General features: G+C 43.9%; 3 protein-coding genes across 3 annotated transcripts in view; 2 read left to right on the top strand and 1 right to left on the bottom strand.

The window, feature by feature from the left end:
* The window catches only part of RIMKLB (ribosomal modification protein rimK like family member B), a gene marked incomplete at both ends in the record, with an annotated part of 40136 nt that extends 29552 nt beyond the window's left edge, over window positions 1-10584 (bottom strand). The window contains one exon of the mRNA XM_084305845.1: window positions 10410-10584. Coding sequence (XP_084161971.1) covers window positions 10410-10584 — 175 coding nt within the window. The remainder of the gene's footprint in view (window positions 1-10409) is intronic.
* A 21854-nt stretch (window positions 10585-32438) lies between these two features.
* MFAP5 (microfibril associated protein 5) lies at window positions 32439-41473 on the top strand. The gene is made up of 9 exons (XM_084290316.1): window positions 32439-32508; window positions 32888-32950; window positions 35544-35591; window positions 36733-36768; window positions 37805-37840; window positions 38579-38614; window positions 39323-39410; window positions 39853-39926; window positions 40536-41473. The coding sequence occupies exons 2-9, from the start codon at window positions 32890-32892 to the stop codon at window positions 40655-40657; spliced, it is 501 nt and encodes a 166-aa protein (XP_084146442.1). The 5' UTR covers window positions 32439-32508; window positions 32888-32889; the 3' UTR covers window positions 40658-41473.
* A 12737-nt stretch (window positions 41474-54210) lies between these two features.
* Window positions 54211-59232, top strand: AICDA (activation induced cytidine deaminase; the record flags this gene model as incomplete). Its single annotated transcript, XM_084298894.1, has 5 exons — window positions 54211-54218; window positions 57708-57855; window positions 58342-58612; window positions 58762-58877; window positions 59179-59232. 5 exons carry the CDS (start codon window positions 54211-54213, stop codon window positions 59230-59232), a joined length of 597 nt encoding a protein of 198 aa, XP_084155020.1.
* Window positions 59233-72089: the final 12857 nt, after the last annotated feature.

The raw sequence follows: 72089 nt of genomic DNA, 5'->3' as shown, positions 1-72089 counted from the left end.
ATCCATGAGAGGAGGTATAATGAACATGGAAGAAAATCTCCATTTTAAATTGTAGCCCATCCTGTTGCAGACAAGGCCACACCACCAGAAGTCCCTTCTTTGCCTAATACAGTGGTATGTTTCAGAAGTTTTAGCTGTGAAGCTTAACGAGCCTCTTTAAGATGCTTAGCAGACTGTTTTTGAAAGGGTAATATTTAGGGACAAATTTACGTTTACTTTCATACATATAACAAGTAATAGCCACTTTGGCCAAACTAAGTTTCTATTCCAAGCTAGTTCTTCCAAAAACATCATGACAGATTTAGAGAAAAAGATTTTTATTGTTGTTGTTGTCTGAAGTGCTCTCCATCAACTGAATTATTTTGCTAAAAATTTCCGAAACTGTCTTCAAAAAAATATTCCAAGGTGGAGGAGGGAAGGAGGGGGATGCGAGTAATAAACAATAAAAATCTATCTTACAAGGAAAGTTGGGCCACTTGTAATGTTAAGATAGGCAGACCCATCCACAATGTCAAAAGATCACCTTATACAATGTGTCATTGATAGAGTATGTTGCTTACAAACAGAATCAGTAGTTAAATGCAAGATATCCTGGCCCAAACTAAGCAAAGTACCAGTTTTGTGTCAGTGTTACCTGCTTGGCCAATAGATGAAAACATTTTTGCTTTATTCCATGCATAAGAGATGAAGGAATGTGCTCTTCTTATTGGAAAGCAGGGAATAAGGCATTACATGTTAGGATATTTCATCCATTTACTATTTTGAGTGTCAGTCTGAAATTATATTTTTCAATAAATCCTCTGACTTTCAGAAGTAAGCATGTCACTAAACCAGCAATTGCAACAGTTAGGTGGTGACTCATTCAGACATGAAAACAAAACAAAAAAAAAAAACAGTAAATTAAGTTAGAAACAGTGGCCTTAGTATATAGAAGCAAGCAGCTAGTAACCTAGTCACAGGGGTAGATAAGTCTTCTACTTAACTGTAGTGACTTAGACAAGCCTTTTAACTGTCCCATATATTGTTTGTACATCGGTTAACATGGCAAACCATTGCACTCATTCTGTAAGAATATTACTGAGGATTTAATCTGTGTTTTTAAAAAGCCCTGAGGTTTTCAGATAAAAATTACTCGGAGACTACTAAGTAAAACAATTACAGTGTTTCACAGCATTTAAACTGAAAAAAAAAAAGTTATCTCAGTCTCCACAAATAAACTACTACTACTGTCAGACTTGTCTATACTGAAACAACATACACATTTTTGTTCCACCATCAAATATGGCATTTTCACTTTATAAAAATACTGTTTGAACAAATGTTCCCAATACAGCAAAAACAAACTAACAAAAACACTGAAGGCCATAATTCCCTTCAGTACCAAATCTAATTTGTTGTAATATACCCAAGTAAAGATTCCCTTCAAAAACTAAATTCTCAGATGATTCTCAATTGAGTATTCCAAGAAGCTTTGAAAGCTAAATGTAAAATTAAGTATTTTTTATTAGGTATAGGGGAAAGCAATAGGATTAATTCAAGACCTTCACAGTAGTACCTGAAACATAAAAAGAAATTCAGAAGCAGCTTGACTTTTCACACTGGGTTCACAAAGGTTGTGAACTGGGTTGGCACTTTTCACAATTTCCATTTGGTAGTGGTGGAGATACTGCAAGTACCTCTTCGTTCATGGACGGCTATTTGGATATTGAAGACTTTACCCAAATACTGACAGAGCCATTAGGCTACACGGTATTCTTAAGTTGGTCTCTCTCTGTTCGTGTCAATACGTTCTGTATTATATAATGCAAATGTCTACTAAATTCCTACTAAACCTTGGAGAAAACACACTGATATTCCATTGTTACCCTCATCTGAGGTAGAATCACAGAATGGTTGAGGCTGGAAGGGACCTCCAAAGCTCATCTAGTCTGATACCCCTGCTCAAGCAGGGTCACCTAGAGCACTTAACGAAAGTCTCTCACCTGCAGGCAAATGCCCCAGACTGCAAATTCTCTATGCTGCTAGCTCTTCCCTTCCCCATAATGGATCAATAATCTCCTCAGAAGGCTCAGAGGAGATGGGTAAGGGCAACAAAGGGCAACATGCCCATGAAGCTCTTTGAAGAATGTAGGGAGTGATTGCCCAGACCTGTTGTAAGGAAAGCTGACCTTATCTTACAATAAAGAAAGGGTTTAAGATGAAGAGTTGTAACAGTTACAGGGATCAGCTGACTCTCAGATGACTTGGTTGAGCAAACTTTTCACCAGGAGAGAGTCGAGTGTGAATGTCTGATTGAGTCAGCAGACCAGCACATGGTAGCATACAGAGAGCTCAGCCCAACCTACAGTGTAAAAACAGAACAACTAATTAAAAAGAAATTTGAAGAGAGCAACTGACTTGGGCTAGCTTAAACACATTTATCCCTTCCCAGTGACTGGGGCATGCAACATAGAATCACAGAACATTGTGATGGTGAGCTTATCATAGAGACATGAAACAAAAATCATGTCTGCATTTTGATTTAACAGCTGTCTTCTACATTTCTACCCCTAAACTAATTCTCAACCAATAAACAGTTTATAACCAGAACGAAATGGAACATTTACACAACTTGTAAAAACCATCTTCCTCTTCTGCAACAATATTGCAAATACATAAATTAAAAGGAAATCTCCCCGAGAAGTTCCACAGTACCACTGCAACAAAACAACAGTCAAATACCTTGAGGACACTTTCAAATCAAGTTCTCAGAATTCAGGAGAGATATTTTCTGATCTTCTGACCGCTACATATTCACCTACATATGTGCTACATGTAGATCTAATTCTTCTTTAGATAGAAACTGCCAAGAAACAGGGTTTGATAGCATGGATTTTGAGCTTATTATTTCAGTGACGTGGAGAACAAGTCCTACGAGGAGCGGCTGAGGGAGCTGGGCTTGTTCAGCCTGGAGAAAAGGAGGCTCAGGGGTGACCTTATTGCTCTCTACAGATACCTTAAAGGAGGCTGTAGCGAGGTGGGGGTTGGCCTGTTCTCCCACGTGCCTGGTGATAGGACAAGGGGGAATGGGCTTAAGTTGCGCCAGGGGAGTTTTTGGTTGGATGTTAGGAAGAACTTCTTCACTGAAAGGGTTGTGAGGCAGTGGAACAGGCTGCCCAGGGAAGTGGTGGAGTCACCATCCCTGGAAGTCTTCAAAAGACGTTTAGATGTAGAGCTTAGGGATATGGTTTAGTGGAGGGCTGTTAGCGTTAGGTCAGAGGTTGGACTCGATGATCTCTTCCAACCTAGAAATTCTGTGATTCTGTGATTCTGCATTATGCTATGACCATAAATAAAATAATCCACCTTATTTACTGTCTCAGTGCAACCCACCCACCTTCTCAGCTAAAAACACAGAAGAGGAAACAGGCCTGTTTAGTCTTTTTACCTCACCCTTGCCAAAACTACTAGTCTGCCTCATCTGATACTCCTTTTTCCACTATGCCAGTACTGGGTATATCTTGTTCTCCAATACTTCTGCCTCTACCATCCAACATCATGTATTTAGGTATGGGAAGAAACAGAGAAAGAAGAAACTTCCTTCACGTTAAGCCTTCAAGTATTCCATTGGATTACCTTTTACTTGATCTTAGAAGAAGCAAAATTCTCTCCCTCTCTTTTCATTCAAATGTATTCCTACCATTTGGAAGCCAAATTAGTCACTAGTAAAACTTAATTGAAAGAAGGAAAAAAAAATCCACATTTTATTCATAGATGCACCTGGATTAATTCCCACTAGAACAGGAACAGTTGGAAAAATGGGAGGGAAACCCCCAGCCATACTCTTGATAAAGACTGTGTTATGACACATGAGGCTAATTTTCATCCCTTGGCTATGATGTATGGAAAAACCTCCTTCTTCTTTCTTTCATCTTTTTGACATTATTTTCCCCCAGATGGCCATTCCTGAGAATTCTTACAACAATCCAGAATCTGGCGATGTTTCTGACATTTTCAGATATGACGACATGCATGTATGTTCAAAATGATGTGCCCTAAAAGTCTGATTTTCCTGACTGACCATTCTGGAACACGTACAAACAAAAAGTCCTTAAAACTGCCTGCTGAAATGGCCATAGTAATACCTTTCTGTGCAGAAATGTTCCTACCTCTCTACCTTGCAAAGGTAATTTTGGGCTGAGCCCTGATCCACCACAGATGACCTACTGACATTAAGTGAAAAAAACTGAACAATTCTAAAAAGATCAAATTCATTTTTAGCCTTTGTTCTTTAGTATCAGCTTGATATAACAAGAGATCATTCTTTTAAGTACAGAAATCCCTGAAAGTAAAGAAGAAAACTGCAAGGATATCTAGGCTCACAGACCATAAATCCTGTCTTCGCAAATGCACCATTAGAAAGTTGTGTTTGGAGTGACAGTTTTGAAAGAAAGCAACAATTCTTCCCAAAACACACTGCAGCTGAAATGCACTGTTGCTAAACTATGTTTCTAAGACAATAAAGCAGATGTTTGATTTGCTGCTTCTTCTATCAGGGATGTGTCTGGCTGTGACCATCCCAATATTAAATAATGTAACATATTCGTCTGCCTCTAAACAGGGCCACCATTCCAGAATACCTTCTACACAGTCCATGGTTGTCTGCTAGCAGTGCTTGTTATAATGTTTAACATCAATTAGAATGGCAAGGCACACATTTCTGCAGTGAAAGTCTCAAGTGGTTCTGAGAGACGGTCTCAAGTGGTTCTGAGCACAACACTTCCACCAACACAAAATTCACTTAATTTCTAACCCCTTTCCAGTCCTTTGCACACAATGCAGTTTGCTCTCCACCTCTCACTATTGAGTTACAAACCAATTTTTCAAGACTGCAGTGGAAGAAATGGCTGCTCTGGCTGTTGTTAGTAGCAGGAAACGGGCCAACTCTGCAGTGTTCAACAAGGCACCTTGCCAAGGCCACTTGCCTCTGCTCTGTCACTCCCAGAGCCATTTGCTACACACTGCAGGAAAAGCTCTTAGAGTAAGGTGCACTGCTGGACAGACAAGTGCCAGGGGACTGCTGAAACAATCAGCAGGAAGAAGAGGTGACTGTATGTCAGAAAATAGTCTTCAAGGTGACTTAAAGATGATTCGTAAATATTAAGAATCTTGACTTTGATGTAAATACCATTCTGTAGATGTAAAAGCTCTCTTTTAACACGGATATAGCTGAATGCTTTTCTAACCATTACACTGAAAACAGTTACTTAATAGCCTTACCCTTTTTCCTTCAGCCTTCTATACTTTATACTTAAGTATTTCTTTACTTTATACTTCAAATATACTTATAATACTTATCCATGTTTATTTTCAATGCTATCTAATCCAGTGTGAGAAAAAAGAAAAAGACCAGAACTGTTCATTACTTGTTTAGACCAAATTAGAAATGAAGGACAGATCATATGCAAAAATAGATTTTGCGAGATTAAAGACTTAAACGACATAGTTGACTAGCACTGCAGATTTCAGGCCCACACAGGAAACCCAAACCATCATACCAGCAATCGTTACCAAGTTAGAGGAACGAATCTTCTAAATATTTCCTCTGAAAAAAAAAAAATGACAATGAAATCACTTCCCTGATGTCATACACCTGACTACAGAAAAGACCTGATCATGCACAAAGCATTATTGCCTAAGCACAGATGACTATTGCATCTTGATCACTTGCTTTTACGTCCCCAAAGAAATGTCAAGAAGCTCTTAAGAAAGGTTCACACTTTGTTTGATGCTATAGGACTCTCCAATTCAACTCAGCCCAGCACCTTTAATATTTAGAAGTTCACAAAAGCAACTTTCCTCAAAACTAATTTCCTTCACAGGAGAGTAATAGAAAAAACAGAGATTCCAAATACGTACAATAAAGGAATTGATATGTTATTGGTTCAGTGATCTCAAAATTCTGCTAGTTCTGCTATTCTGCTAGCAGAGTATTTCAGTGAAGACACTGTTGTATAGATTTTAATGAATGAAAGATCCAAAGTTACGTAAGCAGTCCTTCATCAACCAACAGCTCTTAAATTCCATATCTCTACAGTTAAGGTGTGTAATCTGTGGGGAAGATTTCTGCTAAGCCCTACAGACAGGTCAGAAAGAGCGCTCTATTCAGAAAAAGGAGACAATCCATCAATTACATTTCGTCTCCTGCTGACTAACTCTCAAAATTCTGACTTCCTTTAGGCTTTGTGCACCTGTTCACAAGCTTTAATCTGTCTAGTTTCAAATTCTCCAAGCCGGTCATATCATTAGGCTAGCAAACAGACACATACTTAAAAATTAGACATTTTAACAGCACTCACTGTTAAGACTTCAGATGCATGTCTGAAAACGTCATGCTAAATTTGCTAAATTATCTGCTATTTGTTTCAAATGAATATAGAAATTGCCAGACTAAACTATCAGCCATTTAATTTAGGAATCCAGTGCTTTCCTTACAGCAGCAAACAGCATACGCTTCACAGGAACACACCAAGCAAGCAAACAAAAGAAACCTGTTGCTGATACTATTGAATTTCCTGTCCAAAAGAAAATTCCAGTTTTAAATTATGCTTTGAATCTGTAACTATATCCACCTCGATACAAGCCATTGCCCAAAAGAGCAGCCACCTTCTCCCCTGCTCTCTTCTACTAGAGGTTGCAATTGCATAACCACAAAACGATTTGATGCACCAAGCTACCCCAACAGAAAATTGTTAAATATTTGGACAAAGTTAGTGTTCCATTAAATTAGCCCACTTGGATCATACAATTGCCAGATCCTGCAAAAGAACAGAGAATTTGATCAATCTTTTTTGGGTTAGATTAGCTTAGCTACAGCATGAAAGCAAGCCCAAAGATAAATAAAGCCCTTATAACACAGCAAGCAGCACCAACAAGGCTGGAACAGCAGAAGAGGAGCAGGGCTGCTCCATTCAGTAGCAAATTATTATTAGACTGGTTTAGCTTCTAGAATTTCTCTCTTAAGAATCTTAGGCTATGGCTGCACCATAGTCTGAGCCACCTTAAATCAAAACAGTTGCAACATTACCCTACATTTCTGCCCAAACATGTATCTCTGTCCTTTCCCATGTGCCCGTATTGTACATTTCTGATTCAGTAACCACCTCAGCAGGTTCAGCACACTGAAGAACCATTGTTTTATGCATCTGGAATTTTCCATTTATTTATTCTGCACTTACTAAGATGGGGAATAAGCCATAATCACTTTCAAAAACTACTTGTTGAACTCATGTCTATGCACACTTAACCTGTTTTGGTAATAGTTAAGCGTTCCCTTCTAAACCTAAAGGAAAAATTAAGTCTACATTTCTTAATTTGCATTTCCAATCACTTTTGGACTCATGCTGCATTCAGGCACCTATCATACAGATATTGAGCTGCACACAATTCTCCAGCAGACTCAGAAAAACCCTGATACAGGTTCATCACGTAGCCAGTAATGCTGGGGCAGGAAGATGCTAGGGATGCTGGGTCATCCCCGGTTTTGGCTGTAGAAGAAAAGGCACCAGCAGGGCCTACTGGACCCACGCTGGCTGTTGGCTTACCTGCAGATCCAGCCACACTTCCCATCCAACCCTGCAATACAGAAGAGTTGTGACCCAGTTGCTACTGCTGTGACCACTTACTGAAATAACCCTAGCTCGCTCTCTCCCTTTGGCATGGTACATGGTAACTCTTACCATTCTCTGACATACAGATTTTGAAAGAGTCATAGTTTTGCTCAAATTTTAAGATCTGTCTTTGGCTCTGGGCTTCAGTGATATTTACATCAGCATGCTCTACCATCAAAGCATACAACATAATTAATAAAAGGGCCAGTTTTCAGCCTCAGTACGTGTTGTCCTGCTGTGCTGCTAACTCCTCCTAAGTTAAGTGTCTTTTCCACTTTCCCTCTGTAAGGCAAACGACATCAAGCTTCTTCATGTACTATGCTGAATTTTTGGTCTCTGAGCTCTTCATCCATGTTTCTGACAGCCATCAAGACCACACAGAAGTATCACTGATTATATCATGTACAAGAATGCCACATTCCAAAGTTTTAAATAGCTTCCTTCAATTGTTAACTTTACAAAGTCAAGTTGACTTTCTCTTAACAATTAAGAAATTACCTAGATCTTAAGGAATTAAAAAAAAAAAGACCAAATCACAAGTTTGAGTATGTGAAAGCCTACTACTTCCTCCATATGATGTATTAACCTCAGAGTTTGAGACGTGTATTGCGAAGCTTTCAACAAAAACAATAAATGTGGAGGCGAAAACAGGTATTGTCCACTGAATATTCAGACTCTTGATGAAGCCCTCTATGTCGTACAAAATTTTACTCAGTCTGGACCCCTCACACAACAGCAGGTTACAGAAAGGGTACAGAATGCATTAACTACTGAATTTTGTTCCAGGACACCTTTTTTCCTAGGCCAACTGAGCACTTTAATGAAGAATATGCAGCACATAACTTTTATATGTACCCTCAACCAGAAATCTCTCCCAATACATGTGGACAAGCACTGGGAAAAAGAAAAATGAAAAACTAAGGGGCACAATTTTTCATCTCTTTCCAGAAGAAAGAACTGTCTGATATAAAAAACAAGAGTGTTTAAACTTGCTCTTTTGCAAAGGTTAGTTACTTAACACAGTTTTAAATGAACTCATATGAAAACAAATTTCCTTTTTCTGCTTTTTCTTTCAAGTTATTTCCTTATTTTTTCTCATTCTTATACTATACATTTCTTGGTATTAGTTCTCCAGTTTGCATACTTTATATCTTTTCTTCTTTCAGCATTAAATGGAAGAGAACAGAAAGGACCACAGTTCATGCTTACCATAACTAATACTCCAAATACAGGCAGAAGACAGGAAAGAAAACATCACCATGAAATAAAAACAGTACTGAAAACCTAAAGGGAAAATTATGAATCTCAGAGACTGCAGCCACAGTCCTGGTTGGCTGCCTTAGCAGAACATACTGTCCAGATTACTGCATACTCAAGGCAAAAAGATGTTCAGATTTTCTGACAAGAAGTTTCTCTGACTTGAAGACATCCTGCAGAATTTCAAGTCTCTGATTAAAAAATCTCTGACGTCTCAGAATAAAAAAATAAATAAAAACTAACAATACAAATTAACAAAAAAAAATAACAAAATGAAAATTTAGCAGTAGAAATGTTTAGTAGTAGAAGAATGGTGTCTAGTAGTAGACACTCATTTTCTAGTAGTAAACACTCATTTTCCCACTCATTTCCATTTTATCCTTGATTGATTCATGTTATAATATGGTAAACAAACACTGACCAAAGCTTATCCCCAGAGTCAGTTTTAAGCTTTCCCTCCTATATAGATTCCTCAATAAGAAACACAGCATTAGCTAACATGGCAGCCTCTTCTTCAGGCTGTGGGTACCTGTGTATCTTCTTCCTACACAGAAATTATTCAAACACAACTCGCAGGAATGTAATTCCTTCCTGGATCTCCAATGATATTTTTTTGAGTGATACATTGGGAAGAGGAACGGAAGAGGTACACATGCAAAACAATTGCAGTCTCTTTCCTTTAGGAAATTCAAACTAAAAAACTTCTAAAAATCATTATAAAAGCATTATAATAGTGTTAAAAAGATTGACTGGTGGTATTCTTCCTGTACATAAACTTACTATGTGCAGCATTGTTTTACTTAACACTTCTAACTCACCTTAATGTCTTTTCATTTTTAATCACCACCAAAAAAAAAGCTAATCAGGAAACAGAACAGAAATGTTACAATTTAGTTTAAAACACCTTAAGTTGTAGTCATTGTTCAAATTATTCTGATGTGCATACTTTATATGTCAGTCCCTTTCTTTTCTTTATAAATACCCACCTGTACAGCAGCATGCTTTACTGATGTCACATTATTACCTCTACCTCCCTAATAGCTTGTACTGTTCACTGAAAATTCCTTTTATTTCAGTTCAAATGTGTTTGATATCTTGGAGCCATCACATAAAAAGAAGAAAAAAGTCCCCTAAAACTTTTAAAATACGATATATGAACTTGAAGGATCTGTGTAACACTGAAACTCACTAATTTTGACTTAATTCAGAGGTCCTATAGTCCTTATCCTGGAATCAACAAACTAAAGCAACCCTACTGTCTGTACTACAAAGGAAAGACAAAAGCATTTCTAACAGAAATTGACAAAGTTAATAATTAGATTTGATTATCATAATAAATGCTAAAGCATATGGTATCATGTACATGTACATGATTTAGATGATATATCTAAATATAAAAGTCTGGCACACGTGGAATTCATTATCAAAAAGTATACACGCTTCATTTTATAATCTTTTTACACGGACCCTTTCAGCACTTTCCCAGCATTATCTCATCCTCACCAAGATTTCCATCCTCAATGGTCAGGACCACTTCATCCATCAGCAAGGCCCGAAAATCTAGCTCCTCTTCACAGCACTTGGCCTTCAAGGCTCTCAAGATCTCCTGCTGAGGGTAGTCTTCTCTGATGCGACGGTCTGTTAAGAACCACAGCCTGGGAGCAACTGAACTGCACATCTTGGACTTGTCTTGCAACCTTCAAGGTTTCTTTCCAATGGAAATTCTCTAGATGGTGGAGAAGATGAGACTCTGTTAGAGTACAAAGGCTTTTATCTTCATGTTCCCCACTGTCCCGAGTCCCACTCCCTCTGTCAGTCCTTTTCAATGGAGTGTAACTTGCAACCTCCAAGTGGGGAAGCAACGTCTGTGCCTAATCTGTAACAGAAGTAACAAAAGAAATAAATCCATTTACATTCAATGGCTATCTACCAAATGCTAAATTCAGGTCTTGGCTCTTATCCTAGTTTCATCCACAGGAAGTATACATTTGACCTAACTACTGGTAGCAGTAATACCATCCCCCTTTCCTGACAGTACCAACAGGCATGCCAAAGACTGAAAACGTCTTGAATGGCCATCTCAGAAGGACAGAAATTCAGCTTAACCTTTGGGATAATTCCTTACAGTTGTAAATAATTCCGCTGCTGTCCTAGGTACTGCTAAAACACCTGTGATAGACCTTATACCCTATAAACAGGTGGATTCCCTTTCCACCATATAGACAAAAGGTGACAACCAGATTCTTTCTGTTAGAAAGCCCAGACAAAAAAGGATGAAATGCATTAAAACAGAATTTTCTATAGTAGTATTTCAAGACTGAGTCACTCTTACACATATTTCACAAGTACTGTGAAATAAATCTAGTATTATGAATAACAACGCTGGAAAGCTGATGGAACAAGGAGCATCAACATAATGTTATTACTAAACATCAATACATGTAACCTAAAGCAAAATCAAGGCTTAAATCTGAGTGTTAGCCCTCTTCCTTGCTCCAAAAAGAAAAATAACCTTTATATTATATAAACAACATTAATGAATTCAACACCAAAGACATAAAGAACATTTCACATTAGAGAATTTCAATGATATTAGAAGTGATAAAAGCAAGGTAGTGTTTCTCTTGATTTGAACACAGAGGACTTCGACTGTCTTTGACTATACACTAAAATATTTCAAAAGCTGCAAAACAATCACAGATACGTTAATGGACTAGAAAAATACACTTGTTTGCATATTTTTTCAACAAAAGCAGGAAGTAGCATGGTGTAAGGAAAAAGAATTCTGTAGAAAACCATGGCTGTTTTCTGCCACATATTTTAAATCTTCCTATTAAAACAAAGAGGTAAAAATCATTGTTTTCACATGTTCACATATACTTACGTGATTTTTAAACAGAGGTGAACTCTCAGATAGGCACAGTCATTTTGCCTGATAGTCTTAAAGACAGGACACGGTATCAGAAGATACAAGCACAGACAAGACTGCAGGTATACAACTGCCTTCATTTGATATTCCAAAGAATTTTCACTTTTGTGTGTGTGTGTGTGTGTGTGTGTTTGTTGTTCTGGGCTCAAGTTTGTGCAGTAGGTATTAAGGCAGAAGGACTGTGTTGAAGTAACCCTTATAACAAGCTGGTTTTTTTTTATTTTTTTTTATTTTTTTTTTTAATTGAGAAGCATGTTTTTGCGACTAGTAAAGCTATTTCTTAAACAACAGAAAGATAACATTTTAGGTGGCTACTTTTATTCCTGGTACTAAGAACCATAGTGGCAACAAGCAAACCCTAAAGACTCCGTGACTACTTTTCCATTCCTTTGGTAAATTAGAAAAAACAATAAAGCCGAGGACTAAAGTTTTTTCACAGTAACAGACTGAAAGTAGAAGCTAGGGAAAGGCAATCACAGATGCAGGCCAGCCCCTGACAGCAGGCAAGATGCTGGATCAAGAACAACGGGATAATGAGTGTTTGCTCCTTGCAGGAAAATGGGTATGAAAAGGGGTAGACTGTAAAAATATCATTTGCATCAACAGTCCCTTTCTCCTTCAAAGCAGCTGAAAGTGAAAAGGGCAAGATGAGACCTGGGCATGCAAGTGCTGACAACTGTCAGATCCTGCCCCACTTTTGGTTTTCTCAACAATGGATTTCTCAGTGCAGTAGTGTACAGAAAACTTTCTGGGGCAACACCCTCAGGTAAGAATTGGGACAAGCTATATGTTTCAGAAATGGCACTGTTACAGCACAGTTCAGAAGGCTTCTTGTCAATTTATCTTTATTTCTGCTATTTGCATGCATCACTGGGGAGACCAAACAGCCCCACCTACCGTTTCTCTTTTGAAAAGCAGCTTTATCAAGCAGGATAGCATAGCTAATTTAAAAAAAAAATAATATATATATATATATAGAGAGAGAGAGAACATATAGAACATAAAAATATACTAGACAGACTTTGTCATGATTTAAAAAAAAAAATCAGAAGCCATTATAAATCTTCAGGCTGTTTTTTGTTTGTTTTGTTGTGAGCTTTTTTGTTTGTTCATTATTTTTTTCTTGGTACTGGTTCTAACACTGGTACAAAGGAGCGTGCATGTTCCGTACTGCAACCTTCCGCCCATTTTTGCTTGCTACTAACGTGATTTCTTTGCCAACAGAGATCTGCTCCCATTTTTCTTACATCTCTTTTCTACATGGCCCCACTTCTAACCCTTTAAATCGGTAAAAATTATGGCATCACCTCCTCTGATTGCCATTTCAGCACTTCCTTGCTTAAAAATCGGCAAAGAGTTGAAGAAAAAAGAAAAGAAGTATATATATGTTTTCTTTTTACATATAAAGGAGATATATATATATATATATATATATAATTCTCTTCTATTTTGTAAGGAGCTAGAGCACTCCAACTCAACTGCCATATTAAACCATCAACCATATCAAAAACACCTTGTACAGGTATTCATCTGCCTCATAATAGCTTGTCCATTTTGGAGAAAACTTGAAAGATTTATACATGTATATACTAAGGCTCACATCTCACCATAACATAGGCAGGTTGCAACCTTAGGTCTGGAGATTAAGGAACTCACTTTGGATCAAGCTTTAAATCGGTGGCAGGGGCATAAATGAGTAATCCATACTATAGGGTCCTTGACCTCCTAAGCAATACCAATTTTCTTCAACCAAAAGAAATATTCCCATCAACCTAACATTATGTTCCTAAACACAGAATCGACTTACCAAATTCAGCCTCTCCTTATAATCTCTATTTTGATCATGTAAGAAGACTCACGGAACACAAAACCTGCAATTTACCCTATTAACCCAAACATCTTAACAATCCCTCCCACATTCTCAAGAAAATGGTCTGTAGGAGGAAAGCTTGCCTTGCAATCAGATGCACAAGAATATCAAGCTCTCAAGTTGGATTTCCAGAATTTTTCCCTGAAAACCAACTCCACCCATTTCAATTTAAAAGACATAGCCTGAGACAATGCTGGGTGTGCATTAAGTATTTCCTAATCCATGTGAACATCTATTACAACATATATATATGGGGAAGAACAGATGTTTAGAAGCCTTCAAGACAAACAGTTCAAATACAGTTCTTCCTCAAGGTGACTACAGTCAATTTAAGTAGAGTCTTTCGATAACTAATGGATTTACAAAACAAAAAGCAACAAGGAAAAAAATATATAGACTTAGCTGCATGAAACAGAATGGGGGAGGTAAAAGGGTGGCATCAAAGTTTCGTAACAGAAATCAAACTGTGTACCAGACTAGCCAAGAAATCACTGCTGCATCTACTTCAGAGAGATGCCGTGTGGAACTTCTCAATTTATGAAGAAAGTTGATGGAACCTGAACTTTCAGCTGTGGCATCCCTGTATTGCTTAACCTAGGTTCGTTTTGGCATTCACATAGCAGATTCCTCCCTTCCCCATCACATGCAAATCTATTTCTTCCTGCATTCCTTCTGTAATACACCTTTAGCAGCTGTTGTAACAAAAGCAGTCACTGTGCTACTTTTCTACTTTACATCATACAAGAATATGTTTTACTGGCATAAGAGGGGATTTAGCCAATCACATCAACTGTCCAGAGAGATCTGGAAATCTGCAGACCATCCTTTTTCCCTTGAAGGGGAATTTTGAAGCTCTCTTCAAATAGAAGAGCTTTAAGGACATTCTTCCACAAAAGAAAGATTGGCCTCCCTAGTCCATTTACTCCGTGTCCTGTCTTCAACACCAAACACCAGGAGAAAAAACGGACTAGCTACTTCTTTTTGATCGTAAGGCATTTTCCCCTAAGCTGAAAGAAGGAACTGATTATTAGGATATAATAATTAATTTATGCATTATTGATAAATGAGTGACACTAAAGGTATCTAGTACACAAAAAGATTGTTCCATATCCCTTCCATTCAAAATGCAACTACTCAGTGCATTTTGTACATTAAAACAAGACTAGGTTGTTTCTTCACAATGGGAATTTCAAACAGGACTCTAGATGTTTTGCAGCATCAGGAATCAATGTGATCTAGCTATCTCAACTGCCTAACTTGTGATCCCGTGCACTGTAGGCAATGGGAGTCTGCTGCAATCTGGGAAACAAGTTATTGGAACAATTACTATCAGCAGCCCCTCCCAGAACCACCTCTTTTTAGTCCTTAGCTCAGACTTTTGGCTTCAGTTACAACACTGTACTGCTAACATAGCTACATGGATTTTAGCAGTTAATAGAGAGGTACAACATAATCTTAGTTTTAGCACACCTCTAGGCATGCTTAATCCCTACAGCTCAGATCATGATAATAAAAATCTCAGGGAAGTGAGAAGGAAAGAGCAAAGAGACTGACAGCCACGATTGCCATGGGAAATGGAGAACTAGGAAAAATTTAACTCCGAGCAGTCATCTCACTATGAATAACACTGCACTTCTACATTTATCATTAATGCATGTCCCTTAATACTTTTTTTTTTTCCCCAGAACAATGTTATTCAATATGGAAAACGGTATTTTGCTCTCATTTTTATCTTAAATTAGCTAAGGCTTGAAACTGCATATGTACTTCCAGAGAACACTTTCTCTACCATTACAGCAGCTTCTAGAATGCTGGTTTGGAGGCCACACCTCAAGATACTGAAGACCTAAAAGCCATTTGTCAGACACTCATGAGTTATAACAAGGGAGATACCTCAAGGCAGAATCATAATGGCAATGTTAGGTATCAGAGTGGTTAAGCAGTTAGCTGAGGTTTGTGCAGCATATGACCCAGCATATGATCCATCATATCCTTGCCGTGGAAGTCTCTGTGTCACCCTAGCGAGAACAGGGCAGTATCTGAAACACCCCAGAAATATGACTTTCCTATGCCGTAAGAAGAGCAGGTCTGGAAACAGCTCTTTCAAGCATAAAGAACAATTAATTCTGTTCCCCATGAGATTCCAGAATGATGATTATCTAAAGAAAACCTTAAGATTTATGGATGAATTCATTCATGGATGAATATAACCCAAGGTGAAATATACTGACATTTAAAAAAAAAAAATGACATCTTAAACCACTTCTAAAATTGCTTGAGAAAAATAAGCCCAACATAAATCAACTCATTCCTGACACTGCTGCTCTATGGTGATGCGTAAGGACAACCTGAAGAAAAATTCCTCTCTTGTCTACCAGAGACTTGTTTTCATCAAGCTGTCACATAACTGCTTGAGAATCTTTGGAAAGAACAAATTTTAAAAAAAAACGAAAAATCTTAAAATTAAAATATGTGTTTAAATGCATTTTATATAATATGTTGAGCAGCTGCAGTGCAATCTGTCCAGTGCTGCTGCATTATCATCCGCCCTCTACACATGCAGCACAGAATTTAAAGTCACTGCAAGCAGGTAAACCCCAAGCACACCTCTGAAAGCACAGCTTGCTTTTCACGTCCTTCTCCATGTGAGATCTGTAGACTGCAAGAGTCAGAGGATATAGAAAGATACTAATCTTTCCCATTCATTCCCAGTACAACCCCCACCCCTGCAACTGCACTCCCTGCGATGGCTTTCATCTGCTCTTCCCCACCTTTGCATGGAGTGATGTTAAAGATGCTAGCAGCAATCCTTCCAGGCACAATTGCCTGTAAAACGCTGACATCCACACCCCCAGCCTTCCCTCATGTATGTTCATGCTTGCAAGTAGGTGATAACATTCCTCATTCACACACCCCAGCTCCTGATCCCCAGGGAATAATCCACCCCCTTCCCCCTCAGAAACACAAGGCAACATCAGCTGGTCAACACCAGCCAACATCAGCTATCCGACTTCCGTCTGGGTATTTTTTGTCTACAACTGGCTCGCAGCTTTTGCATCCCCCTCCACTCTGCATGGCGCGTACGTGTGTGCACGGCCGTGCCAATAAAGCGCACGTTTCCTCCAACATCAGCTGCTTTCCTTCAGAGGGGGTCTTCCGCCTCTGCGCGGGTTCCCCCGCAGCGTGGCACAAAACACCCCTCTCCTTCCCGATCCGATCCGATCCGTGCCTGCAGCCCGTTTTCCCTCCTCCCTGCCCCCACCCTACGCTAGGTCTCTGTGCACGCTTCTCCCAGCGCCTGGAGTGGGGGAAGGGACACATGCACTGTATGAATGAATGGGCCGAAGAGGCTTACCAGAAATTTGGGGTCGGAGGAGCGGAAGATGATGAAGGTGCCCAAGAGGTGCTTCCTTTGGCGTGCCAAGCGCTGCTTGGGTCCTGGCTGGGTGAGGGCGTCACGTGTGGCGGCAGGTACCCCTTCTTCAGGATCCCTACTACTGCTCGGGGAGGGAGGGCGAGCAGGTCCTCTGGATGCCTCCTCTGCACCGCACTCAGGCGGAGGGAAGGGTGCTACTGAAGCTCCCAGAGCATGCACGGAACAGGGATGGGAACGCTCCCCTGTACCTGGGACTGGCAGTGTCTACCTGATGCCTCAAGGATCAGGGCAGATTTCTGAAGGGGGAGAGGGGAGTGAACGACCATTAAGGTAATTACCAAACTAAAGTTCCCTGTGGGAGAGGAGGGATGGGATGAAGGGAAGAGAATACTGGCGTGGAGCTGTAGTTTTGTACGAGAAATAAATTCAATCCCTGCGCCTCTACTTCCTCAGAACTAAACCCCTAAAGGAGCCTGAAGACACCGACACCTAGGGAGGAAAAAGAAACACCCCTATCAGGCACAGGCACACATACAAAGGTACCGAATGGAATAAACTGAACTGGAAGAAAAGGCACTACACAAGGCAGCAAGCAGAACCAAAAAGGGATCCGATGAGCCAATCAGGTGAAACGTGCAACTTCAGATATTTTCCAGAAATACACTACCACAGAAACACATTTTAGGGGCGGGGGGGGGGAGAGGAAAAGAGGGAAACACACCACCACCAAGAGAAGCTCCAGCAGTTTGCTCATTCACTGAGGAGCGCGTGCTTAGAGGAAAGGTGAATCCGTGCCTAGGGGCGAACGCACGGCGAGCCCCCGCTGCAACCCCAAACACTCGCACTGCCCCGTGCCTCCCCCGAGCAGCACTCCGCATCCCCATCCGCCGCAGAGCGCGCTGCAGCTCGGCACCCCCGGGGCGCTCCCCAGGCGCTGCCCCACACCCCCACACCCCCCCACACCCCCACCCCATACCCCGCACGCTCGGGGGGTGCCCCCCCAGCCGCCGCTCCCACCCGCAGACAACAAAAGCGGCGCGGGGACCCCGCTCCGGGCGCACCCCGGCCCCGACCCGCGCCTGGCAGCCGGGGGGCGCGCAGCGGAGCCCCCCCACACCCCCCACACCCACCCCCCGGTGCTGCGGGGGGCGGCCTCGCCGCGGACCCACCTGGGCGGCCCGGCGCGGCGCGGCCCGGCGGCGGCAGGTCGCAGCGCTGCCCCGGCTCCGCGCCGCGATGCACAATCACCATGGGCGCAGCGCGGCGGCGGCGGCGGGGCGGGACGGCCGAGGGGACGGTCGCAACACCCCCCCACACACCCACACCCACACCCACAGCCCCGGGCTCGCGGCCGCTCAGCCCGACATCGCGCCCGGCCGCCCGCCCGCCGCCGAGCCCCAGAGGAGCGCCGCCGAGCCGTGCGCGCCCCCGCTCCGGCACCGCCCGGGCCCAGGCGGAGGCTGAGGGCGAAGCGGGATGCGGGGAGACGCGCCCCGCGCTCCCCCTCCCTCCTCTCCTTCCTCCTCCTCCTCCTCCTCCTCCTCCCGCTGCAGCCACGGAGCGGCCCCGCCGCGCTCGCTCCCGCCGCCCGACTGAGGCGCTGGCGGCGGCGGCGCCCAACGGCCGCGCGCGGGGGGAGGGGGCGCGAGGCGGGGCGCGGAGCTCGCGGAGGGGGCGGGCGCGGCAAGACCAGGCGCGCTCCCGACCGGCGGGGCGCCGGGAGCGCGCAGCCCGGAGCCGCAACGGCTGCGTCCCCCCCACGCACCTCCACAGCGCCCCCCTCAGGCAGGGGCAGGAGGGGCCGCTCACACCGAGCCCGCGGGACAAAAGGGGCCTCAGGCGGCCCCATGAGGCGTTTCCGGCCCCATGAGGTGTTTGCGGCCCCATGAGGTGTTTCCAGCCCCATGAGGTGTTTGCGGCCCCATGAGGTGTTTCCAGCCCCATGAGGTGTTTCCAGCCCTGCTGTGCCCCGTGCCACCGCCACCGGCACGCCGAGGCGGCGTGGCGCAGCGTATGATGCCCGTCACGCTTCCCTCCGCTGCTGCTGGCACGTGGCACGCGGAGCCAGGACCTTTGTCCTTCGTGTGGCGGGGAAACGCGTGGCGTATCCCACACACCACCTGGCATGTAGCATCACGTGTCTGCTGTACCCGGTGTGCAGCCTGGGCTGCATCATCCCGCGCTGCTATCGCTCCTCTAAAATAATAACCGTTGTCAACAAACGAGTGTGACACATTCGATGTATTAACCAACACCTTGTTTATCAGTTTCTGTGGCACACCTACTCAGTTTCCTCCACACCACACCACAACACACGCTATAGCTTATTAGCTGTGTATTTCATGTTGACAGCACACGGCCCCCAAAATACATGCCGAGCACACTTTGACACAACACACCTGATGATCCTTTCACTTCCACATCTCCTATACTTTCATATATGGCTGAATTTAGGCTTTCAGTGTAAGATTGCTTACTAAGCAGCCCACACTGACAATCCCCTAACTTCTACATTACACCTGTCAATTGCCTTCTTTCCTTCTCATGAGTGGTATGACCAAAACGCTCCCTGGATGACACTCACATATCTAACAACCCTAGTACAGCCAACTGCCTAGTCACCACGACTGTTAGCAGGATATTTCCAAGAACTTCTCAACTACGCAGTGGTGTTAATTATTTTGACATGTGCCATGTGTATAGCAAACCCACACCACTGCCCCACAGGCACTGAGGGGCACATACATGAATTTCACGTATATAAACTGTCTTTCGTACATGTGATGCAGAGTTGCATTCCACCCATCACCACAGGATCAGAGAATTGGTGAAACTCGAAGGCATCTTTGGAAACAGTCTAGACCAGCCCCCCTACCCAAAACTGGTTCATCTAGAACAGGTTGCCCAGGCTCATGCCCAGTTGGGTTTTGAGCACCTCCAAGAACGGAGGCTCCATGATCTCTCTGGGCAAGCCGTGCTAGTGTTTAACCACCGTCACAATAAAATAAATAAATAAACAATCATGTTTAAATGGAGTATTTTTGTACTTCAGTTTGTGCCTACTGAATAGACTGTTCACCAGGTACCACTGACCAAAATCTGCCTCCACCTTCTTTACTCCTTTCAGTCAGGTACTTATACACATCAGTAAGACCCCCCTGAGGATTCTCTTCTCCAGGCTGAACAGCTCCAGGTCTCATAGCCTCTGCTTGAAAGAGAGATTCTCCAAGCCCTTAATCATCTTCATGGCCCGTTGCTGGACTTGTTGAATATGTCCATGTCTTTCTCATATTGAGGAGCTCAGGAGCGGACAAATTGCTCCACACACAGTCTCACCATACACACCACACATATTCAACTTAGTGCCCTGATTCTGCCCTGTATGAAATTCTCATTCATCTGCTTTCACAACATCTAGATACAGCACACATAGTCTGTGCTCCAGGGAAGCAGCATACATATTGTTCAACCATGTGTTACACTCAACTTCTCAAATACAGGACATTCTCACCATTCTCACCATTCTCTTATGTGTGATACTCCCAAACATTCATCCTGTTAGGAACGTACCAAATTCAACCTGCTCTCCTCTGCCTTTTAAGCACATGGCAGTTCCATGCTAACCATCTTAATTCTCCCACCTGACTGGCAGATGCTTACACACTCCATGCCTCCCCAGTGTAGTTTATCTACACTTGACACATCCGAAACCAATCCAGACAAGCAGTGAAACCTGCAGTTGCAGGGTAAAGATGTGGCATTGCATTCTTTTATGCAGTACCCCCTGTATTTAACTGACACGGTGGGACTGATTTCCATAATAGTAATGTATATGCTCTACGACAGAATATCCGAAAGTCTGCTGCAATGTTTATTCATTCATACTGCAGAATGATGTACCATGTATCATATATTCCTGCTTTGCTATTCCTTCTGCAAAATTACAGCTGGAGGTTAAAGTACGCATGCAAACATCACTGAGCATTTCCAAGTCTGACCTTACCAAAGGCCATGTTTGTTTCTTTGGTTCTGCAAACGTCTGGGTTCTTCTACTCGCTAAACTTCAAAGTGATTCAGGCAGCTCTTCTGAAAACATTTTCCCTAATGAGTTTGCATGGAAAGGGCTACCTCACAGACGATGACAGTGGCCAAAATTCCCATTTACTCAGACATCATCTGAAGCACTGCCTGCCTGTCTGCTTAGGTCGTTTGCCAATACTTCTGGCTCTTTATTAGTCCATGGCTGCAAGCCAGATACCACTTCTGGATTCCAGGTTCCCATCTGCCTGACTCTGTACAACAGCATAGAGAAAAACACACTAGCACTTGTTTAAATGCCAATGAAAAGTAAAACTTGAGAGCAGGAGGTAATTGCATGCAACTCCCAGTGGGGTAAATAAATGTATACAGAAATAGACACCAAAATACTGGACGGTATTTTTGTCAGTTTGACATTGACAAAATAATATGCTCTTTGGCAGAATTACTATACTCTAAGCCTTCTGGAATAGAGTTCACACATGCATCGAGTTCACACTTCCAAAAGCTCAGATTTCATGTTGTGAGGTGCACGGGTTTGTTTACATAGGGAATTTACTCACAGAAAACTACTGTGGTATCACTACACTACTGCAGGTATGTGCAACCACAACACATCATCTAGCAGATACATTTATTTCAGAGTAATTCCTCTGCATTAATGTATGCTGCTTTAAAGACAGTATAAAGCAAAGAGGAAAGAGAATTTAGGATGTACATGGCTATAACTACAGTGATATGTTATCAAATGTATAGCACATAGTTTTCTTTTATATTTCCATAACTAGACAAGTTTTAAGGCAGGTGCCTCTGCGTCCCAAACATGGTTAACAGTTTTTGGAAAGAAGAGAACTGCACAGCTGGGAAATTCTGTAATGTAGATTTTGGGACATGTGTATGTGTTTGGTTATAAGACATCTGAGTGAAAGTCATTCCACAACAACAGGAAAGACACGCAGCTTGGTGATAGTAACACATATGATCTACATCTCAAACTGAGATATTTCAACTGGGTCTTATGATTATTAGTAACAATTTATTCCATCAGCTACTATTTGCCTTCTCAGCTCTCTTGCATGCAAAATGTAGCCTTGGATCACTTTTATTACTTTTTCTTGAGTTGACGGAGTTTAGTACATTAAACTCAGGGACAAACAGATTTTGAGTTTCATGGCATCAGTTAAAAGAGCAGGTTGGATAGCACCTCTCTAGAATAATTTCCCATCATCCAGCAACTTAAGTAATTTTGGAGGGAGTCCTGAAATTCTTTCGCTATTTCTTAAAAGGGTGGAGCAGAAGAAAGCACCAACACACTGCTCAGGATGTGCCCACAGCAGAAGAATTTTATAAATGTTGTTACTGCAGCTGAGTTAGATGTAGATATTATATTCCCCTGCAACAATACAAGACCTTTTTTTGTCAGTGAAGGTGAGGTCTCTCCTGTGACGTATTAATCTATCCTTATGACAAAATTCTCGCTATTTGACAGTGGAAGAACATTTGCTTGTGCCCTCAGTGTCAGAGGAACAGAAGACTACTACCTAGTTTCACCCTTCAGGAAAGAAATATAATTGTAGTATCAGTGATGAATGGGTGCCTCTGAACACCAAGCATTCCTGGGACTCTTTTGCAATGTTTCCCATGCACTCTGAAATGGATAACGTAAGGACTAGTCCAAGGCTTTAATGTATGCTAAATCTGATTTCACGGTTGATTCCATGAAACATCTTTTGTCACTGAGATCACTAAAAATGCAAACCAGCCGTTTAGTTCTGAAGCACAAGTCTGAAGGTCATTAATCCACTACTGACACCAGAAAGTTCTGTATACTGCCTCTGTTTGGGTATATGAGGTTCCGATAAGGAAAATGGTGGAACGTCCAGTCTGCAAATATTGCTATGCCTAACATTCATACCAATTTTCTTCAGCCTGTGTGGTGTATCTGCAATAGCTATGGATTTGCTCAACTAAGTCTCATGGTGATGTTTCTGCTTCCCACTTGCATGCCTGAATAATAAAAATATATGGCAAGGTAAATAAATGCCTTTGTTCACACATGAATGCTTGGCTTCACACATGAACACAGATGTTCCCATGGAGGGAAAAAAATCTGGATTATGCCTCAGTGAGAAAATGGCCATATTGTGCTTGTTTCACACTATGTTAAATGAGGACTACATAAACTTGTGCAAAATTACCTTGAATTTTGCGCGACCTCAGTTTCTCTTTGGTTCTGTTACACTGTTTTTTGTTCTTAACTACTGTAAGATGGCAGAAAAGTGAGGTATTACTGCTAAGAGAAAGGGGTTAACCCAGCTAATGTGGCTTGCAGCAGGCTCCGTGTTTCACCTACTTCACCCCAAAACCATTTCAACCCTGCACCACACGTGTCCCCAGTCTCAGCCAGCAGCACCAGGCTCCTCTCTGAGAGCTGTAACCATTAGGTTAGCACAGTCAGGTTAAGCACAGTACACCCAACTTTTACTCCCTGACAGACGTACCCCACCCCGCACGAAGTGCCCCCCCCACCCCTCAGCCCTGCCCCACGCCCGGCGGGGCACCACAAAATGGCGGCGGCCACCCGCAGCCCGGCGGCCTCGAGCCCGCACGTGCAGCGCCCGCCGCAGCCCGCCGGGCGGGAGGGGGAGGCGCATGCGCAGAGGCGCGGGCGGCGAGGCCGCCCTGCCCGCCGCAGCCGGCTGGAACCGGCGGCGGTGCCCGACCGCCCCCCCCCCCCCAGCTCCCGCCGCCATCTCGCGGGGCAGGGCGCGGGGGGCGCTGAGGCGGCGGCGCCCGTCAGGGCTGGGGTCGGGGAGGGAGGGCACAAAGAAGCTCGGGCAGGCGGAGTGTGGAGCAGAGACAAAGGGGGAGGTGAACGGCAGCTGCTGGGCTTCAAGCCCTGGTGCTTCAGCAGCAGAGAGGAGCTGCGCTGAGGAGCTGGACAAAGGGGGAAGGCTGGCCTCAGAGGGAAAGGGTGGTTTGGAAGCAAAACGCTTCCTCCTCCCTGCGCCTCCCCTCTGCCTCCTCTCCCTCTGCCAGCTCCTTGTCCCCGGCTGTTTCTCAGTTTTTCCTTCACCAGCCTGGAAAAGTTGCTCTCCCTTCTCTGCCTCCTTTTGTTTGTTGCCAGTCCCTTTCCCTCTGTTTCGCTGCTGCTCTGCCCTTTTCTGTCTCTTTCCCCATTGTCTTTTGATGAATGCTGTTGCAGCGATGACTTAGGATTTCAGTGCCTGTTGGGAAGGATGTGATGCAACCACGGGGTGGCTGTACCTTGCAGGCACTTTGCTGCATTAAGATTGATAAACATCTGCCCTGCGAGCTAAAGACCTTGCAGTTTCTCCCAGCCTTTTTTTTTTCTTGTGTGTGTGTGTGTGTGTGTGTGTGTGTGTGGTTTCTTTCTGTGCCCAGCAATTCCGCATCCACAACTGACGAGACATGGCTCTAGGGAGCCCGTTTTTCAGACATCCCCCTCTCACGTAGACCACTTTCTCCATCCATCCCGGAGCCCCTTCCCCTCGGCTCCTGCAGCCGGCCCAGGTGCTGAGCAGAGGGCAGGGCAGCCAGGGCCCTGCGGGGAGGCCAGAAGTAGGTCAGCAGCGCTGGGAGCTGCAGCTGGTGCAGCGCCATGCCGGGGGGAGAGGGGTGAGGGGACAGCATGAGCAGGTTGGTGTCGAGGAGGGGGTCTCCCCAAAAAGTTACCCTCTGCTGGCTTCCCAGGCTGCCCTGACACGGAACCAGGGGGTCTGCAAAAGGAGGGAGGGGATCGAGGGAAAGAAACCGAGAGAAGGAAGGCTGGGGGGAGCAGAGAGAAGGAGGAAAATCTGGCCAATGAGTAAGGAACAGATGGAGAAGCGCAGAGGAAAAAATGAAGGAGAAAGAGGAGAAGCACGAGAGGCAACAGCAGCTGATGTTTCAGCGCCTGTGGCTGGTGCTGCGGGGAGGAGGTCGGCTGCTCCTCGCAGTGCCCCAGAAGAAGGGCACACCCTCCTTGCCAAAATCCACACGGCAGCAGGGCTTTCTGCAGCCAGGGGCTGCCAACACGCATACCATCACCAGCAGCTTCAGAGGCGCTGATGTGCCTCGCTGCTGCCCAAAGGTCACCCTTGTTATCGCCCTTCGGAGCACAATGAAAATGGGTTTCAGTAAGCTTCGCCATACTCCTTGCCTGACCTTTTAAACGTTTCTACGTCTCCAACGCTGACTCCCCTGCTACAGCTCCACAGATTTGTCAGAGTTGTGCTCTTTCCTCCTCGCTGTACGACCAACGCCTCGCTTTCTCTCCGACCTTCTCCCCCTCCTCCCTTTTCCCACGGCTTTCCCGTTTTCTGCCCGTCTCCCCCGGTGCCCTGCCACAGCCTTGCCATCTTTGGCGAAAGCTTTGGGGGCTGCTCAGCGCGATGCAGCGCGGTGCAGCCTGCAGCAGCACACGCCCTCCCAGGCGGGCCCCCCTCTCCCCAGCCTCGACTCCCCCTCCCCTCCTTCGAGCGGTCCCCAACTACATCCTTCCTGTCCTGACGCTGGCAGCGTGTCTCCTCCCTTCCCCATCCCTCCCCCTGCTCTCCCCTGCAGTGCTCCCAGCCCTCACTGCAGTGCAATCCATCACTCCTAGCCCAGGGCTCCGTGCGGGGCTGGGGGTGGGCAGGGGGAGCAGCCCTCTGCTTTGCTGAGTAAGAGAAGCCCTCGGAATGCACGCAGACTCTTCTGGAACCGAAGCCTCCTGTCTGCTTCTAGCTATTTTATTTGTTCATTTAGCCTCTTTGTTTTCAGAGAAAGAAAAAAAAATTAAAAAAAAAAAAAAGCGTTTCTGCCAACATTCCAGTGAAGGTGACTGAAAGGAAACCAGGGAGACAGAGAGAAAGCCAGAGTCAAGACAGCTTATCCAGAAAGAGAAGCTGGGAGAAAAGGAGCACGGGGGAAAGAACAGAAAGAGGAGGGGAAAAAGGACAGAGACAGAAGAGGAGAGAAACACAGGAAGAAATATGGAGATTAAAAGAGGGAGGAAAAAAAAAAAAGATTGGGAAGCAGGGGGGAAGAGAGAGAATGCAGGGGGGAAAATGAGTGAAATTTGAGAGAATGCCCAAGATGGCAGGCAAGGAAACAGAACAGAAGGGCACAATAAATAGCCAACGGCTTGTTAAACAGGGTAGGCTGATACGAAGAAATAGCATTTAGATACTTCAACAAGCAAACCCAGCATGTTTTGATTTGAATGCAAATATTCTCTACAGCTGCATGCAAATGAAATTCCAGTGCACTTTTATTCTAAGAACAATTACAAATGAGGAAATAATGAGTTGAATGATTTTTCATAAAATGATACATATCAGGGCACCTGCATCAATGAATAAAAGCAATAAGTGATTAGAGTAATATCAAAGCAGTGGTGTTTTTTTTAGCCACCAGTGTTGCTCCCCTTTTAACAGGCATTTTGCAAAGGTGTTGTTTACGTTGGTACAGAATGGTTTGCTTTTGGTGCTGTTTTCATCTCTGTAAAACCAAAATTAGCTAAATCAGTGCAGGTCCTTTAAATGCATACATATCACATTAGGACAGATTTTCATTAACACCATTTGCCTTGGTTTCAGTCTGCTATCAAATCAGAATAGTGACTACACATGGAGGACAGAAAAAAAATGAAGTAATCTGGTCAAAGCCAGATGTACGTACAGGAGAGACAGCGATTTATGTTAGTGTAGTTGCAGTAATGCCTAAAATCTTTGTTTGTTCAAATTCCTCTGATGTCAATTGCAGAGTAAAACATAACTGAGGATTTAAAAGATAAGTCAGCCTTTACGGTCCCTGTGGAAGGATAGAAAATAGAGGGATAAAAACCTGAAAGGTGGCACTTCCTAATTTTTCACACAATTTAAATTCAATATAAAATCAATTCCTCTGCTGACATATAGCTTCATTTGCATTTCTTCCACTTGGTACAATTGCTCTTCTCCTTTCTAACATCCTTCCAGAAACAGGGTAAGTGCTGTCATTGCTGACACTGAGGGCTTCAACAGTTTGCATATGTTACAGAATTTTAAGCAAATTGCCATTTTGCCTCCTTCCCTGATGATGTTTAAAAGCTTATAGTGATATCATATATACATATATATATATATATATAATTTTAAACTGAAGGGGTGTGTCTGATTTGGGCATTGCCAGCTGTCCTGATTTCATCACATCACATAGTAGCCAGTGCTTCCCTGAACCCTCACTACTGGAACACAAGGCTGTGTGAGGCTCCCAGAACAGGGCACTCCTCAGCACTGCAGCGTTCAAACGACAGATTGGCTTGTTGAGACTGTAATTTCTGAAGCTGATTTGGGTGGGGGGAGGGCTGGGAAGGGGGCACAGCTCCCCCCTTTTTTTTTTTTTTTTTTTTTTTTTGGACTGCTGGGGGAAGTAAAACTGCCTAAATCTGTTCTGTCTTAGAGGGCAACAATATGACAATATAATAATACAAAAGTCTGAGCCTCAACTGAGACCTGAAGTAGTGATGGGAAAGCTCAGAAGTGACTCAGAAGTGACTAGTGAACTTCCCAGGTACGTTTAAGACATTTCTACCTCCTCCTGCCTTCCTCACTCACAGCCAGAAGCCACATTTTTGCAACAGCAGTATTCGGACCAGCTGAGCAGAATTGTAATGACTCCACTTACAGCCTGAAGTCCTGAATGGACATCCGTGTCAGTTTGCAGGAACAGTTTAGGAGACAAACTGCATTTCAAGAGAAGTTCCTTTCCTCATAAAGCTTCAGAAGCAGCTGGTTGTGGGCAAGGCCTGAGCAGGCACCCTGGAGCAGTGACTTCTTTAGCCAGTTCTGACTACTGCTCGTTGATGGAGGATTAATCCTGCTAACTTTATTCCAGGGCCTGTGAAGTCCAGAAGAGATGGGAGAAATGGAGGAGGAATCAGTCATGTCTTAAACTGCTAATGGCATTTAATTTGTGGCCATAGCACATCTGCACTTAAAACTGGCTCCGGTTTGATTAAAGACAGCATTTTTGTTTGGTCTAAATGAACACACATAACTAGTCTTACAAGAGATATATATATATGTGATAAGCTTAAAGTTTTATCTGTCTCCCTGGGAAAAAAGTCTTGGAGAAAGAGCACTGAGGGAAGCCTCATTTGTGCTCAGCTGCTTGTAGAAAGAGGAGTGTCCAAGGGACATGTGAAGTAGCCAGGAAAAATTGTCCCTGGGACAGTATAAGAGACCAGAAAGGAAGGGTGTTTCTGGTAGCATAAACTACAGAAAGAGCAGAGAAGCTCTTCCCTTCCTGAAGCACAGCAAGGGAAGAAGGAAGATCCTGATAACTCACTGCATGTTTCTTGGCTAGGAGAATCCCGGATCCCATAGCCAAATCACCAACTAAACATAAAAGATTTCACTAATTGCCTGTTCTTGTGCTCAATTTTTCACGAGTGTTGAACTGATTTGAAGGAGCTGAGTATATATTAATTCATTTCATGGTCTCCCTTAGGGTTTTCTGTGACCGCAAGACACTGCGAGGCAAGCCTGCTGACTTGGAAGTAAATGGGTGAAGAATTCCTTATTCTTGTAGATGAACAGCAAAAACATGACCATTAGTCAGCAAGATGTGGATTGTACCCAGGCTCCTGTACTTTACAGGGTTCCCAATTCTACAGTGAACTGTGTACAAAGTCAGACCTGAATCCCTCGAATCTGGGGACAGATGGGTCAGGCTTTGAGCTCATGCCCCTTCCCACTGATGACCTTGGCTACAACAGCAAAACAACTGCAGGGTAGTGTCAGACCTCAGGTACGGAGCCCATCAGCAATGAGAAGTCATCAGCGTGCATCCCAGGAAAACTCATTTCACCAGCCCCAACTCAAATGACCACCCAGAACTACATTATTGAAGTGGTGCATTCAAACATCTTACAGCAGTTTATTAATTGCTTATCACTCAAATGTAACTTAACACCCAGTTACTGTGGGGATATGAGAAGTCCAGGGAGACAGTAAGAGAGACAGAAAATAGCTGGCATTTAAATGGCTCTCCAGGACCTTTGCAAATGACAAACACCTGTCTGCTGAGATGCAGTAATCTCTGGGGTGAAATACACCAGGAAATTTTAATTTCTGAAAACGCTGATTTTGTGCCTCATCCAAAATGCCATGCTACTATTGCTATAGCATCCCTGGTAACATAAGGAGATCAGTACCAAGTACTTGGAAGGAAGAGAACTTCTTGCTGAATCACTGCCGCTGCATTTCGTCTTAGGTAAACACCTACAGGCACTGGGGTCAGTGCAGCTTAGGGAATATCTGCATGAAGGTGGACGCGTTTCCTTCATGAGTCACCCGCGCTAGTCACTGCGGCACAGTTCTCCTTCACACTGTACCGTGGCACTGGTACCTGACTTTTCAGAGGGAAGAGTGCTTTACTTTGAGTCATCTGCTGGATCACTGCAGATGTCCCCGAAGTACCCTCTGCTGGAGAAGGACAACTACGTGCGAAGCAGAAGGTAGTAAAATGGACGAGAAGGGAAAAATAATGTTAATTATTCATATCTACCGGCAGTGAGGACTGTCCAGCCATCTTTGTGAATGTTGTGAGACAGGGATGGGGGGAAAATAACTAGATTATTTCCCTTCCCCCAAATCAAAGCATTGAAGAGTTGTGGATCCAATACACTGATAAACAGGACAGCGAAAAGGACAGCCTTCATACCAGATCAGGCCTGCAGGCAGGGAGCCGCTTCTCTTCAGCAATGTGCTCGGGCTGCGAGAGAAAAGAAACGGAGCTTCCACTGCTGCGAGCTGCAGCTCCCTCCGGTGTCCGCAGAGAGCAGGAGCAGCGGAGCATCTCCAGTTACTTCTCTGCGGTTTGCCTGGTGTGTAAAACACTGAACCGCTTCCAGCCTGCATCCGCCCGTCTGCACCAAGCTCCCCAAACGGAGGAGTGCTGCTGGCGTAAATCGTCTGATCCGCACTGAGCAGCCTGGGAGGGACACCGTCTCCCAGTCTGAAAATAAAGGATTTAAAGATCAAAAGTAATCTGAAGAAACCTTGTTTAGGATCAGAGTTGAATCCTACTGTCTGTGGTAGATAGTGATACATCAGTAACATTGCTAGACCATGACATACAGCATCAATGGAAGGTTTCAGATAAATGTTCAGATCTCACGAGGTCTTAATCTGCATAGATATTTTAGTTATCCATGGCTTGAGTTGCAGCACAGAGGCACAAAGAAAAGAAAAGGAAGAAAAAATAAAAACAAACAAAAAAAGTGTGTGAAAAGATGTAGTCTAAACAAGCTACTATCTGGTCATGCCAAAAAAGCCAAGGATGTGAGAGGATTCCTCAAACCAAGGAGTATTTATAGCTTCTGTCACTTTCTTTGGGTTGTTTAATCACCTTTTGAGCATCTCCAGTGGACTGAGTTTTGGCCAGACCTTGAAAGTAGGACTGGTGGTATCTGGCTCCACTGAAACAGTGATGGTGCTTCAGTCCAAAACGCCGCCCTGGTGAACATGGAAATGCCCAGCTTTCCCCATTGCCTCTGTCGATCTCCTGCTGCTGCCCACCTCCGGTGCTTTACCTCTGAGTCTTGGGGGGACCAGAAATAATAGCAGGTAGCCCTTCTGTCTGTCCTCATCAGCTCTGCCTTGAGCACTGCTCAGCTGCTGTGGGTGTTAGGTATAAGTGCTGGCTGCAGGTCTGCTGCGTGCAGATATCACTCCTTGGGTCCTTCACGGCAGATGAAGGATTAGTGAGGATTTCCTTAATAACCTCACACAAGGTATTATTGGACTTTACTCATAGTTTGCCATTTGTTGAGAACAAGAGAGGGTTACCTAGCTACCAGGATAAGCCTCACGGGACACAGTTTTGCCCTACAAGGTTTCTGTCTTGCATTGCTGCAGAGGGGGGGAGCCTCGGCCATCTCCTTGCTTGAGAAGGCAACAGGAGGCAGGATTTCCCCATCCCCACCCCCATATCCCCATATCCCCACCCCCATATCCCCATATCCCCATATCCCCATATCCCCATATCCCCATATCCCCATCCCATATCCCCATATCCCCATATCCCCATATCCCCATCCCCATATCCCCATCCCATATCCCCATATCCCCATATCCCCATATCCCCATATCCCCATCCCCATATCCCCATCCCCATATCCCCATCCCATATCCCCATATCCCCATATCCCCATATCCCCATCCCCATCCCCATCCCATATCCCCATATCCCCATCCCATATCCCCATATCCCCATATCCCCATCCCCATATCCCCATATCCCCATCCCATATCCCCATCCCCATATCCCCATCCGCATATCCCCATCCCCATCCCCATATCCCCATCCCCATCCCATATCCCCGTATCCCCATCCCCATCCCCATATCCCCATCCCCATCCCATATCCCCATATCCCCATATCCCCATATCCCCATATCCCCATATCCCCATCCCCATATCCCCATCCCCATCCCACCCCCGGGGATGGGGGGGTCACTCCCCTTCTCCCCCCTCCCCTGGCGACGAGTGACGTCACCACCCTTTCTGTCTGCTGATTGGCTGCCGGCCAGCCCTATTTTCGCGCTCCGGGGGCTGGTGGCGCCGGCGGGAACCCCCCCGCTCCCCGATCCCGGTCCGGGACCGCCCAGGGCTTGCGCTCGCCCCCTGCCCCCTGCCCCCTGCCCCTGCCCCCTGGCCCCGGGTGGTTTCAGATTCCTCCTGCACAGCATCACTGGCAGCGCAGGCTGGATGGGGCTGCCTGCTGGGAATGCTGTAATCCCGGGGAGCGGGGGGAGGCTACAGTCCGTCCTGTCACCATGGCGAGACGGGCGTGCTGTTTAGGGAAAACACGGATGGGGATGGGGATGGGGGGATCTGCAGCTTGTCAGCCCGCGGGAGAGGGGCAGGGGAGCGGTGAGAATAGAGGACTGCGGGGATGGGGTAGAAACGGGCAGTAAACGGGAAAACAGGGCTCGATGCAGTGGAGAGCAGGGGCAGTGTGTAGGAGGGCAAAGCCAAATGTGTAATGTCGACACAAGAATCCGATCCTGATGCTGGGCCATCCTGGGGGAATGGGAGGAGCAGTCTCCCTTTGGAGTACAATAAACTCTGGAATGAGGGTGTGGGCTGCTGCTCTTTGCTCCCCCCCCCCCACCTCATTCCAGCAGCATGATGACACCACGTCCCAACGTCCCCCTGGCTTCTTTTTCTTTCTTTTCTTCTTCTTTTTTTTTTTTTTTTTCCACTTCTTCCCAAAATTGTATTTTGAAGACAACCCAAAGTAGAGCATGTTCTGGGTGTGGCTGCATGTGATTTACCCAGTAGCCAAAGTGGGGGGAACCGCTGAAGGGGAAAGGCAGAGCGTCTGCTGCTGAAACAAGTGGAGACCGAGGGCAGCAGTAAGTGATGGGAATCTTATCTGTTCTCTCCGTACCCTTTAAAACAATGTGACAGTAGCAAAGAGTAGAGGGAGATAACAAGATAACTCTTCTTTGCATGCTGGCCTTGTGTGTGGAGGGGGGCTTAGCCACCTGGATGAAAGAAGGGACGGAGACTGAAAGGAGGTGGAAAGAAGGCAGATGGAATTACACGTTGAGCCCAAAATGTTTCAGAAACATCTGGAAAACAGGCAGATTAGGAGGGAGACAGGTGGGAGGAAAGCTGGGAAGAACAAATGGGAGGCAAATGGACAAGGAGATGGAGACTGCAGGCAGTTTCTGGGCTACAGGGGAGAGTATCCCCATTCCTAACTGATCTTTCCTCTCCTCCTGTCCACAGGGATGAAGACCTCTGGAGCCTGTACACTGTTGTGTCTCTTAGCTTTCTTCTTGTCCCCAGCCGGTGAGTCCATACTCCAAGGGGAGGATTTGTTCTCTACCTTGGCCCCATGGAGTATCCTACAAAGGTTTATGTGCCAATGATCTCAGGATAAAGACAGAGACATGTAGATGGATGGTGAAGGGGAAAGGACTGAACAGGAAAGGCAAGGTAGATAGAGGGTTGTAAGGAAAAATTTGGCAACTTGGGACTGGTTCCTGTTATGTGTCAACCGTTCAGCAAATAGCTGGAGTCACAAGTCAGAGGTCCAACGCCTGCACTACGGGGATGTTTGCATAAACTGAACAGTCAGGTTCAGAGTTTAGAAAGAGGGTTAGGTAGGGTTTCTGCTTGCTATAGATTATGCTGTACTTCATGCTCCACAAAATGTTGTGAAACAGTTGCTGTCCCTAGCGGTTCCTGCTGGAGACCCCCCCCCCCCACCAGGCTCTGTGGTTTTCAGAAAGTTTTGTCCTTCTTAGTGTTGTTGTTTCGACAAGCCTAACCTCCAAAGTTTAAAGCTTTTGTTGTTATTCTGTTTTGGTGCTTCGTGTCTTTGCTTGGAGTTTCTTTGGCAAAAATCCTGGCAGGATCAGCTTCGTGAGGGGAGAGGAAGGGGGTCAGCATCAGCCATTAGAGTCAGAAGACACAGGACAGACAGCAAATGAAGTTTAATTCCAGTGAGTGGAGAGAGTTTCATCACAGAAAGACTGTATGACAGAAAGGTGACTGCACCTATTACATTCAAACCAAGTTATCCCAATTTTCTCTACTCAGTCCTCCCCTCATGCCGAAATAGGTAGCTTGAGATGCACCTCCCTTGTTGCTTGGTCACTGCTTGGATCTGGGTTTTAACTGTAGCCTGGTTTTGTTCCCGATAACACTTTTTTTTTTTTTTCCTGGAAGCATGCACAGTATTTGTCACAAAGAGGATGTCATGTTTGTTACTATGAAGCAGGGAGGAAAGGCACCCAAGAGCTGAACTTGTAGGTGGCTTACAAAGCTAAAGGTAGAAAAAAAAATGTTGTTTTTTTACAATACATGAAATGAGGCCTCAAAGGAAGATTTCTTGCTTCTGTGTATCTTGTTTTAGAATTTCTGTTAAATTCTTGTAAATATTGTATTTAACTTGGAAATTAGCAGGAATCACCACCTGATGTCTCATCATTTTTGTTTTTGGGTCAGCTACAGATTTGGTGTGTTAGGGTTGCAGTTTTCTGAGACTTCAAGGGTGAAGTTACTGCAACTTGGATAACAAAATCCAACCATTTATAAAGCATATGAATTGGCACCTGAACAAATATAAATTAAAGTAATTGAAAATCTGAAGAAAAAAAAAAAAAGATGTAGTACTAAAAGCTGACTTTTCAGTGTTAAAATGGTCGGGTTTATGTCAGAATTTGAATTCTTCCTTTTGTATTAGGAACAATTTAGAAAGTAAAGATTTTTTTTATTTTTTTTTTCCCTCTGCTTATAACCATTACGAAACTAGCCAGAACAGGAAAAGTTTTGGGCTCCACTACAGTGTGTATGTAAGTTATTATACATGTCTGACTCTCCCTGGGTCAACAGCCAGCAGCTGAGCCCTTGCTGGCAGCTGGCTGTGGAAAGGAATAGCAGGGTCCCGTAATGCCACAGAGCAGGATTAAATAGAGGCCCCAAGAGTCCTTTTGCAGCCTGCAAGTAACAGCTCTTGGAATGAGTAAGAACTAAGACTAAAGCTCCAGACCAGATAGTCTTTTTACACGTGCAGTGCTCCCATTAAGCTAAAGGCTGAGTTAATAAAATATAGCAGGGTATACTGTGCGTGGCTGGTCCTGCACACATCCCTGCAGTGCCTCAGATCACTGTTGGTTTTTTCCCTGCCAACTCTTTCCTTCAATCCACCCCCAATTATGCAGACATTTCCCTCCTCCGTGGCTAGCAGGAAATATTTTCCTATTCCTGGCTACTGGAGGAAGCAGCTCTCTCACCGTTTATGTTTGGACAAATGAACAGTCTACTTCAGTTTCAATCTCTCCTCTGCCATACAGCATGCACAGTCAAGCCTTCATTCTTCCTCTCAAATTCTTGCAGGGGCTGAGAGGGAAAACATCTTCCACTCTGTGCTCCATACCCAGGGGGAATGATGGACCACATAATTATTTGCTTAAGGAGCTGCAAGACCTGCAATCTGTTGCTTACTGTGCCAACAACTCACTCTTGTGACTCCAAGCAAATAATTTCCATGATTCAATTTCCTCTTTCTTCTCTAAAATGCAGACAGGGATTTTGACCAACCTCCAGAGTGGGAAGGCAAGGTGCAATTTGTTTTCAAAGTGCATCAAAGGGTGATGCAGGAGTGCAAAGTCTGGTGGATCTGGAGGTTCCTGTGCTCAACCTTCAGCCCCGATGGAAGCAGCAGTGACAGAATCAGGACTCACTGTATCCAGAAGTTTTTGTAGAGGAAACCCAGCCAGCAGTGGAGGCTGAGGCAGAGAGGAGAGCGTTTCTCCCTTCAGCAGAGGGCAGTGTTGTCTCCTGGACAAACAAGAATCTCAACAAATTTCACAAGGCCTTCAGCCTATAGAAATCACTCTGTGTCCTTTCCTCACTCTCCTGTCTTCTCTCCTTGCAGACTGGTTTCCATTGGCCGTCAATGGGCAAGAACCGGATAGTGTAACTGGTGAGTATCACAGGCGTGTGGTGTGCTAGGAGCTCATGTCACCTAGTTGACCTACATAGTTACAGCCTACTTAATTGCAAACACTATTCTTCGTTTCCTTGCTTTTGATGCTGTAACCTTGCCTTTCAGTGAAGATTAAACAAGGCTTCTAAGACAATCTGCTAAGTGTTGCGTGTTCTTTACAAATAATTCAGTAGTGTTGGGGTGCTAAACACTTTACATGAAGTTATGTTTGCAGTCAGGGGCTGTGGGAGATCCATGAGAAGTCACATTTCTTTAGCACTGAGAAGCTAGGGGACCTCTACAACTGCTCAAGAAAATTCTGAGCATACAGGTGCACAAGTGGTGCAGTGCTTTAGCAGTGAGGGCCACTGAGAAAGGATATTGACTGATCTTCATAATGAATGTGTTTTAGCATGTAAATAGCTTTATCCCTCTAGCTCTTACTTCTTCCATTTCTGTGACATGATAAGGTAGAATAAATACATGTTTGCATTGTACTTCAGCAATCAGAGGAACCACAAGAGCCAGCCTTTTCTTCAAACTGAAGTCACTGGCTTAGACTTCAGACGTCTCCCAGATATAATCCTGTCATGTGCAATATCCAGGGCTTTCCAGAAAGCTATTCAGAAGCCAGACCAGAATATGTTCACCAAGTTCCCCTTTGCTTCACACTTTATCTCTCCATCACACCTACCTTAGCTTTGCCATCAGTTGCCTTTGAAAGAAACATATCTGCTGATGAAGTTTTGCAGCCAAGCCTAGCTTCTGGAGCTGCATCCCTCCTTCTGTGCAGCAGGTATTCCAGCTGCCTGTCCTGCTGCTGCAGGAACCGCCAGAGCTTTGGTTTTATGAGTTTTTCCTTCCAGTCAAGATGCCTACCCGTGGCCATATGTGAGCCAGAGTTCAGTAAGGGTTAGTATAACCTGTGCACTAAGAAATCTAGTTCCCGCTTAGCCACTGGGGAGAGCAATGGATAAGGGTGAGATGGGTTTACCACGTTTATGTACATACTGGATTGAACCCCTCTATTTCCCGAGCATATTATGGCAGCCAAGAAAATTCAAGCTAGCTGTGGCTTACTGTGTATGGAACCACAAAAGTAACGACAATCTCTCTCAGGACATTCTCTCTTTTCCAGGTGAAGTTCACACCGACTCTTTCATCAGCACACCTGGTAAGTTCTTACCTCGCAGCAACTTCAGGCCTCTTTTCCCCTTGTTCACCTTTAATGCCACTTATATAGCCCCAGAAATTACCCATTATGTTCGGGAACCCCTCCTCCCCATCTTTGACACCTAGACATGCTCTTCCAGCATTTACAGCTCTTGGGGAGCCCTTCCTGTGCTCCATGCAGGGAGGTGAATTAGGGTGGCTAATGACCTGTTCTCCAAGGAAATGGCAGTCTCACCTTGTGTACGCAGGGCTGTCTGAAGTTGTTCACACTGCAAGAAATCATGACAACCGAAGCTCACACACCCTGAGCTTTCAGAGAAAGCTGCAGGGAGGAAGACATTAAGTGACAAGGGGGAGAAATTGGTCAGGTTCACCAGTTAATGTGACAGCATTGCAACAAAAGAAAGATTACGTGCATGTCTGCTACCAGCCAGCAGCCATGCTTGAGAGCAGCTCCGTGGTATCTCCTCCGCTCTGTGACTATGCCCATCAGCTGGCGAGAGTATTGTGGGTCAATCTGAGCAGCTGTCATGGAGGAGCAAAGTGGAAGCACAGTGTCATGTACATATGGTGCATGATCTTCCTGGTGGGTGGTGGTAGGTGAAGGCAACCGACGAGTCTCGTGTTTGGTCTGTGAGACTTGACAGTCTGTAGGAGGATAAATAAAGACATTCTGTGTCCATATGAAAGTGGCTGTGGCTAACCTACATCTAAACCTGAAAAAGATAAACATGAAGCCTTGACAGCAGACTTTAGTTTCAAAACACTTATTGTGGAGGGATCAAGAAGAAACTCTTAATAGAAGGTGTACCATGGGGCCCATCTCTGCTGTACAGCATCCCATCAGCCGTAGGGAACCCAGCATATTCACAGGAGAAGCCTGCTGTTACCCTGACAGGTTGGATTGTGGTGATACTATGAACAGCATGTGGGATGGCTACACATCGATAATGATGAGCCATTGGCAGAACTGTGGGAGGGAGGAAGAGACTGAAAGCTCAAATTAAGATCTCTCAGAACATCTTCTCTTTTTCCAGCTGCAGCTGTAACACCACCTGTTCTTCTTAGTCCTGGTGAGTTTATTCTCACTTCACAGTTGAATGTTTCCACCTTCCCTCTCCTCCTCCTGTTCCTTGCACACCCAGAATTCCTCCTTCCCTGAATGCCCCTAACTGGGCTCTGTTGTCCAGAAGACTCCTCTCTACATCCATGTGTTTTGTCTGTGCTTCTGGATGGTGTTACTGCACGTGAAGTAGGTAGGAAAAGGAGAAGTCCTCCATTACCACTGATGAAAGCTTGCACCTATCAAGTCCTCTGAGTTCCCTTCCAGGTTGTCACTGGGTAAACAATAAAATTCACTGTGTTTTACTGTGATAGAGCTGGATTGGTTTATAAGAGGGAATAATAAAACCAACCATCTTTTGCTGCCTTGTCACAGACATTAAAGAACCATCTGGTAAGAAGAGTCAGTCACAGGCTCCTTCGCCTGTCTAGATAGATGGCAATTACAGTGACATATACTCAGCCTTTTGAATTATAAATTGGGATGTCTTTACAGTGTAATTTTGAACAGAAGTGGTAATGCTTCATGGTAAAGCTCGAATGGATTTTTACCATTGTTGGCTAGATAGCTGGCACTAGATTCATACTGGTTTTGTACCTTCTTTTGTTTCATGTTAGTAACAATAAAAGGTTTTTCCACATCAGAAGTTACAATGGAGGGCTTTTGAAAGAACTTTCCAGGTATTTGTTTTGAATAATCTGACGTCTAGGAAGGAATCATGGTAAACCACACTAACTTTGTCTTCCAGTTCAGTCTGACAGTGAAACCACAACAGCTTCATCAGGTATGTTTAAGTTCGCTGCCTGCACCTTCTCCCTGGCCCCCTTTCACCCTCCCTGTTACCTCTCCCAGCACGTGCTGTCTGAGCACTGAGCTTCATCTCCCGAGGCCTGCTGAAGAGTTCACTTCATTCTATTCCTTGTGTTACGAGTACTGGAGAAAGGCAGTAGTGGAAGCTGAAGTCTTTCACTTAGTGGCATGTTCAGGATGGGAGGAATTAGCAGACAACTAGACCAGACCTGCTGAGTGGCCAAGGGCTGGTGTTTCAGAAGGAAATGCAGGGGGGAAAAAAAAAAATCATAGTTTGCTATGGGGTTGATTGTCCAGAAGAAAGAAATAGAATTTGTGACCCAAAGTGTGAGGTTGTAGATCTATTAGAAACACGCATGTGAAACATACAACTACAATTCACATTTTGTTTGTGTCTGTCCCACTTAAAATGTGTGCTTTCAGTGTTGAGAATTCCCAGTGGGCTTGTTTTACACTTCACTTTACTCTTCCTTGCTTTTGTCTTATGAGGCAAGGGGATAAGAAATATTTGCCTTATTTTCTTCTTCTCTAAACCATCCCCATCTCTGACATGAGGATGGAAAGTGGAGCCTAGAGGCCTTCACTAGAAGTTTGGAGGACAGTACCTAGTGAAACTATATGCATGCCAGAATGCATGTAGCTGCCGTGATGCTGGATTGCACCTCTGTGTGTGTGTTCTCAGATTGTCGTGAAGAGCAGTTCCCTTGTACACGCCTGTACTCTGTTCACAAGCCTGTGAAGCAGTGTATCAGCTACCTCTGTGTTACAAGGTAAGAAAACAGTAGTCCCCAACAAAAACCCTAAAAGCTCTCCAGAAATGGCATGTCCAGTTCAGCAGTTGTTTCCTTTTGAAACTAGAGCTTCCTTTGGGAAACTAGTTGGTGAGATTAATCCTATTCTCAGAGCTGCCTTTTAAGGTGATTAATAAAACAGCATAATAACTACTATCTGTGCAGCACTAAAAAGCTATTTTGTGTCCAATTTTGTAATCCTTATGTAAGCTACTTGGCCAGATCATGAAGTCTTAATGAAGGCTACCTTTCTATTGACAACAGCCTTGTTCTAGATTAATTAATCCTAAAGATTTAGTGTTTGACTCCTCATCATGAGTATAAACATGAAATAATGTTTATTACCTATATCCCTTTTTTGTCTCTTTTTGTCCCTGTGCCTTTCTCCACTGTCCTTGGTGTGATCCTGGTGATCCCTCAGCGTGCGGCGCATGTACATAATAAACAAGGAGGTGTGCTCCCGTATTGTCTGCAAAGAGAACGAGGTCATGCAAGGTGAGTGACAGCACAAGCTGACCTAGAAGAGGAAATCCAAGCATAGCTGTAGCCATCTGACACTGTCTCCAAGCTTCAAGCTCACATATTTCCCAGACCCAATCAATATGTAGTAGTTTCCCTGGGCTTATTTTGGGGGAGCTCTAATGCAATGCAGGATCCAGTATGCATGCCATGAAAAACGCTAGGAAGTAGATATTGTACTACCAAAAAGTTATGGAGCTCTTGATTCTGGCTTGAATCTAGTCAGCCTTCATCATGCTCCACTAACTCCAGGCAAGCCTTTATTCAAAGTTACATTCCTTTGAGGTCAAAGAGTAACTGTCAGTATTTCTATTCACAAATTAAAACTGGATCCAGTCAAGATTTCTCATGCAGTCTTTGTTGCAGCAAAATTTGAATGATTTTAATATGCATTGTACATGAATAAAGCCACAAGAGAATTAACAAAGGCCTAAGGGTTTAGTCGCTTTCCTCATGTATATGAGCATTCAGCAGTTCCAAAAGTTTCTGCAGGCACAGAGAAGGATGTACTTCTAACTATACTGACAGTGAAGAATTTGAAGGAAACTTTGATTATCCCTCAACATGTATTTGCTCTGTCTTCAGATGAGATCTGTCGCCAGCTGGCTGGCCTTCCTTCTCGACGTCTCCGCCGATCGGGGCAATTCGCGCATCTCCCCTGCAGACAGCTCCTGGAGCAGCAGCAGAGAAGCCCTGGTGCTCTGTAAGCTACCAGCAGTAGAAGAGAAAAAGGAAGGGAGAGAAGAGAAATCATCACCTACAACCCAAGAGAAGTCCTTCTTGCTTGTTGTGATTCCCCCACCATTTTCTTACTTCTCTGCATTCTCCCACATCCTTTTCTTCAGGTGCTGCAGCACACAGAGTCCCTGTCTGCTACCCTGTCGTCGTGGCTGCTCTTATCCTCTATCTGTTGCTGAGGATGTGGGATGCTCCCCTTCTCTTTCAGATTCTGTTCAGCAGGCCATGATCTGCTCATTTCCCAGAGGTCCTTATAACTGTGCTGCATCTTCTCTTCTTTGCCCCTGCAGAGAAACCTGAATGAGACAGGATGTAATCCTCTCCTATGGCAGAGATGCCCTAGGCTGTCTCATGTGAAGGAGTGCAAACCCTGATGCCCTAGACTTTATGCCTTTGCCTAGGTTTCTTGCATGGCATCAGTGTGAGTTCTGATACACTTGCTCAGCCTGTGCTTCTCCAGTCCTGCTCAGCCACTGAGTTTGCTCTGTGATAGCACAGACTCCCTCTGTCTGCTGGACTCAGAGAAGTAACAGGACAGGGAGATGAGCTGTCCTCAACCCAAGACAAACCTCATTGTCCCTGTATGGCAGCAGATCATTTATAACTACCTCTGGGAATTTCTTTCAAGCCCATTGCCTCCCTCATACACAAATGCTACCAAAAGGAAGAACTCTGGATTTAGTACGGCATGATATTTTTCTCAAGAAGATTATGTTGGATCAGAGGAGATCTCTCCTCTCCTCTCCTCTCCTCTCCTCTCCTCTCCTCTCCTCTCCTCTCCTCTCCTCTCCTCTCCTCTCCTCTCCTCTCCTCTCCTCTCCTCTCCTCTCCTCTCCTCTCCTCTCCTCTCCTCTCCTCTCCTCTCCTCTCCTCTCCTCTCCTCTCCTCTCCTCTCCTCTCCTCTCCTCTCCTCTCCTCTCCTCTCCTCTCCTCTCCTCTCCTCTCCTCTCCTCTCCTCTCCTCTCCTCTCCTCTCCTCTCCTCTCCTCTCCTCTCCTCTCTTGATGCCCATTCCAGGCAAGTTCCAAGGAGCAGAAATATGGCTGCATCTGCTCCTAAGCTCCAAGAGAGCCCAGAGAACGTGCATGTCCTTGGAGAACTGGGAACTTGCTTCCTCTGGGCTGAAGGACAAGGCAGAAGGCAATGAATTAGCTTGTTCTGATGCCTTGTCATGGTCTGGATACCTCTACACTCTCCAGCTGCTGAGCCTGCTTTCAGTATCTCCACCTCGGTTCCTACCTCCTGACCAGGGAGCTTCTGCACAAAGCAGAAAGGAGTCACAAATTGGAATGAGATGTGGGAGAGGAATCCTTATCTGCAGGTTCACTTTGTATGCAGTCCTGCACGGAGCCAGTTACTTGTGAGGTGGTGGAAATACATGTATCTACAGGCTTGAACACAGAGACAGACCAACCTTGGGAAAATATTCACTCTGGTAGCACTGAATGTCTGTTGGCTGCTAGAGAACCTTGTTTTCTGGATACATAGCAAACACTTCCAGGTATATAGCCAGTTTTCACTGCAAGAATGGAAGGGAAGGAGCTGTCTGAAGTGTCTTAACCACTCTTCATGACTTCTGGTGGCATGATCAGCCATTCTGTGGGGCACCTGAGCTCAGCAGCTTAGCTCATTGCAGCAGAAGACCAGAGAGACCCTGTGCCTAGGATCTCTAAGTATTGTTCCTGACTGCAACAGACAGGCACTTTGCTAGAGCAGGCGTTGACACCCATTGCATAATATGCTCTGCTGCTGAACCGAGTACCATTCAGCCTGGCAGGAGCACTGGTCTGCTGAACAGCCGGAGTAACATAATAGAGGGGACAGGATGCTGTGCAGAGGCAGAATTCTCAGAAAATTGAGAAGAAAAACAGATAATGTAATAGCCTCTCCACATGACTTAGGTTTCTGCTGTATGCAGCAAGAAACTGCATTATGTCTTCTGTGTCGGGGAAAATACCCTTATGCAGAGGCATATGTGTTCTACATAAGGTCAAAATTGGCCATAGATGGGATAAAACTCTCTCTGTTACTTCATTATGCAGGAGAAAGAATTCCAGGTTACACAGTGACTGGAATTTCATCTTATACACAGGAGCATAGCACTCCTACACAGACAACGATGATCTTGAGTACTCAAGGCTCACTAGATTAGGGATGGAGTAGGATATTCTCTATACTGAGAGTATGTGTGTTTCTGTAGAGGAGGGCACCAAGAGCTTGATCTCAAAGCCATTCAAGTCATGTGCAGCCATTGACTTCTGTGGTAAGATACCTGTAAAATTTGCCTGTGAGGAGGAAGGTAAGCCGGAGATGTCAGATAGAGCTGTTGGAAATTGCTCTAGGGCAAGTCTCCACCCTGTATTTAGAGTTGAATGTAAGCTGATATATAAATATATAACTGTATAACATAGCTACTGTACAGTACATAGAAATTTAACATTCATAAATTTGGGGAATGGTTTGAAACCTTTCTGTTACTTGCTTTTAGCAGGGGCAGGAAGAGGTGCTCCTCCCCAGGAGAACATTGTTTTAATGCTAGAGTCCATATAATACACACAAACTATTAAAAGAAAATTTATTTCCTGTTGTTCTTGGCAACTTTCATGTGTTTGGGTTTGTTTGTCTCTGGCTGTATTTCCTACTGATTTATGGTTAGATTTGACTCCAGCTCGAATCCGTCATTTGGAGCTCTTTACTGTCTGCTAGCTCAGTCCTGGGCTGCCACCCACCCTTCACTCATGAATCACAGGTCTTTCTAGGAGGTGGGTTTTTTTTTGTTTTGTTTTTTCCTACAGATACAGAAAATTACACTCAGCAATTTATTTATTTATTTATTTATTTATTTATTTATTTATTTATTTTATTCTTAAATGGATGGTTGTGCTAGATTTTCCTGACAATTGGTAGCTGCTGAGCACAGGGATAACTTCTCCCCGCCCATGAGATGCATGCTGAAAACACATCTTCTCACTGAGCATGTGCCATGACTTAATGACAGAGAATTACTGTCTCTAAGTAAAATGGTAAGGTGGTGGAAGCAAGAGAAGAGCTGTGATGCATCATCTTATAAGCAAATAATTTGTCCAGTAGAGACATTTAGCTCAGAAATGAGGATAACTGAAAGATCTACTACATTAAATATTACACATCTAGGTCAAGAGGATTAGAAAAAAAGGATCTTTCATTGAACTTCTGACTTTCACATAGATTCATCAGGCACTAACTGTGCATTGCATTTCATTTACAAAGATGGAGCACCCAAAGCATACATGTAGAGGACTCTAGGCAGTGTCTGTACCTGTGCAAGCAGTCAAGAGGATTGCATTTAGATGCTATTTCTAGAAAAAAAGTGTCTGTGGGCCATATTAACCATTGAACTGCCTCTAATAATGTCCCAACATTCTTCAGGACTGAAGAGCATGCTATTGCAACACCTGTTATTGCAAAACACTGTCCCCTAGGATCAATGTTTCTTGCTGGCTGACATTGGTGAGTCCCTGTTTTGGATGATTGCAATGAAAATAGCCCCAGCCCAAGTGACTGTAAATGCTGCTCCCACCTACACAGGCCTGATCCTGCTTGCACTCATCTCTTTTGTCTCTGCAGTGTCCTATCAGCATGTTCCATGGGCTATGTGAGCTGAGCACATATGCCATTGTCTTTTTATGATTCGGTTTATTCTTCCCTTGCCCTTCAGTACTGGAGCCCACAGACAGGTTTCTCAATCTCTGTTAGTATTTATCTCCCCTGCCATTCCCACCTGGGTTGCCATAGCTCTGAGTTGCAGGTCTCTGGACACTGCTTGTTCTCAGCACCTTGCTTTTCTCTTGTAAACTGCACAAGTGGTTTTAAACACAGCTCCAGTAAAGTCTGTGAGGCTGAACAAGCCAGAAAGGTGCCAGAGTTCCACTTGAGAAGCACAGCATAGAGTTTGTGGCTGATTTTCATAAACTCTTCTGACCTGGAAGGGGAGTAACAAGGCCTGCCGTCGCTTCCCACGCAATGGCTGTTTTTGCTCATCTTGCTGTCACAGCTCCTGATTACTGATCAGCGGTGCCAGTTTCAAGGCTGCAGTGCCCAGCACTCTGGTGCCTGGTTGCCAGTTTGAAGTGGTGCCTCACATTGCTGAGGACAGGGAGCTGGCCTTCCCCTGCCATCCTGGCTGCACAGACAACAGCTTTCCACGGCATTCAGAATGTGAAGGTCAATCGGTCTTCCCATTGAAGAATTTCCCATATTTCTTGGGAAAGAAAAGGAGTACTTGAGACCAATATGTTACACCCTCTGCAATGCTGTTGCTCAGCTTTTGCTGTGGGGAATCATGGGGAGGCTGTTGGAAGCAGCTGCCATGGAATAAGGAAGCTCTGTGTTGACTGGATCTTGCCTACGAGCAGGTGAAGCACTAACAAAATGTGGTGTCATCCGGTGACTCAGCTTGGAGGGATCCCTAAAGGGCATACTGCTGACTGCAATGCGGGCTTGTCCTTCACAGGGGGGAGCTGTGCTTGCAATCCATGCAGAAGGAACACCACTGTTACATAAAGAGTAGCTGGACTGAAACCAAAAATAACTTACATTAAAAAAAAAAAAAAAAATACAAAATATTTTAAAGATACTTGATCCGATCCCATTTACTCCTGTCTCCACGTAGTCTGACATTGTTGGATGGTGTACATGTCTCTGCATGGGTCCAGCTGTGAACTGTCCCTTGACTGGGGCACAGGAGGTCTGAGGGTCTGAGTTCTGTTTCTGCATCTCCACTTTCTGCTCTGTGATCTTCAGTATCTTGCTTCATTTCTCTCTGTTCCTTTTACATCCTTAGCCCTTTTAATGCAGCAAGGTGGAATAAACTCCAACAAAATAGAGTTGAATTTTAGTCCATAATAAATAAATAAGTAAATCCCAAAATGTGGAACATCGTGAACCAATTTAATTGTCTACTTTTGCCACTAAAATAATGTGTGTGTGTTTTTTTTTAATTATTTTTATTTTTTTTTAGTAAGTGTTTCCAATAATATAAATTGTATCAGAACTTAGTTCTGCTAAGTTTTGAAAAAGTTGGCAAGGATGGAGAATCCACAGCCTCTCTTGTCACCTGTTCCAGTGCTGCATTGTACTTAAGATGGAAAATATTTTACTGATGTTAAATCAGAAATTCCTTTATTGCAGCTTTAACCTGTTGCCTCTGCTCCTTTTGCTGTGCACCTCTGAGGAAAGTCTGGCTCCCTCTTCTCTACAATTCTGCTGCAGAGAATTGAAGAAAATAGCAAAAAGAAATATTATAAATCATACAAAGCCCGAGCTTTCTTTCAAATCAAAGTATTTTAATAATTACAATTACTTATCTTCTTTTTGGGAAACTGCATTAAAAATGCAGAACATTATTAAAATCAATTTTTCAACTAAAGGATTTATATTCTGTGTCCCTGAAGTTTGTCTCTTTGCTTGTGCTCATATAGCATCTGCTTCTTCTTGTGTACTGCCTGCCACTGAGCCACTTTTGATTTCTCTGCCTGGGGTTTGTCAGCCTCGGGTTTCACTGCTCTGCCCTTAGATGGGATCTTTGCCTTTTTTGGTTTGTCAGCTTTCACATTCTCTAGTCTCTTGATTGCTTTCTTGGCCACTGTGGTTGCCGGTTTCTTGGCTTTGCTCGGTATTTTGTTCAGAGCCAGAGCTATTCTGTGCTTTTTTTTGCAGTGCCTGCTAAGAGTCAGGTGCTTCTTGGTCTTTGCTGCTTTCCTGACTTCTCCTTGACTTTTTGCTGAGCTTTAGGGAGTGAGAAGCACCAAGTTCTCTTGTGCTGTCCTTGTCCAACCTCCTGAGCTCCAGCCTGGTGCAGCTGTTTTTCTGATTTTCTTCTGTACTACTTCAACCAGTTCCCTTTCGGAGTGGTGAGATAAAGCTAATTTGTGCTTCTTGGAGACAGGCATAACCTTCATAATCATCCACCACCACCCCCGGAGACTGTAGGTTTGCAGGATTTGGATCCTACTGCCACTTCATCTGGCTTATTTACAGATGCCTTACAGGCTGGAGCACACACGCAGCAGCAGCAATTGTTTCAGACATGAAAACCAACTCACACAATGTCTTGACCAAGGTCTTGGTTTCACGTTGATGCACATGTCAGCATGCTGTCTCTTGTAATGGGTGCCTTGTACCTACAAAATGTTTCCATGTTCAAAGCAGTCCTGTGGGACTTATTGCTCTGACTGTTCCCCTGTAGCACTGAAGTCAGACTATCAAAAAACACACCCACTAGAAAATGCTTTACAGCTCACTATGCCTCTTGTCTGGTACCCAAATGGCACAGAGCAGCTGCAGCAAGCAGTGTTTGCTATTATTATGGATTAACTCAATTACAAATTAATTGTGCTTTCTTCCACAGCCTAGTGCTAGCCTTGGGTTTTATCCTTGCTTTGGAAGAAGGGTTCAAAAGAGTTTCTTTTCATTGCATAACACATCTGAAAAAAAGAAAAAGAAAAAAAAAAGAAAAAAAAAGACGAGTAGTGAGTGTAGTGATCACAGAGGATGTATTAATACATTTTTGACACAACAGAATGCTAAAGACCATTTGGGGCTTATGTGATGCAATTGAGAAGTTTGGGCTTCAAATTAACAATGGAGTTATTAGCTCTGTTTATGCCAATTTCACCACTGGAACTTAGCCCAAGAACTTCATGAAGGATGTACTGAGACTGAGGAAAAAGTAAAAATTCCTGTTTTTACTGGATCAGTCTTGGTCTAATGTTTAAAATAATCAGAAAACAGCTAAAAGTGTAGATTTTTACCTAATACTGAGAATCTCATTAGTGAAAATGAATAGTGTGTTTATACTGGGGGATTGGACTAGATGACCTTTCCAGGTCCCTTCCAGCCCCTAACATTCTGTGATTCTGTGATTTGCTGCCTGGTGCAGGGTGAATTTAGCTGTTCCTGAGGCTCTCTACACCATGGTCACAAGTACTTTTCCCATCAGCTCTCCTCAAGCCCAGCACAATCATTACACCGTTCCTCTTAGCCCCAGAGTCCGTCAGCTGGTATCATTGTACCTTCCTTTTGGCTTAGTTTAGGAAAGACGTCTGCACTCTTCACAGTCTCTCATTTGCCATTTCTGTTCTCTGAGGGTTCCTAACAGCGCTGCTTCAGGGCAGGTTTTTATCTCTCCAGTCTTTGAGCTTCATTTAGTCTTGTCAACTGTTTCTCTGTACCAAGCTAGCCCCTTTAAAGTAAATGTGCCTGTGCCCTACCCCTACCTGTATCCATACAGAAAAGATAGAAGAGGTGAGTGAACACAGTGGCCCATTCCTGACCACAGACTGGACAAATGGAAATTAACTGGTCATGTATGTGAATGCAAGGGCTCTGTGTTTCAGTGAGACAGAGTTGCTTCGAGGCCATGCCTGAGTAGGCAGCAGAAGCAGTGCTACAAACCAGTGTGTGTAAATCCATTGGGCACCAGTGAATTGAACTTTCTGATCATAATAATTCATAATCATTAATTTCCCAGGGTCTTTGCTTTCCCTTCAGATTCTTCCTCTTCTTTCTCTCCTCTGCTTTCTAGGAGCTTCTTCCAGCCTTTTTATTCGATCAGAATCCACGATTTTGGCTGGAACCAGAAAGGGTATTTTTATGCTCTATGAAATTAGCTGTGAAGTTCTCACACTCTTGGATACCTTCCCCTACCTTGGCAGATAGCTCAAATGTTTCATAACTCTGACCTCACTGCTTTACAGCAGAAACTTGGGAGCCTCCCATGTAGTCATGGCTGAAGAAATACTGGTAATAGCAGTCTCTCATTCCCATCCCGTGGCTCAGAGCACTGGGCCCCCTGGAAGAGGACCAAGGTGTCAGGGGCAGACCCTAACTCTACTGTCTGACATTCCACACTGGCATTAAGGAGTAGAGTTTAGTGGTGACACCCCACAAACTTTCTGGATGTGTCCAATGATAAGAACATCCAAGCAGATCTGAGCTGTAGGGGGAGTAAGAAAAGAACTAGCAAGGCTATCTTGAATCTTCTGAGAATACTCACTTTGTTCTTAAGCAAACGTTGTAAGATGCAAGAACACAGTTCGTGAGGACCTCCAGCCAAGGAAAGTTTATAAAACTCCAGGGAAATCTCAACATATGGCTGCAAGCCAAGGAACATGCAACATACTGCACTTTAGTGAGCTCACAGGCACTTCTACCACAGCCTCTCCCAGCAAAAGACTTCCTCAAAGAGAAAAGGAAAATTATTATCAGGATCACCCAGGTCCCAGGTGCAAGCTCTTTTTGCAGTGAGTAGCATGAACTGCAAAAACTGTACAAACAGGAGCTAATAAGAGATAACTTTGGTCTGCGAAACCATAACCACAGCGAGGAGGTGACTCTCATTGTGAAAAACTGCGGTGCAAAACAGAGTTTCTCCCCGTGACTAGCAGATGATTGCAGAGATACAGAGCCAGTAACTTCCACTAATGAAGGGGAAGATGTGGTTGGGAGCAGGGTCTGGGTGCCCAGGCCAGGGGACTGAGCTGTAGAAGGATGGAATAACATTGGAATGCCGCACGCAGCACCCTATGCAAAAAGAAAATGCTCTCCAGGTCTGTGCAGCACAAAGCCAAAAGCCAAGTCAGATAGACAGGGCATGCCAGAGGCTGGAGCTGCATGCACTGCTGTGGGAAGCAGCAATGTGCAAGTAGCTCTAGTGGTACCTCCCCACCCAAAGCTCTCAGCATGGGGAAGGTGCATTCTGCTTTGATTGCAGACTCTGTGTTTTTCTTACTGTAAATGAGATAAGGTGCCAACCTTGTCACAGCCTTGAGCTAGTGAAGTCACATGAGGACATTTAGTGCATGTGCTTGGACTCTAATCATATTTGTTACCTACATTTATGGTGGGGAAGCCATTCACTAGCTTCCAAACTCCTTAAACCAACCCAGACCCTTTCCTCCTTCAAGTGGTGGTCCCAGCAGGTGTCAGGCACTGGTTGCAACAGATGGAGCTGTTGCTGTCTAGTGATGTGGTGTGGGAATTAACACTGGTCAGAAAAAATATGTGGGATCACAAAAGTAGGATTAGGGTTCATTAGGTCCTACAAGGAACCCAGGCTGGGCTAGTAGAGAGCTACAGGCAGGAATGAGAAGCACATGCAGGACTGCGGTTGAAAGATGTGTACTCAATTCAATAGTTTCACCCTAATTTGCCTCATCCCCCAACACAAAAACAAACTTGACAGGGGAACAAAAATAAACTGTGAGTCAAGCCTCCAGGTAAAGGTTTTGCAGCATGAGCCTGGAAAGCCAAATTACTAGTAAAATGCATAATAAAGTATGATCTTAGTGCGCGCACACGACAACCTCAGTTCTGCATCAGTGGCATCATCTAGAATCCTGCAGCATGCAGTAGTGCACAAGGTGGGGACCAAGGTTTCATAAAACCACCCTCCCAGTGGTACTCCCACACACCCTTCCCTCTTGCCTTCTCTCCCACCCATTTCCTTCTCATCACCTTGGATCCCTGCTCCTGTCTAACATAGCTGCCCCCTCAGAGACAGTAACCCACAGCAGTTTAGGTTTGCATTTGCAGCTTCCCAGCACACACGTACAGACACACATCCCTCCTGGCCATGTCCACTCCAAGTGGACTTGGACACACATCCTCAGAGCTTTCGAATATCTCTGTGGTGCTGTATATTCCACACCACAAAAGGCAATGCTTTGCGTCACCACTGTTGAAACCTTCTGAGGCACAGCATCAGATGCATCTCAAGAAGAGTTGGCAGGTCTAGGAACAAGGACATTTGCCCCATGGAGCAAGCTGCCTCCTCATCTAGTGCTGTTGTTTTTTTGTCACCTAAGATGGGAGCAATGGGAGTTGTTTGCCTGGCAGAACTGCCTGATCAAGCGGACTACCTCCGAACTGGATCTGTCTTTCAAAACCGGGTGATGAATCTGTGGAACAAACACAGAATGCAATGTAATGCACTTACAGGATCAATGTCTTTATTTGCCTGGGTCTAACTACAAAGAACTATGCTCTTGCCCTGCTCGAGGTGTCTGTGCAAGTTTGTGTCCACAGTGCACCAGCACTTGTTGAGCAGAGAAAGTTTTTCTGGTTGAGGTTTTCGCTTGAGGCGAGGGGAAGCAGGTGGCTGCATTTTTTGTGCTCAGTGTAAGAACTAACCAACTGGTGATGTTGGCGGTCGTTTCAAAATGTGATTTCTGAGCAAGGGGTGAATGGAAAAAATAAATATGTATTTATATCGATACACAACAGCACACAACTTCCTGTTGACTAAACAAGCAACTTCTCTTCTGCTTTGGGGCTAGGTAATAACTTTTAATTATTCACCACATTTTTGCTCTCTGATTTCTTAGCTCTTTGCTTTCTGATTTCTTAGCTTTTTGCTTTCTGAAACTTTAGTAATAGTGATGGTGATATTCCTCCTCTGCACCTACAGTGCTCTTCAGTCTGCTAATCATTTCTACATTGTTCTCATTTTAAGACAAGGAATAAACTCCTGAGTACAAGAAGCTTAAAAGGATGCTGGGACATCCTTCTGGAATCCTGATGAGCTGGAGCAATGTCTTTTTCTAAATAATACTTCAAACACACCAATACAGAAACCTTTCCTAGCCTTCCCCAATGGCCTTATTTAACGGACCTGAGCTTTAATCAGAAACACAGATGAAGTCATAATCTGCAAACTGTTTCTCTGTCCCAAACCAAGTTCCTTCTCCAAATAACTTTGCTTTGAACAGCAAGGAAGGAAATTCAGAGTGGTCAGAAGTGGACAGAATCTCTTTTCATGTGTATAAGCTCCCATTCCAAATAGTCCCACTGTATGTTAGATTTGTCAATTTACAGCCAGTAACTAGCAGCTAGATCAGGGATCAAAAATGTTTTGCTAAATTTTTTCTTTTTTTTTTTTTTTTCTTTCTCTCTCTCTCTCTCTCTTTTTTTTTTTTTTTTTTAACCAGATCTGAAGATCAGAGGTGACCTCTGCTACTGAGAAAGAAAAGCTGCAGCTCCTGCCACTCCATAGGTGCTGAGGGTCCCTCTCAAGATGTCACCCTAGACTTGCTACAAGACCCTGAAAGTACATCCACCTGCTGGCTTTGACACCAAGATGTTTCTGCTCTGGCAATTAGAGGTAGAAGCAGAGAATTGCTACTACTGCCTTTGGACATTTATACTACCAGTGAGAGGGAAGCTGCTGCTCAAAACAAAGGGTGTTAGAAAGCCTGCATCATTGCTTTGACTTGCTGACCCTTGCCAAAGAGTGACGTAAAAATAACTCATCTATTCATTCATACATTTTTTCTTTCTTATCTCTGGGCAGAGCATCAATATTTAAGGAAGAGCGCTGATGTTTTAAACCTTGAAGAATTAATTCCACTTACAGACAGAACCTGAGAAAGGATCTACTTAAACATTTCATGACAATTGGCATGTTAAACCTTTGAGAAAATCATTACCCACAGATGGGTTTATGGGGACAAGTAGGCTGGGCATGAAGACATTTTTCAGCTCCTTTAAATGAAAAAAAAAAAAAAAAAAAAAAAAAAAGGTAAAGTTTTCTATAAATGTTTGGTTGTGAAAATTAGGAACTAGAACAATAATAAAGCTGAAGCTACCTTAACTTATCTGATGAAACATAAACAGTTGTGATCTTAAGAAGCGCATTTCATGGGGTGTGTTGCTTTCTTTCCTTCTTCTTCCTTTTTTTTTTTTTTTTTTTTTTTTAATGTCCTGTGTAACAAACATCCTCTTTGCATTATTGAAAGGAAATAAATAATATGAAAACGTGACAAAATGACCCTGAGACTGACCTGGGAGATTTTTCACAAGGCAGTGCTAGGGTAAAGGCTGAAAGTGGGCAACTGTTTTATTAGCTGGAGTGTCCCCTTTGAGTCTGTTATGTAGGATGGGGATTTGCAAGAGATGCAGGCTGTTCTGGCTTTGGAAAAACCCTAGGAGCCAGATCCTTGAAGAGGATAATTGCTATTACTCTTGAGACCAAAGCAGCTGCCAAAATGTGTCTGTTGAGCATGTGCTCTACTCCTGTGGAGTCAGGAAGACACCTCCTCAAGGAGTAGGACAGTCCAGCCCTGTACCTCCCAAGAGTTTTCTTTTTCCTGAAGCAAGCATTGCTGGCCACACTGAAAGACAGAGTACTCTCAAAGTGCTGGGACATAGAGTAGTCTGCTCTGGTCTGGCAACTCGTCTCTCCTTTTCACATTTTTGCATATACTGGTTTCACACAGTCCTAGCATGCTGAAAGCCAGTAAAATTAATAAGTAAATCAAGCAAAGAAAAAAACGAAGAACTACCCTAGCATGAGGTAAACAAAAGGGATGTAGCACTCTCAGTCATGCCCTACCTGGGGAAGACATTGAGTGGAATAGCCCCACCACCATCACCACCTCCTCAGCGACCTTCCCTGGCTGAAGTTGTTCCCTGGCTGTCCTTCTGCCCTGCAGAAGGGATGAGCACCCTGGCAGCTGCTAGGGGGTGGTGGTGAAGCAGAACATAGGAGGCAGAGAGCTCTGCTGGTAGAGCAAAGAGGGTATATGTCCTGAGCAAGAGCCCGGGCTTGGCTGTACCTAACGCTGAGCCTGCTGAGTGCAGGCACCCCTGCCACAAGATACCCAGGGCAGGGTTCTGGCATCTCACCCCACAGCCTGCTGCTTGCAGCAGCAGTTCCAGATGTGATCAGCAGGATCGGGGCCTGAGTCATGCTCCACAGGTCTTTTGCATACAGCTTTGTGATTTGGGGGTTATGCCTGCTCCTTTCGTGCTGACACAGCCCAGCACCTGTGGCATTCAAGCATTACACGGGGACCACAAGCTCCATTTCTGCTCACTACACCCATGCCTGTCCCACGAGCTAGGTCCTCCTCACCCTCATCTCCAGCTCTGGTGCTGCCTCATGCTGCCAAGCAGCTACTAGGACTTGCCAGAGGAAATGGAAGAGACGGGGAGTATGCCAACAGTTTCATATTCCCTGAGCTCCTTCCCCCTGGATGCCCGGCAGGCAGCACGCAGGGTGGCCGTGACCATGGGGTAGAGCAGTGTCATCATCTTCACGGCACAGCTGCATGAGCAAAGGCCCAGAGGGATAGTGTGGTTTTTGCCCACATTCACGTTAGTGGTACACAGCTCCCAGGCCCCCCTCTAACCACTAGACAATGCTTCCTGCCTTGTTATGTTATTGATATTAATTCAGCATAATTTTGCAGGCTGGGAGGACCCAATGGCAAGTGCAATGAGGGGAGGTGGCCAATGAGTGCAGAGCATCTTTCAGAACTGGTGCCCCTTTCATGCTTTAACCCTTTGCTCTTTGGCTCCTGCAGTTCCAGAGACCTTTCTAACTCCTCCCCTCACCCCACCCCACTGAAATCTGGCAGGGGGTAGATAGTGGTGAATGGGGAGGGATCATACAGGGCAGTCCATATTTCTGTGCACCAAGTCAGAGGACTGTGCAGACAGAGCCTGAGAGACAACCCCATCACCTGAGAGAGAACCTGACAGTCATGGACAGGTAAAATGAGTGCCTCCAGTTTCTTGCTAATAGAAGAAATCAGGGTCTTCCTCTTAGAATTAACCTGCTGTCCATTTGGTGCTTACTGTCCCTTTCCCTTTCTCCGTCTGACTCAGCGATCTAACTTCCCATCCTGTCCTCACATGTCTCTGTCCCCACCACTCTTTCTCTCTATGACTGTCTACCACCCTGTATTCTTCTCCCTTTCTGTCATTTCTCGTGACTATTCTCTTTTCCTTTTCATTCTTTCTCTTTTCTAGAAACAAAAAAAAAAAAAAAAAGGTGAACATTCAGATGCTATCTGCATAAGCATCTCGATCTCTGCCTACTCTTCTCTCTCTACACCTGTTCTCTATCTTACATCAGATTTCTGCCTTATTATGTTTCTGCTGCTATCACCCTTGTGCTCCTAGGCACAGACTGTTCCAGCATTGGATTCCTCTACTTGCACTTCAATTATGCTGCAAGCTAATTACCACTAAAATCACTCTCCACTGTTGCATATCATTCACGCTCTCAGGGGCCTTCACTCTGATTTCAGGACTGGATTCATGAGTCTTTATTTGAAAGGAAGATCTCTGCTCAGTCAAATTCTTCAGTGCCTGAGTATAATCACAGCTCCTGTGTCTTTGCTGCTTTCCTTTGAACTATTCAACAGCTATACAAATTTCACATGTAAACAGTTCTTTGTGCCTAGCTGCAGATCTGCTCAGTAGCTCCCTGTAACACTTGTTCATTTGTACTTCTCCTACCAGTCATGTTCTGAAATCCTTATTGGTGAAAATCCCTGGGGATGGTCAATTCCAGAGAGAACGGAAAACAGAAATTGATGTTAATGAACATTTCTAATTGCACATATGGCTTCTGTGACTCAAAATTTTCTTGCACTGTCTTTACTTTGTCCTGACACTGAAAAATAACCCAAATGATCATTACTATATTTCCCTTTTGTTGGTGGTCATTTCTCATTCTTCATTGTTCTTTGCAACTACATTCAAAACCATTGAATTGAGAAAAATGGGAAGATGTGAGGAAAAGGACAATTGGAAGGAAAATCAGAAATATTTTGAAAGCAAATATTTTTTGTGCAAAATTTAAGAAATAAAATAATAATAATTAAAAAAAAAAAAAAGATAAAAGGGAAAGCCTGTTTTCCTTAAACTTACGGTTGTGTTGAAAAACATTTTTCCATGTGGATTTTGATGAAACATCACTATAATTTCAATAGTTTTTCACCTGGATTGTGTGGTTCTTCTACAAGTGATTGCATTTTTCACCATTCCTCTGCTCTATTTTCTGCTGTTGTGCCATACATACCCCCAGCTAAGAGCTTTGCAACCCTCTGGCCTATCACACACATGTGGTTGTCTGGGTTATCCTATCTGAATCACCTGAGGATCTGTCTCAAAAGAAGGGATGTCTGCTCTCCAACACTTCTACAAGGAAGAAGATTCTTCCCCACATCTGTCTGATAACACCCATTTAAAAGGGAGAAGCCTGAGACAAATCACTGAGCAACAGTTTTGTGAGTGGATGAATGGCATGCGTGGTGGTGGGTGTGCCCGTGTCAGAAAATATAAACATATGTTCATAAGTGCTCACAGACAGGGAAGCAAGATGAATATGAGGTGGTAGGAAGTGAGGCTGCACTAAGTGTGAGAAATACCAGTGTGAAACAAATAAAAAAAGTATGATGGAGAACATACAGTGCAAGAGAGAAAAATGGTCAGGGGAAACACACACACAGTGTGAACTGTCAGAGAAAGGGGTGATGAAGTTCAGCAGGATCAGTGTGTACTCTACTCCTGACAACTTGCAAACCCAGCAGAGCAGGCCTGGGGCAGTGCTTACAGGACAGATCTCCAAGAATTGCCTGGGGCTATTGATTTGCTGAATAACCTGCTCAGTAGGGATGCTTTGCACTTTGAGTGTGCGCAGGACTCTGCAGGGCCTTGTATTCTGTACGGACTTTCTCCTAGCAGGGCACATGCTACAGCTCACAAATGATCTACTCCTCTAGCAACCTGTGTGTATAAAGGATGGCATAAATAAGTATGTGTGTGTTTGCTTTATGTGAGCAAGACAGGTAACTTTGCACTGCAAACTGAGGGCCACATCGCAGGAAAGAGGATGTGTGCAAGTGAGCGGCTTGCCTATCTGCAGGACAATCAGGCAGCAAGAATGCTTTGAGGGAAGAAAGTGACTCTCTGGCAATGCAGTGTCTCAGCTGGGAGTGCTAGAGGTGCACTGGAGAGGGCTAAATGACAGCAAACATGCACAGGGTTACAAAAGGTAAAAGGGTGGCTGTGACTGTGAACTAGCACCTATGGTACAATGACCATGTGTGAGCATGCACAGTGGAGACAAACCTCTGGAGGACCAGAGAGGATGCCACCTTTATCTGGAAGTTAACCACTCTGTTGTGCTCAGGTTTTGTGGTGACAACTGGGAATAGATGGAGGATGTTTGCATAAGGATTTTGCCTTGCTTATACTCTCAGATATAAACCAGGAAATTCCTAGCAAACCTAAATTCCCCTTTTCCACACCTCACTGGAGACCTCCAGAAAACTCAGCTCTGTATCACTTACACTGACCCTACCTCCCTGCTCAACACCAGCCTACCAGAGGGAAAAGGTGACAAAGGATGTGATTATTTTTAACCCATTCACTTCTGTTTTACGTTGCTGCGGGGGAGGTGAATATCTTACCTCAGTGAACACAGCTGTTCTCAGCTGCCTATGTACCTCCAGTTGGCAGTAAGGCTTTTTGATAAGGTTCATGACTATTTTACCCTCCCCATGCTCCAATTACCTCTCCCCAGCAGGATCTCTAGCATGGGAACCATCCTTTGCCAATCTCTGTGCTTGCCTCACATGGGAATGGTACTTGCCTCTGGAGATGTGTCAGCAACCCTACCCTACCTTTTATTTCTGTCAGCTAGGACATGTTACCCTATCCTAGCTTCTAATCTCTAGCCCTGTACACTTTCAGACATGTTCTTCCTTTGGGCAATGCTGGGAAGAAACTCTGTCCAGTTTTCTCTGAAGAGGCTCCAATTTGATCCCTCCTTTCACCCAACGGTTTTCAGGGTTTCAACAGCGAAAGAATATATCTGGATGACTGAACTCCAGACCCTCCCAGCTTCCAAGATCAACTCTTCTCAGACACTTTCATCCTTTGCTCTCACTGGTGTCCATCTTTTGGATATTTGCAGATACTTTCACACTACACTTAGCCATGGTTGCTGTTTGACTAAGCATTACTAATTCACTTACTGTTTCCACTTGCTAGGTCACCTGCTTCATCCCCACAGTCACGTCTACACCCTTTCCCTAACATATTGCATGCAAATTACTGATGTTTTTCTCTCACTGAGGGGCCTGGACTCGGTGGGGATATTTTTGTTGCTGAGCGCCTGACATAGACACGGCCAATAGCTGGCTCCAGCGTAGGGCTAATGTAAAATGTCTCTTGCCTTCTCCTACAGTCTCCTGATGAAGAGGAAGCTTTTCCTCTACAACTTCAAGAACCTGCGCTGGGCCAAGGGCCGTCGTGAAACCTACCTCTGCTATGTTGTGAAGCGCCGTGACAGTGCCACGTCATGCTCCCTGGACTTTGGGTACCTGCGTAACAAGGTACAGGGAACACCTTGGCATCCTACTCTTATATCCATGCTGAGGTACATGCAGCTCATTTGCCTGGGGTAACAGGGAAATAAGGGCTGCAAGAGGCAGCACCTGATCTGACACGTGTCCACAGGAATAGCCACTGCACCGGTACATAACATTTGGGGGATGCAGCCTCCAGATAAATCTGTAACTCGTGCTAGCTCAGACTGTATTGCTAGCAAGATATTTACAGTCCTTGCTGCTTTATTAGTACCTCAGTTTTCCTTCCTAGCTCCCACAGGAGCCTCTTGTAGAGTGTCCCTGCATTTTTCTAGCCAGCCTTTCACTCTGTTACCACTGTGCTCTCTTCCTCTGTGCACTGATTATAAGACCTGTCCCCCACCTTGTCCATCCTACCCCCACATCTCACTCAGCTCACACCTTCTTCCTTGCCCCTCTTGCAGCTTCCTTCACCCCTGCCTCACGCTTTGCCCCTCTCCCTCTTTCCCTAAGATGGGCTGCCACGTGGAGGTTCTCTTCCTACGCTACATCTCAGCCTGGGACCTGGACCCAGGCCGCTGCTACCGCATCACCTGGTTCACCTCCTGGAGCCCCTGTTACGACTGCGCCCGACACGTGGCTGACTTCCTGCGTGCCTACCCCAACCTGACCCTGCGCATCTTCACCGCCCGCCTCTACTTCTGTGAAGACCGCAAGGCAGAGCCCGAGGGGCTACGGCGCCTGCATCGGGCTGGGGCCCAAATCGCCATCATGACCTTCAAAGGTAAGGTGGGCAGGGTGAAAGAAGATGACTGAAAGCTATGGAGAAGGGAAGGTGATGGCAGGATATGATGATGTACTGAACCTAGGAAAGGTCAGTGTCTTCTCTGGGGCAGTCCTGAGCACTCTTTAACTCCCCTGTGCCTTGTGCAGATTACTTCTACTGCTGGAACACATTTGTGGAGAACAGGGAAAAGACGTTCAAAGCCTGGGAAGGACTGCATGAAAACTCTGTCCATCTGTCCAGGAAACTCCGACGGATTCTCCTGGTGAGGACCAATTCTTCTCCTTCCAGTGCCTCTTCCCCTCAGCTTCTTCCTCTCTTCCTTGCTGTAGTTCTGCTCTGCTCTTGAAGTCCAGCTGTGCCATTTGTCATTTCACTCCTCCCTGTGTCTTCACTCTTCACGTCCCTCATACCTCTTTCTCCCACCTTCCTTCATATCCCCTCTCATCATTCTCTTCCCTTCTTCCACCTCTCACCCCATCTCATGCCATTCTTTTCTCCTTCCTCATTTTTATGGGCTTTTGCTCACTTGATAACTGATCTACCACTTATATTTTGTTCTACAGCCATTGTATGAAGTAGATGATTTACGAGATGCCTTTAAAACTCTGGGACTTTGAAGCAAAAGTCATCAGCAATCAGAAGACTTCAACACTCGTTCTTTGATTTTCAACTCTTCCTTCACATGTCTTTCTCTTCTTCCCTCTTTCCATCTCTCTTCCTTCCAACCCTGTGTCCAGAGATAAGACTATCCTTACTTTTTCATTTCGAAGGAAAATTAGGCTGATCTTCTGAAGACACATTCCCTGAGATTCACACCATCCATTGCTAGCTGGGAATAGCTGGGACTGCAGTGACATTGCCAGGGAGTTATTTGCCTTTCCTCGGTCCCTTTAGAGCTAATTCAGGTGGTCCAATATATTGAGTTTTGGGTTTGGCTGCAGTGCTTTTTGTGTGGCTGTGTTCGCTGACATCACACTGATGTGCAAAAGTCACCAGGGCTTTGGAGAGCAAGTCTTTTGCTCCTTAGAGGTGCACTACACTGAGCTGCTCTGTATGTCCTCCCTTGTGAAGTAGTTTATTTATCCTTCTGGATGTGGATAGGAATGTGAAAACCATCAGCATTTAAGTGGTAAAGCCTACACCCAAACAGCCAAATTGGACAGTTATTGGAAAGCCCCACTGAGGGTATTGAACCAAGTCCTGGACAGCTCAGGCAGCTCAGCTTGAAAACCTTGGTTGAAGCCAGCTGATCTTGTAAATAGACTGTGTGCAGGCCTGGGCCCTGTAATGCCTCCTGCCCAGAAAGCACGGAACTTCAGTAGCTGTGGATTCAGGTATTGTGTCCTATGACATGTTGAAACTAGACAATAAAAACTTAAAATGAAAGCAAAAGATTTGCTAGTCAAAATTTTCAAGTGTGAACTACAATTCTAGATGGCCAGTGAGACATATCCCATGCAGAAATCGTAAGTCCGTCCACTCAATGCCTATTGACTACATTGAGAACCATGACAGCTCTGTGTCAGGACTGATCAGTGTGTGGACCTCTCATGCAGCCAGGAAAGAAGCCTCCAAGGCACTTCACCATAGCAATGTTTTTCCATCATATATCTACCAGAAAGCAAACCATTTCCACATTGTATAGTCCCTCAAAATTTAATTTCTCATTCTTGTTAGACCATAGCATTTTGGATGGTGTGTTGGTGTCTACATCAGGCACTATCTGTTTCTTGACATACTGCAGGGAGGAGCACCACAGGTCTCACTACTGGAATTTTTTCCATCCACTGAGCAACTCTTCCTAGATCAGACCTGCACTGTGCTCCCTCCCCAGCCAGCTGTCCTCCGCTGGAGGCACCTTAACACTCCTACAGTCCTCTGTCTTTACAGGCTTTTTATTGCCCATAATACAGCTATATATGGCTAGTCAGTGACAGGACAGAGAGCTGACCAGAAAAAAAAAAAAAAAAAAAAAAAAAAAAAGTTATGAGCAAAGCTGTACAGCCTGTAGAAACCTTTAGTAGGGGGCAAAATCAATCCATTCTCCTGTCTGACAATCACTGTGTTTCCGTAATGGGACCCCATTAGCACCTGGTGCTGGAGACATAATCCTTACTAAGCTGAAGATGTTGGTTCATAGTACACAGCAACTCATCTCCAACCTTCCCACTACCTAACTTTCAGATGGATCACCCTCTGCAGTCCAACCTCTTCAAGCTTTATTAGTGCTAACAGTGTGGTCCCATGCTCTGGAGGTGCTCTGCCATTTCCTTCATTATGGCTGTGAGTTCTCTGTTCCACCCTGTTCCTCTTTCTCTGTATGGCTTCAGGTTCCCCTGTCACTCTTCCCAGTGCCTCCTCTGGTGATGGGCCAGCAGGAGGGCAGTGCACAGCTCTTCACCCACAGTGCCTCTTGCTCTGAGAGGTCAGAGCTCAGTGCAGCACAAACTTCGTAAAACTTCAGGCTCCTGAGGCACTCTCATCTTGAGGAATTTGGACCAGGAATAGCAGTGAGAGCTCTTTGCAAAGCATTAATTTGCAAACATCGTGTTGTATATTTGTCTGATATGGTGCATATTATTTATATAAGTAAAGGTTTTACAAAAGAGCATTTGTTTTTGTCATCATTTTGGTACCACATGGGTGTGGAAAGTAGAAATTGACACAAAGAATTCACAAGTAATTTATCCCTCATGATTTCTGCAGAGAGAAACTGGCACTGTCATATTAGACTGTTTATCCTTTTCACTTGTAATTTTGAAACTCTTGACAGTGTCAACCAGCAATCAAGGTCACAAAGAGTTCAGGCAATAGGTACTTTGGAAATACTACCAAAAATCAGTGATGTAAATGCTAAGGTTATTAAAGATACTTCATCCATTGATCCTCCGCATTCTTGACTCATGATTGACCAAACTGGACGCAGAAGTACTGAATCAACATACATTACAAACCAAGAGGAGAAGCAGAAGTGTGAAAAGGATTTCTGTCTTCCAGTTTCTGTTGTTGGCTCATACAATACCTTTGTCCTTCTGAATGAAATTGTTGCAGAGGTACTAGGAAAAGTAACATTTTCTAAAGGAGCAGTTGAGACACTCTTTTTGTTTAAATTCTGTCAGAAAACTTTGACAGAAAATACATTCCATAAATTTTAATGTTGAAGTAAGGATATTAGTGACATTACACAACAAGAGGATAAACGCAATGAGTAAATGCAAAGAAACATGTACTGCATCCCAAACTGATTCTTCTGAACCTAAGGCAGATTAAATAAGGGGTAGACTGTTTAGCTAATCCATGTAGTTTGTTTATAAGAATTTAGCTCTCCTGCAATACATATATATATATTTAACCGCATTTTTTCTGTTTTTATATACTAATTCTTATTACTTGCTAAAAAAAATATTCCTTGAACTAGCATTATAAATTAATTCAACCTCAAATGAATTAGGTGTGTCTGCCAAGAATGACTCCCTGGAGGATGACGTTAATGTAACATTACTTTTTTCAGCCAAAGAAGTTTTTACTTGCTCTTTTGACTGTGTATATAGGGAACATTTCACTACTGCTTATACACTGTCGGGTATCACTTGTGTTTATAGCATATCCCTTATGGAGATAGTCGCCATGCTATTCTAGGTCTCTTCCTCATTGGTATTCACCCAGGAAAAAGCTATACCCTCAGGGGGATCGTGGGGATTATACCTCAGACACCATTGCCTGAGTTGTGGGAAACAGGAGACATGTTTGTGATTTCTGGGAGGAGTTTTCTTTAGGAGACTGGACACCATGTAGAGCAAGGGTCTGTGTTCTTGGTTGGTCCAGCATCTCATAGTTTGCAATGAGGAGTAAGTCACAGGCTGCATCTGAGTAACTGTATGCTGCTGCCCCAAACCATGCTTTCATGAGTGTGTCCATCTCTTGTTACTCTCATTATAATAACTAAAGATAAAATTAATGCCAGAATCCTAAAGATTTCACAGCAAATCTGGCAGATTCGTGAGCTCTCACCAGGGCTGCCCTTCAGAAAACTCTCCATGACTGGATTTACAAAGTTTTGGGTGCTTTTTCCATTCCTCACAAGGCCCAGGGTGCTGCCCACATGCTGGGGACAGCTCCCTCGTAGTCACTGAATGTTGAGCTTGTGTTTCCGTTCACACAGATACCTGAGGGACCTTTTGGCAATCAGACACTTGGGATGCATATAGACTTACAACAACTGACATTTGCTTTATCACCCAATCAGCTGTGATGCAGAGACCACCCACTCTGTGAAAGCTCCCGCCCTGCAGAGAGATACCGGCTTGGTCTTTGATAATGTAGGAAAGAGGACAAATCGGGGATGGGATGGTTATTTGTGCAGTGCGTAAGTATGGGCATGGCTGCCATCTCCTGGTGCACGGGAGTATGTGGCACACTGTAGAAGGGTGTTGGCTCGAGGGATATTGTTTCTCTCTGCAAATGGCTGCTGTACTCAGGCTCTTAAAAAAATAAAAAAATAAAACGTCCATTTATAAGCAGGACATTTACATCATACCCACAGCTGCACACAGCATTACTCTGGGTCAGCACACAGAGTCCTTGGACATCACTTTGCAATAATAAGAAACAGATTTCCATTAAACAATACAAAGACATGCTTCAGGCCCTTATAAATGCAAGAGGGGGTTCCAAAGCATGTCTCCCTGCTGCTTGCTCTCTGTGTCTCCTGCATGCTAGTACATGAAAACCAGGACAGAAAGGGGCTTCAGGGAGTTCAGTCCCCTGATACTTGTCCTGTCAAGGGTTTTTAGCCTAGATGTATTCATGTCCATCATTGTTCCTGAGGTCAAGTAATTTTTTCTTCCCTCCCTGGTGCTGGCCCTGCAGTATTTCTGTGGGCAAAGATGTTGTTATTTAATCACATATGTAATAAATACTCATGGTGATAGAAATCAGATTTGGTTCACAGAATAAATGCTGAGGGGCTTGGCATGGAAGATATAATTTGTCTTGACAACTCTGGTAGGGATAAGCAAGCTTCTGAAGGGGAAGGAGAGAGTAGGTTGCTGCAAGAGCCAGAGTAGATGGGGAGAAGCCAAAGTATGGCAAGTATTTTGAAGGCTGCATTTGACTTTGAAATCTGTCATGCACTTCTGTGACTGACAAGTTTTCCTTCAGGCTTCAGGTATAGCTAAAACACCAGTGTTGTTGCTCTTATTGTCACTAATGTGGCTTTTGAAGGTCTGGAGTTAATAGTACCTGGGGAGAGGTAATCTTCCTAACAGGGGCCTGTCTCCTCACACTGGTTAAGGCAGGTGGCACCAAAGTTCCAGGGCAGGGAGGATGCTGATGTCTCCGTGCTGTAACCTTGTCATTAATCACAGTTTGGAATCAGCCTACTCTATAAGCTGGAACACTGTTTTTATTAGTCCAAGTGACAGAAGATGAGATTAGATCAGATGTCATTTGTGTTTATATCTATCAGTGTGGTAGACCCAGCCCTAGGCCCTAACATGACAATAAGAGCAGAGCAGTGATACAGTGGGTAACTCCAATAGTTGTTTCTAATTGGACCAGAGAAAGTTTGTCCTCCTGCCTTTAGTGGGAAAGGCAGCACATTTTATAAAGAACTATGCACTCTGGCTAATTATTTTAATATATATATACTTTAAAAAAAAATTAAAAAGGCTATTCACTGCTGTTAGTCCAGGCAGTTCTGTGCATCTGAATGACATGGTAATACCCAGAGGTGACACCAACAGTGGCAGAACTGTGACAACAGCTGACACTAACAGTGTCAGAACATCCATCACATGGATGGGAAAGCCAGAGAACTCTGCCTCGTTGCACCCTGGTGCTGAGCTGTAGCAAGAGACAACCCCCAGCCAACTGTGTTTCAGGGAGGCTGAGGTGCCAGCCCATGACAATATTTATTTTGAAATCCAGGTTCCACTTGCAGCATGTCACCATCTCTCACACTGTCCTGTTCATCATTTCTGCTTCCATCATGTCTTGCTCCCTTACCAATAGTCCTACTTATTATGGGACCATCACCACTGAGAAGTTCTTGCCTAATGAACTAGGTCATGTCTCTGGCCCACCCCTCTGACTACTTGTAGTGGTGCAGGGCTGCAGGGCCCTGTAACATTCCAGCTGGATTTGTTACAGCCTCCATAAAGTGCTGTCTCTGCTCCAAGATCTCTCTTGGCTCCAAGATCCCTCTTCATTTCTTCTCTGAGCTCAGCAGTGTAGCCGCTTACACTTCAGAATGGGCTATTGAATAGTCAGAAACCACATTTGGCCTAGGAGGATTTGAAAAGAGCTGAAGCCTGGGACTGCGTCGGGCTAGAAGTATTTCATCTTCTTACTTTGTTCTTCCCTAGGATTTCACTTTCAGGAACCTTTGTTGCTGGACTTCTCTTTTGGGACTTCTCCTAGCAAGACTAGATTAGACTCTGTGAGAAGGAGGGACAAATAAGCAGTTGGGCAGAAAAACAGATAATTAGAGGGGACAACAGATGAAAGCATATTTTTAAGGGAGTGATAGTCAGAGAGGCAAAAATTCATCTATAGAGAGCTGGAAAGGGACATTAAGTAGGATATCCCTGAACAGGCACACACTGCTCCCTAAAAATGTCCAAGGAACTAATGGACACTAGCTAGTATTGCTCTGAGGCATCATGGTGGAATAAGAGAGGGCCCTCTCTTATTATTATATTATTATAAGAGAATATTATTATATTATATTATATTATATTATATTATAATATATTATAATATAATATTAATTTAATATATAATTAATATTAAATTAATTTAATTTTAATTTAATTTTAATTTTATTAAAATTAAATTTATTATTAATAAATAAATAATAAATTCAATTAAAATTAAATTTATTTTAATTTATTTAATATTAATTTTAAATTAATTAATAAATATTAAATTAATTTAATATATAATTAATTAATATTATATTATATTATATTATATAATAATATAATATAATAATATTATATTATAATAATATAATAATAAGAGAGGGCCCTCTCTTATTCCACCATGATGCCTCAGAGCAATACTAGCTAGTGTCCATTAGTTCCTTGGACGTTTTTAGGGAGCAGTGTGTGCCTGTTTAGGGATATCCTACTTAATATAATATATAATTATTATATAATATAATATAATTATATTATTATAAGAGAGGAATAAGACAGCTTCCAGGGTGTGTGTCCAGAACTCATCATGTTGCATAGCCTTCTCATATTCTTGCTAGTGCTGACCTACTATTATTAACACCCAAGACATTCTTCACTGTCCTGGTTAGAGTTAATTCACTGGCTGGGATAGAGTTAATTCTCTTCGCTTTTAGTTTGTTATTTTTGTTTCTCACTTCGCTAGCTTGTTAGCAATAGGTAATAAATTTATCTAATCTTCTTACGCTGAGTTTGTTTTGCCCATCATGATAGTAGTTAAGTGATCTCTCCATCCTTATCTCAACCCTTGAGCTCTTTTCATCCTATTTTTCTCCCCCTTTCACTTTGAGGAGGGGGAGCGAGAGAGCAGCTGTGGTGGAGCTCGGCTACCAAGCTGAGTAAAACCACACCCTGTTGCTGTTACAGGATTAAGATCAACTTTGGGCTGATATACGCCTTACTGGACTACAGGGTATGCAGAATGATGTGATTGAAGGGAAAACACAGCAACATAAGCAGTCCAGGAGGTTACTAGAATGCATCGATGATACCTTTCTCATCCAAGTAATAGAGAAGCCAACAAAGAGAGGTGTTCTGCTGGGCCTCATATTCACCAGGAATTAAGACCTTGTTGGTAATATGAAGGTCAAAGGCAGCCTTGGCTGCAATAACCATGAGATGCTGAAATTCAGGATCCTGAGGCCAGAGAAGAGGGTAAAAAGCAAGCTCATAACCCTGGTCTTCAGGAGAGCAGATGTCAGCCTCTTCAAATATCTGCTTGGAAAAGTCCCATGTGATAAGATTCTGGAAGGAAGAGGAGCCCAAGAAAGCTGGTTAATTATTCAAGGATCACCTCCTTCCAGATCAAGAACAGTGTATCACAGCAAATGGGAAGTCAGGCAAAAATGCCAGGAGGCCTGCACGGATGAACAAGTTGTTCCTGGCCAAACTCAAACACAAAAAGGAAGCATGCAGAGGTTGGAAGCAAGGACAGGCAACCCGGGAGGAATAGAGAAACATTATCTAGTCATCCAAGGAAGGATTTTGAAAACTAGAGCCCAAATGGATCTTATTAATGTATATAAATACCTGAAGGGAAAGTGCAAAGAAGATGGATCCTGGCTTTATTCAATGCTGGTCAGCGACAGGACAAGAAGCAATAGGCACAAACTTATACAAAGAAAGTTCCCTCCGAACATTAAGAAAAACTTTTTTTTTTTTTTTTTTACTAGGAGTGTGACGGAGCACAGATGCAGGTTGCCCATAAAGGCTGTGGAGTCTCCCTGGAGACATTCAAAAGCCACCTGGACGTGGCCCTGGGAGGCTGGCTGTTGGTGCACCTGCTTGAACAAAGGGTTGGACCAGATGACCTCCAGAGATCCCATCTGAATTCAGCCTTCCTGTGATACCATGATTCAGTGACATAGCCCTTGCTTCTGGACCATCTAATCCCCTTCACTTAGAGCTGCTTACAAAAGACCCCTGGTCTCTTTCTTGGGTCTTTGCAAACTAATTCTCTACCATCAACCTGTCTTCTCATCTTAATTCAAATTCAGGTCTCATTTAATCTCCAGGCAACATCATCATCCTTCTCCAAGGATTTAGGGCATTCAGCCTGCCTTCTTTCTCCAGAGAACTGGGGTTATAAGTACACTGATCTCCAACCTTTTCTACGTCAAAGTCTGACTGCATATTTATTCTGAGGTACCAAAAAATAATGACACCTGCCAGCATTTTTAGATTGTCACGTGAACAGGCAATGTGTATGGAATTTCTATACTGCTGTGGGTAAAGCCCTCTCTGTTCAAAAGCCCTCCCTAAGCTGTGAGCGGGACTTTCATGATGTTTCGGTAATTATGGCAAGAGATATGGATGAGTCTTCATTTAGGTGCTGCAGATTTTCTTAAAACTTGTTAATGAAGGGGTTCCATTTTGTGCTGGCCATGCATGCTATATGTTGTGTAGTTTTATGCCATCGAACCTTCTAGATTCTTGGATGGGGCTCAGCTAACATCTGTAGCATAATGAAGGTATATATGATGATGAGTCTCAAAGTTAGTTGCCATATGCCGCAACAGCTCAGTAAATTACAAGTTTTGTTGATGAGTTGTTATGGACTTCAGTATACTCAAATACATAATGATTAACTGATCTGATTTCTCCCAAAGGAAATGGCTAACACCAGAATGGCCAGAAGGCGTATGATATCCCCCCTGAGGACCCGGACAGGGGGAAGAAAACTTCAGCTCCGCTGTGCATCACTTGGAGTAACTTTATTTTGTTAGTGTACGAGATACTCATCAGCCAGCTGTGCTCAATTTCAGATTTGCCCTCAGATAATAGAGTCTGGAAATCCCCCTTCAGCCTGCAATTTTTCTGGTTCTCTTAACTGTCTGCTAGATATCTAGAGACCTTGGCAGGGATAAAAGATGTCATTAATCAAGTAGAAGAGAGAGGCATGGCTCCCCACAGCCCTTGCCTTATGCTTCAGATAATCATTTGTGCCTGTCAGCTTGCAGGCCCAAGTGGTAGCACATTCCCTAGTAGCCTAGTGGGACAACACGAATCAATTGCTTGAAGGCACTGGAACTGGGTCTCCCAGCATGGACTGGGAGACTGGAAAGACTCAGATGTCTTTCATTATTTCCAGTGCAAACTGCAAACTACAAACTACAGAAATGCCTAACACGCCTGCATCTTCTTTTTGTCTCCTGCCCTTAGAGATAGCTTAGATCTTTCTATATCTCCTACCTCACCATTCCACTCCGTGCTTTCTTTCGGAAAGTCAGAGACTTTTTACATGTTCTCCCAGTTTGCAATGAACACCTAGGACTCCAGAATGTGAAAGAATGTGTGAACAGGAGCTGAATGAGAAAGACAAAATTTCTTGAGTTGACATTTTCCATTTATTCTGTTGTTTCTACATAGGGAGAATAAATACATAAATATATATATATATATAATCCTTTGTAATATAATTGTATTATATTGTAATAAAAGCAGTAATATAATCATAATATAAGAAAAATTGTAAAGTTATATCATGAGGTATTTTCTGAAATTTACACACACAGTCATGGAAGTGACCTTCATAAGAAATTCTCAAAAACAATGCTCTGCTCTGGTTAAATCTACAGAACAAATGATCATGAAAAAATATTATTTGCTGGCCTCTCAAGATAGTATTCATAGAATCTGACTGCAGAATCAGCAGACCTGAAAGACTTCATCCTGGGGTATGATTCCCATCCACACTGGACTCTAAAGATGCAGAGCACTGTAACCTTGTTGCCTGGACGCATCATCTGAACTTCCCAATAATTTCTCGTCCACAGGAAATGCTCCTTCTGCTGTGTCCAATATTTAGCAATATTTAGCAATGCCCAGCCTTCTGGGTGTAAAGGCCTTTTATAGTGACAGTATGAAACTTCATCATTCAAAACTGTAGTAAGACTGCCAAGAATTGGTTTTTCCAGTGTTGTAGGTAGTGCTGTGGTGCACAAAGTGAACTTGTAAGCATGCTGCTGGTGTTAGTATTCAAGGTTTAACACTGGAGGAAGCCCCTAAAAGAGGACAGAAATATGAATATTAACAGCTAGATGCCAAAAGCTTTAGTCTCTTCAACATGATATGGAGTTTGAAAATACAGCATCAGTTCCAAGAGTTCACTCTGATCCGCCATCACAATGTCAGAGAATCTACCTTGGGACACAGCTTTCCATACAACAGGATAACACCCCAGAATTTATGTGCAGTATAAACCCCTCCTAAAAAGGCCTCCTACTCAGAAAAAGAAGCATTTAGAAGGTAACAGATTGCTTAGCTGAAACCAAGGGAAGTGGGGGCAGATCCAGTAGAAAAACAGAATTATTTGACTTAGAAAGGTCCCCTAGAGGTCCCCTAACTCCAAGTCAGGCAGCTGAGAACCTTTCCCAGGAAAGTTGTCAGTGTCTCGGTGGATGAATATCTGACATCCTCTCTCAGCACCTGTTACCAGTACAGTACCACTGTCACCAGGAGGCTTTTTCCTTCTGTCTGGTTGGAATTTCCCTTGCTGAAGCTCACACCTGTTGCCTCATTTTCCATCTGTGAAGATTTAAGGAGAGTCTGACTCTGTCGTTTTTGCCTTTATATAGTGGAAAACTGCAATAAGATCCCATTTAACCTTCTTGAGGTGGAACAAAAACATTTCCTTGTAGATATATTCTAGGAAATAAATATTGTATATTTATAAATACATGTATTTAAATGCACTCTCCTTGTAGGGCGAGTGCTTCAGTCCCCTGGCTTTTACAGTGATGATACTCCTCTGAACCCTCTCTGGTTTCTAAGTGCTCTTGTTAGGAAGCCCAGAACTTGACACAAGAGTCAGTGTATTTGTCAGGAGCATGTCTGGAACTCACTCTCCTCATTACACCTCTGTGCTCAGGTAGTTTTTCTCTGCCCCAAGGATAGCGTGAGCTGGCAATGGTCAATGAGACATACCTGAACTGTCAGCACAGTTAGTATAATGTGGCTGGGCGTTAGCAAGCACTGACCATATACAACTTCCTGTTCTTTCTGTAGGGAGTTGCTGGTTAGTCAGAGTTACTGGTAATGGATCCCATTCACCTTGATTTCATGGCTAGCTTGAGTTTGTCTGAATGAGCAAAGCAGCTGAGCAAGTGCTTTACTTTTAGCTTAAGTATCCTAGTGCAAGCTTCCCAGCCAGCAGGGCTCCTCAGTAACAAGCATGGTAGCCAGGGGCGCAGGGAGAGCCAGGTCATTCATTAGCTGGTTCTTTGAAACTAAGACCTGAGACCTGAAGGCCATATTCAGCTTGTACAGCTGCCTAGAGAACTGCTGAATCTGCTGTTTTTTCCAGTTACTCACAGGGATGTAGCAGACAGATCTGTTCATATCTCTAGTAAGCAACATACTATGCGTTTAACTGTGTATGATCTGCTAAACTATTTAATCTCAGGCATTAGGAGACTGAGGAAAGCTCAAAGCCAAAGGAAAGTATCTCCTAAACAGTTACATTGCCTTAACTACTTTGTTAGGTTAGCTGACTGACTGGACAATGCCATTGACAGCATCCCCTGTTACCTGAACTTCTTAGTCATACAGTTAGAATTGAGAAGGATGGATCCTGAGATATTCAGTGACCCATGTAAATTTTGGGGTGGATGAAACTGAAATGGAGTCCAATGTTTAACTTTTTCTTGTTCAGAAATAAAAAATACATTTATAGCAACTTATAAACAGGTTAATTTTCCTCCTCCTACACTTCAAGTCCCTGTCTGTATTATGCAGTTCTGTGCATCTCTTCCTCTGTCTTTTGCTGTCCATTCAGTTACCCCCATTTTACATACAGGGAACAGTTCAAACAAGAACTAGCTTGTCCCATAAAGGATGACTGGATATCTCCAGTCCTGCTCTTCTCTCCTGTTCAGTTGACCAGTTACTCTTTCTTGTGTAGTGGGATATCAGACTGTGCAAACAACTTCTGTAGTTATGAAACAGCTAGTAGGGAATGCAGATTGCAGTCATATGATAATCTTATATGTAAGCTCTGAAAGTGAATCCACACAGCTGGGCTTTTGAACACACTCACAACTTCATTGAAATCAGTAGACTTATCCTGAGGGACTAGAAGAGTGCACTTGAATCATGTTTACACAGATGAATGAGCTTTTAGTATCAAGTAGATCCAGTAAGCTGCAAGAGAACATATTCTAATTGATCCATGTAAAAAGTTGAAATAATTTACCCTTTCCTTAGTATCAAACTGTGAGTGTTTCTAACTCCCTTCTCTATTCCTGGCCATAAACAAAGGCACAATGTATCAGCAAAGTCCTTGGCAATCTCTTGCCACTTGGCCTTTTTTTACGCAGCAGCAAATCCATGCCAATTTTTCCTACTATAGTTTCTGCTAACACCATTGCCAGGGTTCTGCAAAGTTCATTTGTCTAGGACTTTGCATTATTTTAGCTCTCAGCCTTTTCTTTAAAGTGGCTACTAACCAAAATGATACGGTGTAGCTCTATGCAGTTCAGAAGGATGTGCAGAATGAAATTCCAGGGCCAATAATCTTCTTCTCCATGTTGGTATGCAACAAATCTTTTCCAGCTGGAACTGTAATCTGAGAAAAGAAATATACAGTCACTCCTGTTGAAAGACATGCTGTCCTAGTTTTGGCTAGGATAGAGTTAATTTTCCTCCTAGTAGCTGGTAGGGTGCTCTGTTTTGGATTAGGATGAGAAGAGTGCAGATAACACACTAATGTTTTAATTGTTGCAGAGCAGTGCTTACAC

This window comes from Netta rufina (assembly GCF_964035555.1).
Source record: "Netta rufina genome assembly, chromosome: 1".
NCBI classification, from domain to species: Eukaryota; Metazoa; Chordata; class Aves; order Anseriformes; family Anatidae; genus Netta; species Netta rufina.
This window is presented reverse-complemented; position numbering and strand designations above follow the sequence as displayed.

Bases quoted from the DNA above. Each gene is read 5' to 3' on its own strand.
- MFAP5 (XM_084290316.1), top strand. From the start codon at position 32,890: ATGAAGACCTCTGGAGCCTGTACACTGTTGTGTCTCTTAGCTTTCTTC. The intron at 35,592-36,732 runs GTGAGTATCACA...TCTCTTTTCCAG, and splicing joins AGAACCGGATAGTGTAACTG to GTGAAGTTCACACCGACTCT. The intron at 38,615-39,322 runs GTATGTTTAAGT...GTGTGTTCTCAG, and splicing joins AACCACAACAGCTTCATCAG to ATTGTCGTGAAGAGCAGTTC.